The 72,089-nt window shown below is 35.2% G+C and overlaps 1 pseudogene; it reads right to left on the bottom strand.

The window, feature by feature from the left end:
* Positions 1–24,975: 24,975 nt before the first annotated feature.
* LOC112919229 (vesicle transport through interaction with t-SNAREs homolog 1B pseudogene) lies at positions 24,976–25,797 on the bottom strand (annotated as a pseudogene).
* Positions 25,798–72,089: the final 46,292 nt, after the last annotated feature.

Genomic DNA, 72,089 nt, shown 5'->3' with positions numbered 1-72,089 from the left:
GCACTTAATATGTCCCAGAAAAATTTGGCAGGAGATCAGAAAGCCTGATTTTGTTGAGTCTTGTTTGAGCTGATTTTATGCAAAAAGCTCATTATTGCTTTTCTTTTCTTCTAATTGTTTGTTTAGGCGATCTAGCTCAAATTTATTACAACAAAAGCAATTGCATTAACAAAAATAAAATGACTTGTACTGACACAAATTTTGTCTCTTTGAGGGACTGAATGATATTAAAAATGCTTTCATTACTCTATTTGTCTCATGCGACTATGACTGGTTATATTTTGCATCATTCCTAACAAAAGTGAATTTTATTCAAAACAGACAAAAAGTGAAAATTGTTGTCATCATCCTCTCAGAATCATAAAATTGAGATTAAACTCTAAAACTTTTCAGTTTTTTTATTCAACATAATTTTCTAATTTGAAAACCCACCCTGAACTTTGCTGGGTGTTTCTCAAGTTTCCCCAACCACTTAGAACAACGTGCACAGGATCCCTTTGAGGGAAAAAGGGCTCCAGGTGAAAAAGCCCATTGCTGCCTGCCTGCAATGCTGCAACTTTGCCCTTTTAAAAGAATAACTGGCTTTTATAGAGATAATTTAAAATGTTTGCTTTTTGTGAAGCTGGGATTTTGAATGCTGCTCTCCATTTCCGGTTTGGTGGTTAGATTTTCTGTTTTCACCTGTGTGTATATCTGTGAATAACTATGATGCACAAGAATGGCTAATGCAATTTGCTTAGGAGATGATTCTGAGGGATTTCAAGTCTCACATGCAGAACAGTCTGCAAGCCACACATCAGTTTACAAACCCTTAGTGTTGAGTTTGATGCTTCATTTATAACACTGCTACTCTGCCAAATGGTACCATGGCTCTAATCCAGATAACTGACTGGTGAAACCGCATAGGGCAGTGGATGTCTGGCTCTTGCAGAAACAATATCCAAAGCATTCAAAAGCCAAGTAACAACAGCAATTGTACAATGCCAGGTTCTGTTGGTGTTAATCAAGTGTTTTCTTGTTCATTGTTTCACTTAATCTGCACAACTGTTCTTTCAGAGGACATCATAGCTGTCTCATAAGCCTATTTTATTTGACCAGATACATCATAGACAACTTCTCATTCAGACAGTTGAATGTTTTCCATTTAATGCTACCAGGTTAATAATTCCTTTTCCAGTCTTCTAATCATGCAAGATAAGGGACATATTTCATCCTCATATTGCTAAAGATATACCCTATTTCTGATAAGCATCTTGAACCTAAAATAGTTCCCCAAAGCCCTGGATAAGGCTACATCGTGGATACCAACAGTTGCACTTCTAGCCATTCAGGGAGTATTTTCTTAATGCTACCTCCTAGTCACAACTTAAAACATTAATCTAAATTTCTTATGGTCCAAGGGGTGCCTATCAGGGTCAGTTGGAAGAGGGAGCAGCTCTTGATCTCAGGGTCATGAGTTCAAGCCCCACGTTGGGTATAGAGATTACTAAAAAAGAATTAAAATAAATTTTAAAAAATTCTTATTCTCCTAAAACCTTCAGAGCTATTTAAAATTATTACTAAAGCAAAATAAAAAATAAAAAAATAAAATTATTACTAAAGCAAAGTTTATTTTTAATTAATTTTCCTTACATTTTGATCTGATCTTCAATCATCAGCTCCAGCAGAATTTCAAAAACAATTTGTATTAAGCATTTTAACATCAAGGCATTTTAACAAGATTACTTACTTATCAAATTTCACATCTGAAACTTTTGTGAAAGGGAAGGTGGTTAAATGTGTTCAACTCAGTTATCTTGTGATTTCCTGGGAAGAAGTAACCACAACACTCACAAGTTCACAGGCACTGGGCAGTTTGACCTTAATCTATATCTGGGTCAAAACTGGACGACATATTTATCTCTGTTTATTTAGGATCATAAAATGTTACTTAGATGTTCAATTAAATAAAATTTTAATAATTTAGTTGTGAATACTTAATAAGAATTAAATTTCCACATTTAATAATTTAAAATATTATACTTGCAATTTTCACTTTTGTAACTTCTATTAATCATCAATTATTCATTGAATGAGAGATTTTTAATATTTAGCTCAGAAAATTTAAATAGTGCTCATAAATAAGGAGGATATTAAATAAGAGAATGCATATAATTTCCCAAGCATAGAATTAAGCATTGCAATACTTTTAATTAGCATCTGCCTTTTTTAGAAATAAAAGAAAAATGTACTAATGTGCTTCTCTTAGGCCTGATCCTTCTCAGTTTATGAAAGCTTATCATGCTTATAGTTCAGTAAAACATGTGTCTCTGAAAAGAGTTGTGTATATTTACATCTTCCCCTTTGATAAAGAAATGATAGGTTAGAATGTCAGTTAAATGTCTTTTATTACTATAATTAAAATTAATTTTCAGTAATGAAACAGATTGTATACACACTAATGTAATTCTATATTGATTTTAACTATTAATCCTCTTTTTTCTATTACAAGGATTGTTTTAACTGTACTTGGATAAATATACCTAATGCAGGGTAACTGGGGCCTCCTAAAATAAATATCAGCAGATTATAAAGCAAAGGCAACCATTTTAAATTGAATTTATGTAATAGCATTATTACATTAACATTTTCTTTGTATAAACCTTTATCCATGTGCATGAATTTAAAATTCCTACCATATATCCTAACACTACAAATTGCCTTTAACATTAATAAGCAGGTACAAAAAGAAATATCTTGCTTAATACCAACTATGGGACAAGGATAAAGTACTCATGTGCCTTGTATCAAACTTTCAAATAGTGGTAAAAAAAAAAAAATCAAGATGATTTTCACCTTCCAGGATTCACATTACTATACCTAATCATCTAATCTAATGTCATTCTTCAAACTCAATCATTCCAGTTCTCTCTACACTCTCCTGCCATATATTAAATCTTGCTTTCAAGGCTTATACAAACATCTGACATTGTTTAAAATCCTAGGCAATTTAATCACGGATATCTCTTTCTTCCTTAGTGATACTTTATGTTCTATGTAGCCAAGGACTATCATTGTTATACTGCAGATAGTTTCATGTTCTTCGAGTGACATGTAAGTGAATTTTTAACAATCCTAGTATCTTAAATATCAACCAAAGAGATGTCAAAAAGGTTATTTGAGTATGATCATGACATCAAGTATCTTATTAATTCCATTTTTTATCAGTTCCATTGCCTGATTTACTTCAGGTTCACCATCATCTTAAGGGTTGATCCTGCGAGTCAGGATTGTTTTCAGAGAATTGGTCAACATTTTTCCTGGATACACGTGCTGCTTTTTTGCAGCAAGAGGCTAAATTCATAAGCGCTAGAGTTTTTTAGGTTTAAGAGAGTTCTCGTTTCCAAAATGAACCTGAGCTTTCCATTAAATCTTTGCAAGTGGCCATTCTATATTAAGAAACCACTCTTATTCTATTGTTTAATTCTGCTAGCATCTCTCCTTTGTCGAACTCTTAATTATATTTAATGGACTATCACATTACTCATGAAGAATACAATAACAACATAATGAATATAATGCATTTTTGCTTTAGAGTCAGCAGGACGCTAACATAATAAACTGATCACCTAATTCTATAAACACATGTTTATAAGGTGACTTAAGCCACCAATACGTAAACTTGTGTTGTTAGCACAATTAAGTATTTGGTTTTTTAGATTAGATGGGAGTAAATTTATCTGACTGAAGATTCCACTTTGCATTTATGTAAACAGCAGCGTGTCTTCAGGGAGTATAGCTAATTTCAACATATTATACTAATGTGAAGTAAAATTTTACATTTTCTGTAGTTTTTTATGATGTTACTTATAAGAACAAGTTACAGATGACTATGTCCTAATTATTTTGATGAACTACAATTTATATAAAATAACTTATCAATTAAAGCATGTATGATGCATAATAGTAAGAGAAAATGAACTTCAACTCAGGAAAACAATTCCATCTCTAGTTGAGTTATTTTTATCTTAAAAATGTGCAGTGATATTTAAGCTTATACTTCCTTATTAATGGTCTTAAATGTAAGGGCTTGCTTTATTAATCCTTGATTCTCCATTTTATCACCTAAAACAGTACATTTTGCTAGTTTGCATATACATAAAAACTGTTAAACTGAACTAAATTAAAATAGAAAAGTCTCTAAAAGTTTTAGAATAGAACAATAATACAAATTATCTATATTTGTTTACTAAGGATTGAGTATCTTTAAAATTTATATAAAAGCCACATTAACTTTTTCAGGCCCCAGAATTATGCAAAAATTTACTGACAAATACTATTTATGGTAAATAATATGGCACAGTATGATAAATGATACTCTGAAGTCAATTAATATGAGACACATTTCAAACATTTTTTAAAGAGGAACAAATGCAAATCACTGGCTGAAAAAATAAAGATGTAACCATTCCTAACCATGACAAAGAAGAATTTGCTTAATTGGCCTATTGACTTCTTAATTTTAAGAATCTACAATACTTTAGAGCAGAGTCATTGTAAATCATGTGAAAAAGCAGATAGATTTTTAGGTTAGAAAGCTAGCAGATAAAACATAGACATCTTCCGGTAGACCCCATTTTACTAGATGGCCAAATGAATGTGATTTAATTTTTCTTGGCTAATTTAAGTTGCATCCAATAATGAATTTAAAAGGGAATAATTTGGTTAAAATGCACTCTTCTTATTTTTTAATATAAAAGTAATGTATAGTTATTATAGATAATGGATAAGCAAACAAAGAAAAAGAAGGAAAAGAAAGAGGAAAGGAAGGAGAGAAAGGGAGGGATGGAGGTGGAAGGAAAGAAGAAGGATTGGTATAGGGCCTCAGGGACAGAAGAGAAAAACCACTCAAATTTCTACATTGAGTGTGAACTTCTTAGTACGTATCCTTCCACATATTATCTGTGTATATGAAGATGTGCATATCTGGGTGCATAAATCTGTCTTATGTCTTTCCTGGTCATACACAAAGCTCTGAACGTGCATGTGGACGTCGTACTCCCAGGACTGTCAGAGCTTTCTCAAAGCCCCCTGTGGACGTTGCATTTACAATTTTTTTAAGGTTTTTTGGTCAGCCCCTTCGTAGCTCCAACTGGTAACACCACCTCAGGCAGCTGTGATGTCTGACAATTTCGACTGATTGTTTTTGACAAAAGTCCTAAGGATATGGCTGATCAGACCAAGCAAGTTCTGAGGCAGGTCAACTAAAGTAAACCCGATAATGGAGCTTTCCTGTGAGATGCCAGACGGGTCAAATAGTGACAGTTATCTCAAGGTGGTGCTTTTGGAGCCTCCAAATCCATTCTTCCCGGACAGGGGCTCTAGGCTATTGGTTTTCACAGCCACTGACTGTGGTTGTGAGGCTGTTGGTTTTCAAGGCTGTCTCAGAAAGGGAAAAGAGCATAAGATAAAAATGAGTCAAAATGCCACAAAGCGCTGTTCCAACAGAATTTCAGCAGTATTTCTAGAATAAACGTTGCTCCTACTGTTTGTTTTCAAAGTTCGGGCTACATTGATTTTAACAATTCTTGCTCACAGAGCTCACACTGCTTTCACGGAGGAACATATTTTCGGAAGTCCTCACTACACCCTCCTTGATATGCTTCTTATCTCTCAATATATTTTGAGGATGTGAAGTGGTCCTGACACCAAAACTATTAAGAGAGGAGGTCATAGATAAATACAGAAATGGTAAAGAAATTTTGTCCCAGAATAATTTTTGACATAGAAATTGGTGGCAGCTATTTTCTTTTCTTAGCAAAAATGATATGCTTTATTTTATATCCAATGCATCTGATGATTCAATAAAAAAAACTCACAAATGCAAAGATATATGGAAACATAACAAGGTACAACTCTCTCTAAATACATAAGTAAATTGACCATTGTAACTTGATCTATTGCTTTAGGTAATTTTTAGAGTACAGCATATTGATTTCCATTATGAATATCCAAAAAAAGAGCACTCATAAATCGTGGCATATAATAACTTAAAATAGATCCTATTTCATATTCTACTGTAAACTATCATTTAAACAAGGATTACTTTCAGAGATATATTGATTTATTTAATTTGAAATAATCTCGGAAACACTGAGGGTTTGCCACAAACCCTAAAATTTAATTGTTTTTTTTTTTTAATTTTTTATTTATTTATGATAGTCACACAGAGAGAGAGAGGCAGAGACACAGGCGGAGGGAGAAGCAGGCTCCATGCACCGGGAGCCCGATGTGGGATTCGATCCCGGGTCTCCAGGATCGCGCCCTGGGCCAAAGGCAGGCGCCAAACCGCTGCGCCACCCAGGGATCCCTTTAATTGGTTTCAATCCTGTTTGTGCAATCCTTAAGCTTGGCATCAGTAGATGCTGACAACAGTCCTTTATTATATTATTGGAAACAACACTCTCTACTAAGTATTTCTTTCCATATATGAATATTTGCATGTGAATATTTAAGCAAAACTGAAAATGAAGCCTAAGAATAAATTATATGAACACTTGAATGATATGTGCCACATATGAGTACAAACTGTGCCTAGTAATTCCTTTAATTAAACATATTTAATATGATATATTAATATACAATATCTTATCAAGAAAAATAAGTCTCTCATGAATGAAGCATGAACCTGCATGTCTTATAAAACCTACTGTAATTATATTTTAAGACAAATTTAAGAACTATGATAACCAGAATATGTTGTGTTGAAAAAGAAGCCATCTGACAAATTACTGGAACATAAACAAACAAATACTAAACACTTGTTTGAAGGAGGTAGCACTCAGTTACGAGTTTCTGACAATAAGGAGGCTGATCAGACTGCACGCTAGAATACATGATGCCACAGTCCCTGGCACCATATCTAATAATCATACCTGTGAACTCTGCATATTCTCTGACCTCATGATAATTTTAGCCACAATTTTTCCAATTATGTATGTCTCTGATATAGTGATGTTTATGAAGAACTTGATACAAAAGAACTTATGCAGCTCCAGTTTCTCATTCTTTCTAAGTAATCCTTTTGGGAGGGTCTTCAGAAATCAGAAATCTCATATTTTAATATAAAGAGTAATATATGTATTTTTTTTCCTCCAGAGTCCTCATAGCATTCTTTTCTCAGACACTTGTCAGCTTTCAAGAGGAAATACTGTTTATCAGAATACAATCAGAATTTAAAATAAATGGCATAAGGACAGGCCACAGTGAAATCATTAGTATACCAGCTCTGGAAAACACAGTATAGGATAACCTGGCCAAAAAATCTTTAGTCATTGGAGCCTTGCTAGTCCTTTGTGCAGAGTATAAAATATAACTCTCTAGTTAATTGTATATTGACATTAGCTACAGTATATGATAGAACTAAGAATATGGGGACAATATAATCAACTTATTAAAGTTGATAGTGTATATATACATATATATATACACACACACATATATATACACACACACATGTAATTTTAAGGTTATGTTAAATTAGATTAGATTTATAATGCATTATAGCTGTACATCTTTGATAAATATTTTATATGTATAAATAAAACTACATTAACTATAACTGTAACTGTATATAATTAGTTAAGGCCCAACCCAATATTTCACAAATATTACATCTTTATATATCTTGCCAAGGTATTTAAATTTAAGAGATAAAAAAGATAAAAAGCTAAAATATGGAGAAAATCTTTCAAGTCATAATGTCATACTTAAATTTCTGTATAGGAAACCAAGAAACCAATCAATGAGTGAATAAAGCACCCAAATCCTCAAAGATAATACTAACAACCATTAAAGTCACAAGATCATACACATATTACCAGGGAAACAGCATTCAGAGAAAAAAAAAACTATATTAAGAAAAACAGGGGAAAGTTATTTAATATAACTCAATAAAAACAAAGTATAGTGAATATTTTGTTAATTAAGAAGAATCATCTATAAAAATACAAATGTTCCATACTACTGGTATTCGAAAAATACAGGTTAAAACTATACCTAAGTAGTATGTTGTGTCTACCTGATTTTTTTTAAATTTCAGTAATTAGTGCTGATGATGCTATAAAGGAAGAGACATCATTTCATATTATTTGTGAGCATGTAAATTGATATATCTCTTGAGAGAAGTTTGATTATATCCATCAGAGGTCTATAAAATATTATTCCAGTTTGACCTAGTAGTTCTATTTTTAGAAAGGTTCCAAATCAGGTAAAGTATTAAGATAAACATTAATGAATGTTTTAAAATAAAAAGAAATTTAGAAAAATCTAATCAGAGTTATGGAATATATTTAATGTATTTTTAAATCACCCATGAGACAATTTTAAAAATGATGTAGATATACAGATATACATTTAAAATTGAAATACATATTATATGTATCTATGCTATCTGGAATGTAGATGTATATTTAAAATTGAAATATTAAGTAAAGAAGTAGATGTATAATTGAAAAAAGTTTTCAGTGAATGAAATATTAATTTCCAATTTTATAAATATTTAAGTGTGTGTGTGTGTGTGTGTGTGTGTGTGTGGTTTGTGTGTGGTTTTCTATATAGAGGCCTAGGAAATAGAGTTGCAGATTAAAATTTCCTCATTACCTTCTTGAGTGAAGATTTAAAGCAATAAGTAGTCTTTTTTTTCCTTGAATATTTTCTGAAAGAAAATTAATTATTTAATTAGACAAAAATTTTAAATAGTTGAGGGAGTGCCTGTGTGGCTCAGTTGGTTAAGCATCTGCCTTCAGCTCAGGTTATGATCCCAGTGTCCTGGGATCAAGCCCCACATTAGGCTCCCTGCTCAGTGGGGAACCTGCTTCTCCTTCTCCTTCTGCCACTACCCCAGTTTGTGCTTTCCTTCTCTCTGTCAAGTAAATAAATAAAATCTTTAAAGAAATTAAATTAAATTGAGATCAGTTCAGAATTCAATTTGTCATAATTCACTACCATGGTCTTGTTAACAATTTGTTTTTGGCTATAGTAAAGAATGAAACTCATGAAATGTTATAATAATTTGATTCAGTTATTTTTAATCTGTTTTTTTATATCTAATTATTTATAAAAGCTTATAATTTTTTTTTACATAGAGCTTAAAATTTTGCCATTGTTTCTAGAAGAATATATGAATGAATATCAATATATTTATTTTCTCCTGCTGTGTAGTAAAATACCACAGATGTAGCAGCTTTCAACAATACATATTTATCACCTCAATTTCTGTGGACAAGCAGTGTGAGCATGGCTTAACTGGGTCTTCTGTCCAGGAACTCACAGGCTTTCAACCATGATGTTGACAAGGACTGTGATGTCATTTGGTTGTTGGCAGAATTCAGTTACATGAAGGAAGAGGACTGAGGAGATGGCCTGATAGTCCCTTCCAGGTGAACTTCATCATAACACCATGAGAGTTTGCTGCTTCAAGGCTGACTAGATGATGCTTCCTGCTTTTGATCCCTGATTAGGTCAGGCCCACCTAAACTAATCTTCCTTTTGGCTACCTTAAAGCCAATTAACTAGAGATTCTAATTATATCTGTGAAATCCCTTCACTCTTGCCATAGAACATTGCCTAACCAAGAGAGTACCATATAATATTAGTCTGAAACAAGATATGGGTACTCCCTACACTGATGCTTAACAGAGTTCATAAAATTCTCAATGAGTAACCATGTTGTCCACATCTGCTGAAATTGACTACTTGATATATTTTATCCACCAGTTTCTGTAAGATTTCGATAAAAGTTCCTTGATATTTTAATAGAATCACAGTATTTAGAGAGTATTCTTGATGTAGAATTTTAAATAGCTTTAAAAAGTCTCAAAACAGCTTCATGAGTTATGTTTTTATTCATTTATACAAATGACTTAACTGACCACAGTGTCAAATATTAAATGCTTCATTTAGCTACATGAAAAAGTATTCGAGGAAACTACCCTGAGCTCCAATGTGTTTGGATGAAGTATTGCCATTATGGTTTGAGGTAATTATTGATGCCAAACGAATATGCTACATTGTGTTTGAACATCAATTATCTTTTATTTATAAAGAATAAGCTCTGTGAAATGTTACTTTACCAACATATCCAAGTTCCATCTGATACACATTAGTGAGAATCATGAAAGATTGTTTTAGAAAGCTTCTTATCAAGGACCTTTAACCAGGGAAAATTGTTATAAAAGTTAACAGAAGCCTTTTAGCTCAAAAGTTCACCTGAGGCAGAGATGCTTGTTTTCTTAAAACTATTCACGTTCAGAATTTCAGGTGTGATTTATTTAAAATGTATTGAATTATGAAATGTGTGGTTTGTAACTAGAGCCCAAAAGTGATTGATAAAAGCACTACTCAACAATCTGGTTTTTCATTAGAAAGTGTTAAATTTGTGTTGAGTACACTATAAAGCACTAGAAATTCAGAGAAGAGGACTTCTGCTTCTAATAATTTGGATCAAGTTCTTTATTAGAACCAACTTTTGCAAGAAAAACAATAAAACTGTGGGTAAATAGTCTTAATGACCTAAATCATAGAAGAGCTGTCAGGCTAATGGGAAATTGCCAGGACATATTCTCAGGAAAGTCCTAAAGGAAGAGATGTAGGCAAAATACTTGAGCAGAAAAGTATTTTTGTCCTATTATTCCTGATAATTCAGCAAATGTAGGTTTTGGCTCAGAAGTCCCATGGAGTGAGTAGAAAGAGAAACAGAATTTAAATCTAAGGCTGATATTATATATGAACTTCTTGCCATATTATGCTGAGGACTCAAAGGGCTACACTGTCCAGGTAATGGTGAGCTTCATGTAATTCACTTTCATAATCCCGATTCTCTGCAAATCCCAAAGGACTTCTGGGGAATTTTTTTAACCCAAGATTGCATTAAACAGGAGGAAAAAATAAACCCAAAATGATAAAATAATAGTAATATCAACTAAAAACATTTATTCAGAATAACTAATACAATACTGAAGAAGAACAATATTGGAGGACAGACATCATCTGACCTTAGTACTTACTATGAAGTTACAGTTATTAAGACACTGTAGTAGTGGTAAAGAATAAACAAATAAATAAGTAGGATAGAATAGAAAGCCCAGAAATAGACTCACATAAACATAGTCAACTAATCTTAGACAAAGGGAAAAAGCAATACAATGGAGCAGATATTTTTCCAATAAATAGTGCTGGAGCAATTGGACATCTGTGCAAAAAAGAAAAAAAAAAGAATCTAGACATTGATATACACCCTTCACAAAAATTAACTCAAAATGGATTACAGACCTAAATGGAAAATAGAAAACTATATAACTTCTAGAAGACAACATAGAAAAAAATCTTAATTGGGTATGCCAATGACTTTTTAGATCTAACACCCAAAACAGAACAATACAGGAAAATGTCAAGGGGCACCTGGTGGCTCAGTCGGTTAAACATCTGCCTTTAGCAGATGATCCTGGAGTCATGGGATTGAGCTCCTTGCTCAGTGGGGAGTCTGCTTCTCCCCCTCCATTTCCCTACCCTACTCATGTTCTTCCTCTCAAATAACTAAATAAAATCTTTAAGAGGAAAGAAAGAAGAAAGAAGAAAGAAAGAAAGAAAAGAAAGAAAGAAAGAAAGAAAGAAAGAAAGAAAGAAAGAAAGAAAAGAAAGAAAGAAAGAAAGAAAAAAGAAAGAAGAAAGAAGAAAGAAAGAAAGAAAGAAAGAAAGAAAGAAAGAAAGAAAGACAATGCCAAGATGATAAGACATGAAACAGACTGAGAGAAAATATTCTCAAAGAACAAATCTGATAAAGGACTGTTATCCAAAATATACAAAGAACACTTAAAGCTCAACAATTATAAAACAAGAAACTGGATTTAAGATTGGGCCAAAGATCTGAACAGACACTTCACCAAAGAAGATATGGAGAAGACAAGTAAGGATATGAAGAGATACTCCACATGGTATGTCAATAGGGAAATGGACATTAAAAAACCTGCACATCCAATGAGATTGTACAAAATCTAGATCTAGTACTGATAACATAGTGTCATGGAAGAAATGCATTTATTAAGAAAATTGACTATAATAAATGGCAAATACGTCTTCTTTAACAGGCTTTATGAGATATAAGGACTGAAGAACTCTGAACACTTGCAGAAAATGTTTCACATAATAAACACAGTGTATTTCCTTTCAAATTTTCTTTCTGCCTGGGAGCCAATCTATGTTTCCACTCCCATTCCCCTCACCTTACCTGTATAAAGCCAGATTCTTTTCCAGGCCGTGGGCTAAATATGATCAATCACAAAGAACTTACCTGAATCCCCGCACTTGGTTGAGTTGCCACCTTCTACACACTCATTGCAACATGCAGTGGGTTTTTTTCCCCAGAAGTTAGCAAAAATTTTAAGAATGATATGTATGTTTTTTTTTTCTCACTTCACAAACTCAAAGTCCCATTAGGTCCTGACTACTGAACAATCCCATAACAAATGCCATATATTTTAAGTTTTTACTCTGGTATGATCCCACTGGCAGTGCAACTTTCTTTTCCATTAATCTTCTATCATGGAACCAATGATCCCAAAACCCATTGGCTTAAAATAACAATTATTTTGTTTATCTCATGACTTGGGCATCAGAAATTTTAGCTAGACTTAGCTAGATGATTTTTTTGTTCCATGCAGTATTAACAGAAGTCACTTGATGTTATTCAGCTGGTACATGGGCCAGTCTAGAGGCGCCTATAGACATTACACACATATTTGGTTTTTTGATGGAGATTATACTAGAATGCTGGTGTATGTTGAGATTGTTGACCATAAGTGGCTGTTTAGTTTCCCCCATAGTGCTCAGGAAAGTTTAGTTTCCCCCATGGTGCTCAGGGAAGTTGGACTTTTTTTTGTTTTTTTTTTTTTTGTTTTTTTTTTTTTTTTAAGAAAGAGAGAGAGTATGTGTAAGCAAGTGGGAGAGGCAGAGGAAAATCTTAAGCATGCCCAATCCCACAACCTAGAGATCAATACCTGAGCCAAAATCAAGAATCAGATGCTTAACTGATGAACCAGGCAGGTATCCCAGGGAAGTTGGACTTCTTAAGTAGCATCTAGAATATTAAGAATAATTGCTCCAGTAAACAAGATGGAAATTCCATGGTCACATACTACCTAGCTTTGGAAGTAAAGCTTCTCTCCTATTAGACTTTATTTGCTGAAGCAGAAACAAACCTGCCCAGAGTAAGGGGGAGAGAATATAGATCTTACCTGGGGGTGGATGGGCTATCAACGAATTTGAAGTTTTTAAAATTGCTTCTTCTATCAACAGACTAATGGATACATAAACTGTACTATGCTCATAACATAATGTATAATGTAACATAATGTTGAGTGATAGACATAAATCATAGAATATTATATGTCTTATGGCTTAATTCATATGAATTTTAAAAACTAGAAAACTAAAGGATACATTATTTAAGTATATATAATTGAAATAAAATATAAGATAGTTGTTGCCTCTAGAAGCGAGAGAGGGAATGGAATAAGAAGACTCACACAGGTGCTTCTGATGTACTGGTAACTAACTCTTCAGGTAGCTATTAGAAATATTAATTTTTGTTTTCTTTTAACTGATTATATACTTTTAGACACTTCAGAATATATGCTGTGTGTCAAATATATTTTCAAATGTAATAGGACTCAAAAGGAGGTGAACGAATAAGAACTCTGAAGAAAACTCTTGAGAAATTTAACTCTAAAGAGAATGAGAAAAAAGGTGGAGTTTTTAGCAGAGGTAGAGATTAAGTGGAGATTTCATGTGTCTTGGCTGGGAAACAATAGAGCAAGAGAATGACCCAGAGAGAGTGAGAAGGGAAGATATATTAAAGAGAGAGAGAGAGAGAGAGAGAGATTTCCATAAAAGATATTTGTAGTGATAAGTGGGATTAGAAATTCAAGCACAAGAAGAGAATCTGGTATTTAGTAGGAGGAGAGACATGGCTAACAATACGTGGAAAGAAAAAGATGGATTCACATGCAGGTGGATGTCTAATGACAATATGAAGGGAATACGGAGCATTGCTTTCTAAAATAGGCATATTAAGTTAACATATTAGTTTAAACTTAATCAGGATGCCATTTATTGATTCACAAATAAAAATATAATTGCTAAAAAACCGGAATGATAATATACCACCTAGACATTCTGCATTCTTCCTCCAGGAAAATCTAGGTGACAATCTATGTATTAGTCAAAACAATATTTGTTGCTCCCTACAAATGAGAATTCAGGAATCTGATCAGATAATCTTAATTGCTAATGTTATTGAGCTGAAATACCCATCCAGTTATTTTCTTTTTTAAAAAAATATTTTATTTATTTATTCATAGAGATGCAGAGAGAGAGAGAGAGAGAGAGAGAGAGGCAGAGATACAGGCAGAGGGAGAAGCAGGCTCCATGCAGAGAGCCTGATGTGGGACTCGATCCAGGGTATCCAGGATCATGCCCTGGGCTGCAGGCGGCACTAAACCGCTGCGCCACCAGGGCTGCCCCCCATCCAGTTATTTGCATCTGTAATGATAACTCACCCTCTGACCCCCACCAAAAGAAAGACCTGAATGGTTATGTTAAACTGGAAATTGCTTTATGGATACTGTCAAACTTTCTAAATCTCATTGACATAAATTTTAGGAAAAATAGATTTCTAATTTTACTTCAGAAAATAACTATCAGAATTTGATTTAGAATACCTGCACCTGTACAGTGTGGTAAAGACTTTAAAATACGGTCATGACTTGAAACAGATAATATTATTCTCTGAATACTTATACTGACAATTTCATAACTCATTCTAAAATATTCTGAGTCAAATATCTGAATACAGAAAAGCTCACTAATGCAAACTTCTGTCATAATGCCCGTGTTTCACCACTCACTTTGTGTGCTTTATACTTCCCATTTTCATCAAATGGAAGTGAACCAGATTAAACAGATTTAGCAATCTAAAAGATACCTGGTAGTAGTCAATAGCAATTTTTCATTTTCTAGCCTATGTTTAAAACACAAATGGTGTAAATTACCGGATAAACATATAAAAGTGCTCCATATTTTGTGTTATGGCCTTAAAAGCTTTTTGAAAATAAATATTAATATTGAGTAAGCATTTCCACACTGTTTTAAGTACAATTTATATTTAGGAACTTCGGGGAATCAATTCATAGAAATAGAAGAGCAGCAAGGAAAGTGGAAAGCAAAATAAATTATACACAAATTGTAGAAAGCCACTGAAGAAGTGAAATAGCATTGCCAGTCAGATTTAATGCTTTCTTTATCAGGGTATATAAATTGTACCTCTAATAGGTTGACTGTACACTTGACTCACTTTAGCCCATCTACAGGCCATTTCTCTAGAGCTAGGAAAGTTGTTTAAGACTATTTAAGGCATAAGGTGCATAAAGAACATCTGAAGTCAAAAGATATTCAAAGAAATTGATCAAATACATAATTTTCCCAGCCTATTATTCTAGCTGCTGGCAACTAGGTGGTTGTAAGTGTAAATCAAAACACTTCCAAGCTAGATGTCCACCACTGTAGCTACTCACACAGTATTTCCATCAAATCTCATTTCACTCTTTCTTTGAATGAAATGATTGATTGATTGTTCACAGCTTGCATGACTCTGTGCTGCCCTAGATCCATCTCTACTCTCCACACTCCAAGCTGAGTTTGCATCATTGACTTTCTGCCAGCCATTTGGCTGCCAGGACACAGAGTGACATTTAATGATCTTTCAACATGGCAATATCACATTCATCACTCTTTATCACTTGTGACAGACCTAAATTCAAATGCAAACATGAAATGGAGACTGACTTCAACCCAAACTGGGATATACTTGTGAGTTGACATCTATCAACGCAGACCGACAAGATACACGGAAGAGAAAATAATGTGTTGTTTGTACAATAATTAAAAATACTAGTTGTTAGACTATCCTGAGAAACATAGGATACTTTAATTTCATGAGGCAATAGTTCTTATCAAAATCTTTGAGATGGAAATTGTATTATCTCAACTGTCATATCAACTAATATCAAATATCTATACACACTTGGAAAGTGGAAAGCTCCTGCAGCTCAATTGGAAAGGACAATTACTTTTAATTTAGTATTCTGCTATTAAAACAAATACCATAAGATCCATGCATGCTCTCCATGGAGTTTTTAAAGGGAAAGGAGCCTTCAAAGTTATAACAATCATACAGAAGAAAAGAAAAATCAGCATAGGTATTCAACATTTTTTTTCCCTAAACTACTCTGTCCTCTGACTTAACCTGCTAGAATGAGGCAGTTAGATTCTACACTGTGGTTCTCTGTTTTATTTTCCAAACCAAATACATCCCGGATGCTTGCATTGTCCCGATAGCACAACATGCACCTATACTTACTTTGACATCTGGGAATAATGGAATATTGGTAATGTTGGTAATGTGATTCAGTACTGTTTAAAAGTAGGTGTTAAGATGTATGCAAAGAAAGATAATAAATATATGCAAGGAGTTCCTATTTTTGGAGCCTCTCAGCTATTCTTGTTAGCATAAACTGTAAGTAAAACTTCACTACCTTTCTAGAAACTAAGATATTCTTTGTTAAAAACAATAACAACAACAGCAATAAAATATCTAATTAAAAAAAAAACTGCTATTGGGTACCTGGGTGGCTCAGTGGTTGAACATCCATCTACCTTTGGCTCAGATCGGGATCCCAGGGTCCTGGGATCGAGTCCCACATAAGGCTTCTCATGGGGAGCCTGCTTCTCCCTCTGCCTCTGTCTCTGCCTCTCTCTCTCTCTCTCTCTCTCTCTCTCTGTGTTTCTCATGAATAAATAAATAAAATGTTTTTTTAATCACTACTTAATCACTCCAATTAAATCAAGAAGAAAAAAATAACTTTAGCAATAAAATGTTGACACTAACTTCATGAAGTCAGAGACTGTGTTTTATCCTCTATACTGCTATGTACACAGAGCCTGATGTTCACTAAATAATTGTAGAACTCAATTGAATAAAATATAAAACCATTAATTTCACAGTGAAGGGCAGTAGATTTTCTTATATGTCACAATATCAAGAAACCCCTCGCTATTATGAACTCACTAAAGTATTTCTGTAAAATAAATGCTTCTTTGATCTAATCTCCCTTTACTTTAGACCTATGGCAATTTCCACATCTTGCCTTATATTTTATAACTAGAGTACCTAGTTTAATCTTTTGTTCCACTGTCAAATTCTTTAAGAATAGAGAACTCTGCTTTGTATGTAAGGTAGGGCCAGTGACAGAGCCTATCCTATTTTAAGTGTTCACTGAACATTTATTGAGTGAAAGTGATGCCGTAAAAACATTAGCCTCAAGAACCACAGAATGTTCATGGTGTTATATTTCTGAAAGTGGATGCTGGTAGGGCCCCATCAAGTTCTCCCTTACCAGCAAAGCATCTATCCCTTAGTCTGTTAGTGTTAAGTGTTAAAAATTCACAGCTGCTTCTTTTCCCAGGAAATCTATTTCAGCCAAAGGGAGCCAGCTCACTCAGAGAACCATTCCCACCCTATCCAGGGTAGACTTTGCATACAAGATGCGAGCTCCTTGTCTCAAGGCAGGACTAACTCTACGGAATAATTTCCCATGTCTATTTCTCATGGAGCGTACTCCCACAGTAAATCACTTGAACAGGAATTCCCATCTTTCACTCTGTTTATAGAGAAGCTGACCTAAGGTACTTGGTGCTGTAAGTGCTCCTAGGAAACAGATAAGATAAGGTCTAGGATCTGTATCACTTGCCAGCTCATTGCAAGGATTACCCCAACCCTGGTGGTAGGTAGAGTAATGCAAGTCTCTGGCAACCATAGCAGTGTGATTCCAAGGTTTTGGAACTGGGATCAGATACAGTTGTCAGTCTCAGGAATTTGGGAAGTATGGAAGAAATAGCCACTATAGAATGGATGGCTATTTCTCAGCATGACTGATTCATTGAAGAGTAGAAATAACAACCTTAGATAATCAGATTGCAATTTAAAGCAAAGTGCAAGAGAGAGAGAAAGAGAGAGAGAGAGAGAGAGAGAGAGAGAGACTTCACAGTATTTAAATAGATCCTCATCTCCTGCAGTTCAAAAACAGACACAGCCAAGTAACAGGTACAACATTTAAGTCTGAGAGTGGCAAACAATCAGGGAAGTCTCATACATTAAAGTCTCATTGACAGGGAAGGAGGGAGGCCTTCAGTTTGGTAGAAGGATATCCTGATAGATGCATTTGAGAATGTTGAATCTTCAGTTTCTCCTATACCATCTGAATCTCCAAATATGGTCCATCCTCCCTTGTAGGAATAGAGAGACCCTCTTGCTGAAAGAAAAGACAGAGCATTCAAATTAGGAAGCTACTTTATTAGAAAATGCTTTTCCATCACAGGGTTTATCCTGTCCCCTCCTGACCGCGACTGAGTAATTTGGATCAAATTGTAGTCTAAGTGTGCCTGGAATATGTGAAGATTATAAATGGAGAAGAAAGATGATATGTTAAAGGTGCTGATTCTGAGAAACATGCAGTGGTGAGTATGCCTGAAGATGAATCCTGTAGGTGTTAGAATAAGAAAGGGAGGAATATAACATTGGGTAGAAGAGCTTGTAAACATTATACAGGATCTAAACACTGGCAAGAACCCTGTTGACAATTCTATTATCCTTGACTCCTAGAGGCTTAGAAAAAGTGATGAAAGTGAGGTTCATAATAAATAGAGTATAGATGCCAAAACTATCATGACTAGTGGAATGGATCAAAAGACTTGCAAGAAATAGGTGTGATAGAATCAATCCACCATAAACCCACCTTAGAACCACATTCTATGAGAGATCTCTGAGAAGCCTCCAGTTACGAAGGATGCGGTAAATGCCATGGGAAGAGACATTCTAGAATCACAGAAAATCTCAGTAATAACTGGTTCATTAGCATTAAAAGACAAAAATTCAACCAAGTAAATTTAAAGATGAAATTGGGTTTATTCAACAATTCATGAATTGGGCATCATCCCAACTAACAACAGAAAAAAAGCCCTGTCAAGCTGTAGAAAAGGAAAAGTTTTTAAAAATAATAAGTGAAAAGGAAAAAAAAGAAAATTATAAGGAAAGAATGCATTGCTTCAGGCAAAATCACCTTCCTAAGGGGAAAGGTAGGGGGGGTCTGTTGGGCAGATTATCTCACTACTGCTGCCTTGGTAATTTAATGTTGACTGGTTAAAGATTACATTCCTGGAGAGTTGAAAGTACAGTTAGGTTAGGTACTAAATCTTGGTTGGCTGATGTGTAGTTTAGTACAAGTGATTCCATTTTGGGCCTACTCTCTCCTCCAGTAGGAATAGGGACAATAAGGTGCCAGAAGAGCAGAGGCCTGCTGGCAGCACCTAACCATCAGAAGCAAGGCAAGTATAGTGGTGTTAGCTGGAAACAGGTTGGAATGTCAGTCAGGGATATGACCAGCAGGTATCTATGGAGATGACTTGTAGTACTTGTTGTCTCCATGAGCTACACTGATGGCCAGCCGAAGTATTTAATACATCATTAAAAGAGATTAAGAGTGGAGGCGTTGAAGCCAACACTTTGCCCATTTCCGGATCTAAGTTAATCCCATATGATGGAGAGGTACAATCCCCATTAGAAGGTCCTATAACACCATAAAAAAAGAGTAAACAGGTGTTATCTTCCCTGTCTTCCAAGAAACTTATGATCATTTCCTGTGGGAGCCGCACAACTGGGGAAGTAGGCTGCCAAATTGTTTTGAGGGCTGTTGGATATAGGGCTAATATAAGGATCAAATAATAATTGGAATTTAAACCCAGAATCATGGCAAAATTTGTCCACTGTGTACCTGGACCCACCTCATAATCATTTCTTCAGATTCCATGTACATAATTTAAATGGATGCTCTTGGTTGTTTACAATAAGGTCAGAGCTACTATAGTAGAATTTATGTAGAAGCCTCTGAAATTGTCCCTTCCCCTCTATGAAGATACTAAATAAAAAACCATATTGTATCACAAGGGAATGGCACAAGTAGATGTCACACTCAAAGATTCATAAGTCTGGCCCCACACAAGACTGGAGAGGTCATGCCAGGTAATAGGGAACTACTGCAGATTGCACCAAACAGTAGCTAAGGTATTTTTAATACCTTTTGTGACCCTTGTTATGGCTCTGCCCAATGAAAGTATGTTTCAACAATAAAAGTAAAATAATGATGTTTAAAGATACACCAATTCTAGAAGAACTCATCACCAGCAGACTCACACCACAGGAAACATAAAAGAGGGATGCCTGGGTGGCTCCGCAGGTGAGCATCTGCCTTGGGCTCAGGATGTGATCCCAGGGTCCTGGAGTGGAGTTCCACATTGGGCTCCCTGCGTGAAGTCTGCTAATTCCTCTGCCTGTGTCTCTGCCTCTCTGTCTGTGTCTCTCATGAATAAATAAATAAAATATTTAAAAAAAGGAAGCGAAAAAGAAAGTCCTTCAAGCAGACAGTTGTTAACTAGACTCATTGTGGTGATCATTTTGCAATATGTACAAATATTGAATCATTACATTGTACGACTAAAACTAATGTAACGTTACATGTCATTTATACCTCAATTTTTTTAAAAGAAAAAAAACGGATTAAATAAATATCAGTGTAAATATGTGCAATTAGCTCTTATTATCAAAGAAATTATCAGAATCACTTGAGTATAAAACATATTTGATCAGAAAAAAAATACAAATGACTGGCTTTATTTGTATATTACAATTTAAGAGCCCTTGTATTCATTGTTATGGGATAGCCAAGAAAATATTTTACCTAGTTGATGATATTATCTGTAATTCTGTATGGAAATGTGGGGATCCCTGGGTGGCTCAGCGGTTTAGCCCCTGCCTTCCATGTGATCCTGGAGTCCTGGGATCGAGTCCCACATCAGGCTCCCTGCATGGAGCCTGCTTCTCCCTCTGTCTGTGTCTCTGCCTCTCTCTCTGTGTGTGTCTCTCATGAATAAATAAATAAAATCTTAAAAAAAAAAGGAAATGTGACAATATTAATAATTTATGAATGAGCAATATGTCATTGTGAACATTATAAAAAGATATGACTAAATAGTCTCAAAAAATAAGCATAAATTTTATATAACTATTCTTGAAGGACAGATACCAATATTTTCTGAATCATTGTATCATCTTGCAGCAAGAACATCTAACTTAGCATATGAACTCAATGGTATAGATTTGCTCAAGGACTCTTGCTGTGAAAAGTAATTGAAAATATTGTCAATTTTCCCACTTGGACAAGACATGTAATTTTAGACCAACCTCCAATATTTTCACAGTTACTGATTCATTCTTTATTCCATTCATTTAATGTGAGAATCTGACAAATATGTTTTTTTTTCTTTACAAATTCACAATTTATTCTCATTCAATTAGCATACATGTAAAAGAAAAATTAATTTCTACAATATCAGAGGCTAAAAGATTGAGTAACAAATAATAAAATCAATGCAAAAATATTTTGTACACTACATTTAAAGTGCTAAATCAACTGAGTTAAAATACTGAATTCACCACTTACTCTGGGCAAAGGTACAAATTATTTGAAACAATTTGGTGCTTACCAAGATATGTTTGACTTTTCTGAAACCTAAGCCATTCTGGTTTTATATAAAACTATATAAACGTCCCCCCTCCAACAAACGCACTGAGACCTAGTAATTTTTTATCTTCCCATGTTAACATACAAAGACAATAGATGTAAAATATCAAATTTTACTTATCCAATTGAATTACTTTGGTCTAGTAAGGATGTAATTTTGTTATAATTTTATTTGCTATAACCATCATTTGACTCTGTCCTGTCAGTGATGATTACAATGAATTTAAAAGTGTCTACATTTCTTATTTAAAATTAAAAAAATAGAAAAATTCAGATATGCCTTCATTTTTGCTTGGTTTGGAAACAGGAAGTGTAGAAAATATGATGAACTTAAAATAAACAATCCTACCCATGAGAAGACCAAAGTTTGTTTTGGGAAGCAAACAGACAAGTGCCAGTTTGATCAATTAAATGTGACAAGACATATATATCAAGAGTAATGGAAACTTGAGTGAAAAAAAAAATTCTGCTCAGGAAATTCATGTCACAATTTAGAAAGGAGATACTAAATACTCTGGTCTCCTTTGCCCTTGTCCCCAGTACTAAAATAATGTTGTTACATGTTACATGTTCAGTCTGTACAGTGGATGATTCTCTTGGTTTCTAGTCATGTCCTACCTGGTTTACTGTGATAGCTTTTTCTCCACCTTACTCCTCTTTATTCTAGTCTCCCCCAAGCAGTTATATTATCTTTTCCAAAGCTATGTAAGTTTATGTCACTCTTCTACTTAAATATCAATGGCTTCTGATTAAACCCAGACAGAACCCCAGCAATTGTTCATGATCTATGAGACTTTTCATGACTGGGAGCCCACCTATCCGGTTCTCCAATTCCATCTCCTCTTATTATTTATAATACCTCATCATGCCCCAGCAATTCTGTACTTTTATAAGATACTTGGAGACACATTATCAAGACTTTAATATTTTCTTTCATTTTTCCCTGGGCTAATTTTCTTCCAAATGTATGTGTGGCTGACTTTCTCTCAGCGTTTAAGATATTACTCGACTGTCATCTGATCATCTAAGTTAAAATGCCTCTTTTGCTGCCTTCAGTCCCTATCCCTCATCCTACTTTATTTTCATAACACTTATAACTAATTTTACGTAATATGATGTATTTATTTATATTGTTTATTGTACATATTTTATGTTGTATTTTCCATCATCTCCCCAATACTAACTGTGGCTGACAATAAATATTTTTGAATGTCTATATCTATTTTTTAAAAGATTTTATTTATTTATTTATTTGAGAAAAAGAGAGAGAGAGAACGAGGGAGAGGAGCAGAAGGAAAGAAACAAGCAGATTCCATGCTAAGCACAGAGCCAGATGCAGAGCTCATTCAAGGGGCTCGATTTCATGACCCTGAGATCAGGACCTAAGTTGAAAACAAGAGTCAGATGCTTAGCCATCTGAGCATATCATGTGCCACTATACCCATTTTTGAAGTATGAGTAGCCATTGAAAGGAAAAAATAACCATGTAAGTATATGAAATATTATGAAAAATGCATGCAGATATACTAGTAAAGCCAATTTATAACAGTAACATTGGAAAGCTTGGAGTGACTTAAAAAATAAACAATATGCCAGCTTACTGAATTTTTGCACTTGAAAAATTTGGTGACAATTTTTGGATGTTGGTGAAAGTCACAGAAGAGGTAAGCAAGTACAGGTTTATGTGTAGTATTTAGTAAATGCTATGGCAAACTGAGTAATGCCTTCCTACAGATGTTCCCATCCTTATCCTCAGAACCTGTGAACATGTTATTTCATATGGATGTTTTCTGGTATGATTAAACCAAGTGTCTTGAGATGGAGAGATTATCTTGGATTGTTCCCATGGGCTCAATGCAATTACCAGGGTTCTCATAAGAAGGAAGGAGAACAAATGAGAGAAAGTAGTGTGACCATGGAAAGGGAGAGAACAGAGAGATTTGAAGAAATTGTGTGGTTTTGATGGTGGAAGAGAGGAACACAGTCCAAGGAATGCAGGTTCCCCAGAAGCTAGAAAAGGCAAAGGAACAGATTCTGCCCTAAAAACATAGAATGAAACAGCTCTAAGAGACTTGGATTTCACTCCAGTGGCACCAATTTTGGATTCAGAAGTCCAAAATATCAGATATCTAGAACTATAAGTAATACATTTGCATTGTTCAAAGTCACCGAATGTGTGGCCATTTGTTACAGCACAATAGGAAACTCACGAAGATGCCATTTTAAAAGAAAAAGACAGTCAAGCATCAAGCTGCGTTATGTTGAAAGACATTAGAAGAGAAAAGAGAGAGGAGGTAAGCAGATTGGAAGCTTCTGCAATAATCCAGGAGAAACAGTTATATCTAGATTAAGTGCAAGGATGGCAGTCATGGAAGAAGGCTATAAACATAAAAACATTTCTGAAAATTGATTGAACTTGGGGAGTTGTTTGATGTTGGGGAATTGGAGAATTCATTGGAGTAAGATAATCAAAGATAGAGTTACAGATTTCTGGCTTGGGAAAATAGGCAAATGGAAATTCATTTAATATGCAAGGGAAGGAATGAGTTAACAGAATGTGATGAATGCTGTTTTATATACTCTGAGATTTTTCCAGATATTCAAGAAAAACAGGTTTAGTAAGAAGACGGAAATAATGCTCCTAATTTCAGAAACTTAAGACATAGTTAGCGATCAATTCATTTTTGCACAGAAGTTTAAGCCTTGGGAATGTATCAAATTGCCCAGGAAAGAAATGTGAAATGAGAAAAGAAGGTAAAGAAGAAAAAGAAGTCTAGTCAAGAATAGGGACACCAAGAGGATGCAATTTTAAAGGAAAAAAGAGCTAACAGAAAAATATGGGTAAAAAACATACTATACCAGGGAAATATCAAAGATTGATATACCGTCATTAGCATGTTCACCGCAAGAAATGGCTAATGTCAGACATAGCAAAAAGAATAAACAAGTTGGTGGAATGATGCTGGGATATCTTGTGTAACTGAAGGAAGATTTAAACACTCAAAGGTCACCAGGAAAAGATAATACAAAGATTGAGGATGCTCCAGGGGTGAGTATTTGGGCCTCTCTGAGACTGATTCTTCCCACTGACTCTCCATCTCTGCACTCACTACTCCAAGTTTGTTTGTTTGTTTGTTTGTTTGTTTTGAAGTCATAAACCGCATTTATTACGTTGGTATATCATACTGGTCTCATTGCTGTTCCTTCACAGTTAGGTGGTTTCTGTCTCCCCCCACCCCAGTCTGGCTACACCGTGCATCCTTGAACCATTACCTCACAGCAGCACTATGCTTATTCCTCCTAACACCATTCATTCACAGGGTCAAAGTTATGGTCCACAAACCCTTCCCTCTAGGAAGTTTCAATGCTTGTGAAAGAATTTGTAATAAACCAGGCCCCCTAGGATGGCCAGCTCCAGTAAGATGACGATGGAAAGTAGCAGCGTGTTGGTTGTTACTTTTCTGGACATTGAACGGAGAATCTTTCGACTTTTGCTCAAGTTTTCACTCGTGTCTATCAGCCTACTTTTAGTACGTTCCAACTGGTCACGTTGTTCCCCCTGCTCCTCTATGGTTTCTGAGCCAATCTGGTCAGTCTCTGCGGCAATCCGACGAGAACGCTCAATGCCCTGGGTGGCCCGGTTCAGGCTATCAGTGCCTTGCAGGAGCAATGCCCTTTGAGATTGCAGCCGGTTCATATGTTCATTTTCTACAGCATATGAACCATATTTCATGTCTCCTCGGCCTCCAGGTGCGGCTGTCAAAGGTGTGCTTCTCACTTCCCGATGGAGTTTGGCAAGGTCCTTCCGGTAGGTTCGAGGCTTAGACATCACAGGGTCACGGCAGGATAGAGGTGCACCACGTAGTTCCTCTTCCATCTCTGCCAGTGTTTCATTTGCTTCCTGTTGCTTTTCGTCAAAATCTCTGATCAGCTTCTTCTTCTCTTCTGTGCCTGCCATCCCCAGGAGCCGCTCCGGCACCCCTCGCAGGTAGGTCTTCTCTTCAAGGAGGCCGCGGAAGGTCTCGTGAAGTTTCTCGAAATGCTCCGAGGAGGCGGCGGAGGTGGCCATGCGCAGGCCGCCCTCGAGCAGCAGCCGCCGGGACTGGGGCTCTGGGCCCGCCCAGCCCCGCGGGCATCACGGCCACCGCCGCCGCCACCGCCGGCTACCACTGCTCCAAGTTTGAAGGTAGGACATCCTCTGCTTTTCTGATTAAGCCTCAGTCATTGGCAGGTGTTTGGTCTATAGCTTTACAAGTTCTTCCCCTTCCTCTTCCCCTAGAGATGGAGTTTGTGTGTTTGTTTTCCTTCCTGTTCCCTTTTCTATTCAGTTTCAAAGTCCTCAGTGTTCTAGTTCATTCCTCTGAATAATCAGGCATTTTGATCCATAGGATAGACAGGGCACATGGAGAAGGGTGTTCTAGTGTGGCTGTTACTCCATCTCTTGGCCAGAACCTGGAGGGAAGCCTCCTCAGATTGATCTCCAGTCCTCCCTGTAAATTACTGGTGGGTTTCAGAGAGGAAAAGACTTTAAGAAGTGGGCAAACCTTCTTATGCCAGAAGCCCCCGAGGTTGACATTCTCACAGCACCCACTCTTTTTCATTTGCAGTTCATTAAAAATACTTAGCTGAGTCTCCTTACAGGCTTAGATAGCATCCAGAAGCATCCGTCCCAGGTATATACATGCTGTGATCTTTCCCCGGTAGGGACTTATCTCTCCCCAGATGCTGGATTGCTTGCCCTGAATTGTTTTAAGAGAAGTTATTAATTTGCAGTTTGGCCAATTTTTCCTTCCTAATTGTTGTGGGGGAGAGAAGGACGTTTTTCCAACTCTCTACATTTCCTAGATGGTATGTGATATCTTGAGTAACATTTGGATTTCACATGAATGGTTGCAACTTTATCGTTAATTCTTTAACAAACGAATGACAATATAGAAATATAATTTAAGATCTGAAGCCTGTTCCAATTGTTTAATGCCTCATTTTCAGACATTATTCAGTAAGTGAGTGTTTATTGTAGATGTCTTGCGTAGTCTACCCAGATGGGAATAGCCTCCTTCAGAAAACAGTTTGTAAGGTATGCTGATGTATTTTCTATCCACTGAACATAATAATTTTGGCAGCAAATGTAGTATGTGAAATTTTCAAATATCATTTCTATTTATACATACGTAGCTTTATTTGGATGCATTCTAACATACATTTAAGAGCTGAAGGGGTTATTTAACTCAAGACAAAAAAAAAGTGAAAAGAAAAAAATCCATTGACAGTGCCTAAATCTACTCTCTGTAATGAGATCAGAATGTCATTTTCTAAAAGTTACCAAATAGAAAAAGAAGAGGAGACAGATGGATGGAATACTATAATTAATGAACATCACGGCTCTGGGTAAATGTTTCTTTCCTCCTCACTAGACACGGAGAGGGACACTTCAGCATGTGGCTGGGTGACAAGTTCCTGTCCAGGTCCCAAAACGCTCTTCTGGATTGCGGGCTAGGTGTCCTCTGGTTCTCTTTTGCAACAACATGGGACCCTGCCAGCTTCTAAGATATTGAGCTCAGAGAATTCTCAGCTGCTCCTTCTGCTGTTACAGGGTGTTCTCAGCTCACTACCACGCCCACAGTATCTGTGCTTCTGAAAGAGTGCATGCTTTGAGGCCAACCCTCCTAGAACTGTTGGCTAGGCCAGAACCCAGGAATGGTTTCCTTATTGCTTGGGAGCCACAAGTAAACCAGGACCATGCCTAGTAGAGGAGAAATCTTCTTCTTTGGAATTTATTTCAGCTTTGTCATTTTGTCGGGGAAGAGAACTCCTTTCCTCATAAGTAAAATCTCAAAAATAGGCTCCCCATAACACAGAAGCTAGGGGATTTCTTACAAGACCTCTTTCCTTCAACTGAATAGCTTCTGAAGTACCCTGCCATTGGACGAGTGATCAGCTATTTCATGTCCACTCTGTGTGAATTACATGTTCATATTGGATAAACACTATATTCACATGTTGCCTGATTAACACTGTGGTGCTTGACCGGTCGTAAGTGTATGTGGCATTTTAAGAATTAGTTTATATTATGCATGAGATATATTCCTTCACCCAGTGTGAAGTAAACACAAGAAAAAAACAGTTCGTTTTAATATTCAGGAATTAATTTTAAATTACATATTTTTATATACCTTCAAGGTTCACTGAGTTACCTTCTAGTAGACAAAGTCCTCTTCTGTTAAATGAGAGTCCAGAATTCCAAAATAAGTACCTTTAGTGCATAATTACATGGCTTCATTTTATCAAATTGTTAACAGGGTAAACAAGAAGATTCTGTAGAGCAGCACTGGCCAATAGAAATGTAATGCAAGCTATGTGTGCAGTTATAAATTTTCCAGTAGCCACATTGTAAAAAAAAGTTTTTAAAGATAAAATTAAAAGATAAAAATTCATTTTAACAACATATGTTATTTAACCCTAAATATTATCATTTTATATGAATAATTACAATTTTTTTCATTATTTTTTCATATTGAGTCTTTGAAATCTGACATGTAATTTAAGCCTAGAGCTCAATTCTATCTCTACTAATGACATTTCAAGTGGTCAATAATGTGACCAGTGGCTCCTACATATGACAGTGCAGCTCTTTTCTTTTAGAAAGAGGGAACTAGGGGGCACTTGAGTGGCTCAGTTGGTTAAGCATCTGCCTTCAGCTCGGGTAATAGTTCCAGTGTCCTGGGATAGAGTCCCATTTCAGGCTCCCTGCTCAGAGGGGAGTCTGCTTCTCCCTCTCCTGCTCCCCCTGCTTGTGTTCAGTCTCCCTCTCTCTCTCTCTCTCTCTGTTAAATAAATAAATAAAATCTTTAAGAAATAAACAGAAAAAGAAAGAGCAAGCTTGTTTTACCTAATTCAATGTCAATGCTGTGCTCTAGTATTTATCTAGAGTCTTTTCTTCATACCATTGCATAGTGGTCTGCATCTTCCTAATATTTACCCATGTAGGCTAAATCATGGATAATAGCTGTTAAAACACAAGGAATATCTCACGGGAGTAATGTACAACACCACTCTCAAGCATTAAACATGTAAGGCAGATAACTTTATCAAATTAATTCTCAAATCAGGTACTATGGCTCTTGTATATAAGATATTTCGACCTATATGCTTAAGTATTTCCTTCCCAACCCCAATCTTAGCATATCACCAATACTAGTTACTCAAACAAAAATGTACACTGATTGTTTCATAAACCAAGGGAAGAAATAATGCTGCATTTTTGGAATATGTAAATATGGTGTGATACTATACAATAAATTAAACGCCCTGGTAACTGAAGAGAGAGAGTGTGGGCAGAAATGGACAAGAGAAGACATCTTAAAACGCAGTTTTAAATGGTATCCTGGTGAGATGGATGACCAGAAAGAAATTTTCAGTGGCAAAACTATATAAAGAATTTTTCAGAAGGGTGATATACTGAATGAGTATGCATATCATTATCTGATCTAAAAATGATTGCACATTTTCCAGTTTACTATAGCTATGTCTTTTTTTTCTGCCACTTAACTCCTGACCATTGTTATAACAGTTCTCTACTTCTTAAGTATCAAATACTCATAATATCAGGTTACAGAAAAAAACTATTATATTGAAGACTTAAGAATACAGTGATTTAAACATGAAAGATGATTATTTCCATATTTCAACAGTCCAAAGTTGGCGTGGTTTCTTTCTCTTTTTTTAAAGATTTATTTGTTTATTTATTCATGGGAAACACAGAGAGAAAGGCAGAGACATAAGCAGAGGGAGAAGCAGGCTCCATGCAGGGAGCCCGATGTGGGACTCCATCCCGGGATTCCCAGATCACCACCTTAGCCACAGGCAGATGCTCAACCGCTGAACCACCCAGGCATCCCATTTTTTTTTTCAAAATTGACAAGGGGGATTCCTGGGTAGCTCAGTGGTTTAACAACTGCCGTTGCTCCAGGGCATGATCCTGGGGTCCAGGGATCAAAGTTGGCATGGTTTCTGGTACCTCAAGCATTCCATACCCTTGCTCAACATGTGTACAGTGTTTCCCTATTATACATAGTTGAGAAAGGCTACATTTACACCTATGCATTTCGACTCGTGGGAAGTGAAAAAGAAGTAAAAACTAAGCTCTCACACATTGAAGAGTACAAGCGCAGTAAGTGTGTCCAAGAGTGTGGATTTAAAATATTCACTCACATCCCATTAGCTGGAATCTATTTACATAGCAACACTTAGCATCAACAGCTTAGCTAAATCTCTTATTACCATGGAGAAAGGCAGACATTTGGGGACATCTGCAAGCCTCTACCATTCATGTAAATCCACACATATTGCATATGTAAATTTATCTATATATACAAATGTGTACACATATAATTATTCTATGTATGAATAACCAACGTATATTGCACACACACACATATATATATACATATATATATATATATATATATATATATATATAACCATATATAAGTGCAACCAAGTGTGGATATAACACTATTGCTTTTTGTTTCAGTTTTCTAGTTTCAGAATAGAAATGATCATTCTCTGGTTTTATGGTAATCATAATTTAAGAATTGAGTGGTAAGGCATAGCATTGTATAAATTCTATCCTATTTTTAAAACACTATTTCAAAGAATTTCTGACATGAAAGTAGAATAGTGTATGGCATCCTTACATAGTAATACATCCTTACGTATGTATTACCTAGTTGCAACTATTGTTTTAAAAATGGCCCGACTTATTTCATCTCTGTATATATTTACTTATGTCATTACGGAAATGTTATGAGGCAAGTCACAGAAATCACATCCATCCCTAAAACTGCAGGTATAAATCTGAAAAGAAAATGATGTTTTAACAAAAATATTAATACTACAATGACCCATTGTCACAGTTTTTGGTTTTAAATAAATATCGTATCTAAGAAAATGAAGATGAAGTCTCTAGAAAGCAAAATGGGTCATTTAAAATTAACAAATAGGGACATCTGGGTGGTTCAGTGGTTGAGTGTCTGCCTTCAACTCAGGGCATGATCCTGGGATCCTGGGATCCTGGGATCAAGTCCTGCCTCAGGCTCCCCATATGGAGCCTGCTTCTACCTCTGCCTGTGTGTCTGCCTCTCTGTGTGTGTCTGTCATGAATAAATAAATAAAATCTTTTTAAAAAACAATTAATTAATTAAATTGACAAACATTACGGAAATTGTTGAAAGGACCAAAAGCAAAAATTTACCTTGAAGTGACATAGATAGGGACCTCTACTGTTGAAGTTAAACACATTTAAGAAAGTTATAGGATTTATAAGTTGAAATGAAATTTTCCTGAAAAATATTGCATTTGCTTTGTACTTTGTCCACATAGTATAGGTTAGTATTTCAAATGAGCAGGTATGTTTGGGTATTGAAAGGGAAATTTTAAAAATAAAATAAGAATATACATTACAATAGTTGTGTATGCTATTTAGTTTTTTATTACTCTAACACCTTTTAAATATAGAGTTCAGAAAATATAACATAAATGAATAAAATGATTAAAACTTAAAATACTAAAAAAGAAGACAGATTATGTAGAAGGAATGACAAGAGAGTTATATTTTAAAATGTCTGATCTCATTATTTTTTTTCAAAAACGTGAAGGCTAATTTTTGGATGCCATATTTAATTCTTCTTAGAGTTTTATGTTCCATGTGTTTTGAAATTATCATATAAACATTGTTTTATCGCAGTAAGAATACTACATGAAGGTGGGCTCATAATTTGAAACAACAGCGGTAAAAACAAAACAAAACAAAACAAACACTAACACATAGCATTGTCTAATAGTGTTAATTTTCAGTCACATATTTCACCCCAAAAATATGTATCTCTCTTTTTATTTAAGATTTTATTTATTTATTCATGAAAGACACACACACACACACACACACACACAGAGAGAGAGAGAGAGAGAGAGAGAGAGAGAGAGAGAGAGAGGCAGAGACACAGGCAGAAGGAGAAGCAGGCTCCATGCAGGCAGCCTGATGTGGGCCCAGATCCCAGAACTCGGTCCTGGGTCTCCAGGATCACACCCTGAGCCAAAGGCAGGCGCTAAACCGCTGAACCACCCAAGGATCCCCTAAAAATATGTATCTTTCTTTTACTATATGAAACATAGTTAAACTTTGTAGGAGTTAAAAGACCAAAAAGACCCATTTTCTGATTCAAACACCTTCATTCAATCTTACATAGTCAGGAAACACCTTCTGATATTTCAATATCTGTATCCTTTGCAATATAGATTTTTTTAATACTTACTACTTATAAAACAAGAAAATTTTTACTTCCTCTAACTAGGAAGGTAGGCTTCTAAAACTAAGCTAGAAATAGTAAATTATAGTCATCATAATCTTTCCAAATTTATGTTCTGTTTTTACATGTTCACTTTTATTTAATTCTGCTTTGTATGTAGTTAAGTTCTAGCTATGAAGCAAAAGACATTAAAATGGAAATATTTTCAAAAGTCAAAAGGGCTTAAAACACTTTTTTACTAAGTCAATAAGAAGCTAAGGGGATCAAATATAATCCACTTTAAAACACAGTAAATTCTTCCTGAAATTGAGGTTTAGTTTTAATTCCAATGATATTTAAACATGTATATTCAATAAAATTATTAACTAGAAAGTGTAGATTGTGGTTTTATTAGAATATGAGACATCTATGAAAATGAGTTTAAGTGTATCTAGTTAAAGACATATGATGAACCACGATAAATCTTACGATGTTAAACCTAAGTTTCCAAATCAAATATTCACAATTGATTTATTTATTTTTAAGACATCTTATTTATTCAAGAAAGAGTGAGCACAAGCAGGAGAGGGGCAGAGAGAGACAGGCAGACTTCCTGCAGAGCAGGAATTCTAAACATGGGGCTCCATCCCAGGATCCTGAGATCATGTCCTGAGTCCAAGCAAAGGCTTAGACCAACTGAGCCACCCAGGAGCCCTCCAAATATTCACAATTTAAATTTCAAATGTTTTCTTCATACTTTATAGCATTTCATCTCCACCAGAAATCAGAACAAAGACAAAAGAATAACATGTAGGAATTTTTAAAATATTTATTTGTGTTGTTTACATTACTCCAATAATTATATGTTCCACCAGAATATGTTTTATGATGGATCTGGAAATTAAGCCAGGTCATTGATTTGAAGATTGTATTGCCAGCATAAGGACATGTGTCTCCTATGCAATGCTGGAATGGGGTAAAACCCAGAAATTTCTCCATAGTGGAAGAAGAACCAATGTGAAGGACATAGAAGCTTTCTGATATTGAGGAGAATTACTAGATTCTACTTTGCACTTCTGCTTTGAAGTAGGTTTGTGCATTTTAGAACTTCGTATCACATCCCCAGTTTTCATGCTTTTTAATTTCTTTTCCAAACTTGTCACCAATCCTCATGGTCATCTACACATTTATATCATATCTATTATGCACATATTTTGAAAACAGTGTCTATTGATATAGTGTTCTGATTATTTTCCTTGTACCAAGAAATGGTGTACCAGGTCATAATGTCTGTCTTCAATCATAAGAAATTCTCTGACAAGACTAAATGGGTGTAAATTTGTCTTTATTGAACAATTTAAAGATCATAATGTTTAAATGTTTTGAAGATGATGCCACATAAGTAAATGGCAAAATAAAACATGTTGACGTATATAGTACTGTGGAATTGGTAAATATAGTTGTGCGTCTATTGGATGCCTCTGTATTTATGCAGGTTGAACACAAATGTTTGTTGAATCATAAAAAATAATAATCTGCGAGATCACTTTCATTCTTAAAAAATGTTGCTAAATATTCATTTTTATTTGACTTGGATATAGAAATAAATTAAGACCCTTTGTCTTACTTTATTTTTTATAAAAATTTTCTTTTTATGTGAGTGCAGGTCATTACATAAAAATCAATGCAAAGGCAAAATAATATTGTGTCTAAACAATGAATTATCATGTCTTGTGTTTCAATCCCTCTATAGGCAAGGATAGTTTATATTTTCTATTTCTATGCAAATTCATATTTTAACATTTTCTTCTCAAAAATATAAATTTATATTTACATATGGGAAACTTTTAACATAGATTTTTGATTAACATTTTGGGATTCTGATAAAGGTATACACTCTCTCTGCCAACAGAGGATGTAGGGGGTGGGGATAGAAAATGTGATGGAAAACACTTTTCAAAAAGATCTTTTTCTTTTTCTTAACAGAAAATCAGCCTCTGTTAATCTAGAAGTCATCTGTTTTCTGAAGAGACCTAAATGTCACTAGCCATCTGGGCAAACCAAGTAATACCCTTTATGGCAGGGTGGTCAAGTTTGAAAACAAAAAGGTTTGGATGAGGAGGCATAGGCAAGTCACAGAGCATGAAGTGACAGAGACAGTTGAGCTGGAGCAACTCTCAAATTCTGAAGTGTTTTTACATCTTAATGTAAAGCTTAACTCAAGAAAAAAATAACGCAATTTACTTCTCTCATAATTAAAATCTAGCATGCAAAAAAAAATAATTAAATAAATAAATACATAAATAAATAAAATCTAGCATGACTTTGACTTCAGAAATACATTAGTTATATTTTCAGGGTTTTTTGTGTGATGTCTATATGGACTGTATTTGTTTAGGTTCTCTTTATATCACTTAATCTTGAATGACTTTAAGATTTCTTCTATATTCAGATATTCTTGAGAAATAACTAAGATGCTTAGAATCTTCAACTTAGAGATAAATGGGTCATTCAGAGACAGCTTACATTACACTGCCCCCCAAGGCTATGAAATCATAGAAGCTGAACCAAAACAATTCACAGAAAATTTCTGATCTTACATATTACCTTTATATTTCTTTTTCCATTATTACTTTTAGTAAACATTTTACTCTGAAACTAGTGAAAAATAAGCATAATTTAAATCATTCATTCTACAAGATACTTGCAATATGGCAAAGTTAGGAATATAAGTCAAAGGAAAAAAAACAAATGAAAATTTAATATATTGCATTAAAAAGTGGATACTTCATGACTTAAATCAACTGTTCAGCTTACATACAAAAACTAAATAAGTGGGTTATATTGTGAAATAACTCAATAAATGAAACACAGGTCAGCATTCCCCATGACCTATTTTGAGGAACCCTATTTCCTTTAAATAATCTGTGCAAAATTGTTCATTCTATTGCCAAACAGTTTGGCAAGCCCTATATACTGTACCTTTTAGAGGACTGATTTTTCATATAATAATTTGAAATATAATAAGACAATTTTCATTATAGACATCTGTTAATTTTCTCACCTGCAGCCTTTACCAACTTTATTTGTTCACTAGGCTATTTTCTCCTCCATTGAAATCTATTGCCATCCCATGAAATCAATCTTTTAAGAATAAACTCCTGGATAGAATGTCACTTATTAAGTTTATATATAAGTCAAATAAAAATTCATTTTAATATAGAATAGATTAATTAATTATGGTTATTGATATATTAATTATTAACTGATAATATAATAATGCATATATTAGGATTCTTTTTTTTTAGGCTCCTGTTTTAGGCTCACGAATGTGAAATCTTATTTCCTAAGTATGTTATTTATCATTATTTTGGATGTTTCTCTCCAAATCTTGTGTTGTTTTTGTATCTTATGAGTTTTGTGCTTTCAGTTTTTTTGTCTTTTACTTTCATTTTAGAGGTTTTTTTTTTTTTTGCAGATATTTAACATTCCATAGACATCTATTTTTATTTAGGAAGACAGCATTAAAAAATTGGAAGTCCTGTGCATATGGACAAGGCTCTGGTTTTTTTTTTTTTTTTTTTTTTTTTTGGCTGTTATGAGGCAATAAAGCAAAGCCTTTTCAAGAGCCATTCAGTTTTTCTAGAGAAGCCTCCTCCAGTCTCTTGCCTGAGGAGACAGGACAAGCATAGGATTTCTTGCCAACATCATAGGAGCAAACTAGACAAAGAAGTTGAGACTCTTTCACTCTTGTACTTGAAAGTTCAATTCATTCCTCTATGCATTGCCCTGAACAATAATAACCCTTTTTACTACCATGTCTGATAGTTATTCTAAAGCTTCTGTTTTTAAGTTTCTCCTGAGATAAGCTTAGTATTTCATAAGTATGGTTTCATGCTGGGTGGAAAGTCAGAGAGTGAGCAAAAACGCTTCATGATTTCATAAACAGGTTGGAAGAGGGAACTGGGAAGGAGATCCAATGGCTCTGTCAAAAACTTTTGATTTCTAACCATAAGAAACTCTTAACTGTAGAGAAGAAACTGAGGGTCACTGGAGGGGATGTGGGTGGGGGGGGTGACTGGGTAATGGACATTAAGGAGGGCACAAGATGTAATTAATAAGCCCTGGGTGTTGCTATGTGTAACTGATGAATCACTAAATTCTACCCCTGAAACTGATAATAACCTAGATGTGAACTTACTTGAATTTAAATAAAGTCTGAAACAAAACAAAATTTCTGGTTTTGTTTCTATTAGCCCACTCATTTTTTAAGTATAGTATTTTATCAATTAAAAATAAAAACAATAAAAAGCCAGCAATTATAAATGCTGATTGAAAAACTCAAAAAATCACAAGATCCTGAGTATTTTTTTTTTAATTTTTATTTATTTATGATAGTCATACAGAGAGAGAGAGAGAGAGGCAGAGACACAGGCAGAGGGAGAAGCAGGCTCCATGCACCGGGAGCCTGATGTGGGATTCGATCCCGGGTCTCCAGGATCGCGCCCTGGGCCAAAGGCAGGCGCCAAACCGCTGCACCACCCAGGGATCCCCGATCCTGAGTATTTTAAAAAATATTAGCATATCAGATTAAAATGACTAATTGAATATTGTTTGTTATGATTTACTTCAATCATCAAGTTCTTAATAAAGTATTAATTTAGTCATCTCTATTATCTCATACTTCATTCCAAATTCTTCATTACAGGACAGGGATTTGTCTGAGGCCATATTAGGCACACATGGGTCACCAATGATATCAGACATAAAGGACAAGCATTCCTTTACTCTTCTATAATCTGAATATTATTTTCTTTCATGCAAAAGAAAAGAATTTTCACATGAAACCCTTATCATTTTTCCCATTTTGTCCTGCTTTTAACAAAATAACTTTACAGAATAAAGGCTCTCTTTTTCTTGAAAATCTGCTCCAAGAAAAGAGCCAATAGAACATTCATTTTTTGAAATGATCCCATAATTGTTTGAAGTCTCTTTCTCAACTATTCAGTTTAGGATTCCAGTTGTAGAAGAGCACACCCAAGATATTGGTTTTGATGTTTTCCCTCAAATGAAGAAAAATCTTTTCATTCAATCCTTGTTAAAAACCCATAATATTACTACATAATACTTGCAATGAAAATAGCTATTCATAACACCCTTATCCTCTTAAAATCACAAATGTTTCAAGACTGCAAATGACTATAGTCTGCCAATGTTATGTATGAGAGGGCTATACCATGAATCATTTGACATGTAAGTAACCAAGCTCCTGACAGTACTGACATTAGAAAATCCTAGTTTATTCCAAAACCACAGCACATAAGTAAAAGTGACTCCAATCTCCTCTTACATTATGTTTCTCTCAGCCCTTATATTCAGCATTGTCTCCTTCCCACATGAGGTGGGATCTCATGGTGGTTTTGATTTGTATTTCCCTGATGGCAAGTGATGCAGAGCATTTTCTCATGTGCATGTTGGCCATGTCTATGTCTTCCTCTGTGAGATTTCTCTTCATGTCTTTTGCCCATTTCATGATTGGATTGTTTGTTCTTTGTTGTTGAGTTTAATAAGTTCTTTATAGATCTTAGAAACTAGCTCTTTATCTGATATGTCATTTGCAAATATCTTCTCCCATTCTGTAGATTGTCTTTGAGTTTTGTTGACTATATCCTTTGCTGTGCATAAGCTTCTTATCTTGATGAAGTCCCAATAGTTCATTTTTGCTTTTGTTTCTTTTGCCTTCATGGTTGTATCTTGCAAGAAGTTACTGTGGCCAAATTCAAAAAGGGTGTTGCCTGTGTTCTCCTTTAGGATTTTGATGGAATCTTCTCTCACATTTAGATCTTTCATCCATTTTGAGTTTATTTTTGTGTATGGTGAAAGAGAGTGGTCTAGTTTCATTCTTCTGTATGTGGATGTCTAATTTTCCCAGCACCATTTATTGAAGAGACTGTCTTTCTTCCAGTGGATAGTCTTTCCTCCTTTGTCGAATATTAGTTGACCATAAAGTTGAGGGTCCACTTCTGGGTTCTCTCTTCTGTTCCATTGATCTATGTGTCTGTTTTTGTGCCAGTACCACACGGTCTTGATGACCACAGCTTTGTAGTACAACCTGAAATCTGGCATTGTGATGCCCCCAGCTATGGTTTTCTTTTTTAAAATTCCCCTGGCTATTCGGGGTCTTTTCTGATTCCACACAAATCTTAAAATAATTTGTTCCAATTCTCTGAAGAAAGTCCATGGTATTTTGATAGGGATTGCATTGAACGTGTAAATTGCCCTGGGTAACATTGACATTTTCACAATATTAATTCTTCCAATCCATGAGCATGGAATATTTTTCCATCTTTGTGTCTTCCTCAATTTCTTTCAGAAGTAATCACATGTAATTTAAAATACATTGTTTCATAATATTGTTTACATAAGCATTCTGTTACAGTCAAACACTATTGACACCTCAACACTATACCAGGCTCACTGTTACAAATATTTTTGCAAGAAGGAAGAGTGATTTTAATATATATGAAATAGTAAATGTTTGTCAGATCGATTGAAGTATGCATTCAAAATGGCAGTGGTATTTCATTCCTTCTAGAAAATTGGAATGAAAATAGTCATAGGTTGTTACATTATCACATAATAAAATATTATGCAGAGTTCTCAGAGAAATAAAACTTTTAATATTTGTTTAGTAAGGAAATCATGTGATTAGTTGGTTAGACAGTATGTTAGAGCTCACTTTGTCCAAGAGTTTTGTTTCACAGATTCAGAGACATACACAGAAGAGATCTGCCAGGATCTCACTGAGTAGTTTTTGTGCCCACAGATCCTCAAGGCCCACACACCCTTCCTGTTCTTAATAAAGTAATACAAGGAACCCCAATGAGCATTTTTCTTTTTGGGCTAATGTGCTCATGTTAGTTAGAACAAGCATTAATTTAAGAAATGGTATTACCTATATAGGTATATATGTGAATGTATTTGCATATAGACATATTCTTGTCTTAATTAATATTGGAATATTTGATAACATTATTTTAGACATTTAGGAACAAAACATTTTAGCATAAATGTTCAGAAATCAATCCTATTGTTTCTGCTGCTCTTCTAATTCATCAACATTCTCGCTAGACTCCTATATTAGTTTCCTAGGGCTGCTGTAGTAAATACAATAAAATTGGTAACTTAAAACAACAGAAATTTATTCTTTCACAATTCAGCAGGTCAGAAGTCTGAAATCAAGGTAGGTTGCCACATTATCACTCTTAGGTCATCTGGTTTTTGTTTTTGTTTTTGTTTTTTGTTTTTTTTTAAATAAAATTGCATTATCTAATTATCTAATTGTGAGGTGTGCTTTAAAACCTTACCCTTTGAACCTGAAGAAGAAAACAAAAGCATTATTTGGATCTGTTTATAAGTATGTCTTCACTTACTAATTCACTTACTAAACAATGAGTGCTTTATTTCTTATGCAGTAAATTCTTCTTCAAAAGTTGAGACATTTAGGGAAACAAACAACTATGAAGATATTATTATATGGACTGAGTATACGAAATCCCATCAAATTTGGGAATGATTTCAATAGATACCAAATCCAAGAGTCTACTTAAGTTTCTTTTCAGGAATTTTTCTAAACGTTGCTTAAAGTCATTTGGAAAGCTTTAAGATGAGTTCTTGAGGTAACATAGGAAATCTTACAGTTCCAGAAGTGTAAGTCATTGTTCTTGGTCTTATTGAGGAAGCTGGCATTCTGCAACCTGCAGGCATGAAGATTCATCAGACTCCCTGGTGGCACTGTCCCTAAAAAGATGGCAGGTGATGTTTCTGATTGACTGAATATAATTATGACTGAATGAGCATGCTTATTTTGTTCTTGTTAAAGAACACATGATGTGTGGATGATACTCAGTTTGCAAAATGTTTACTGTCATTTGCAAAATGTTTTGTCAAACGGAACCACCAAAATTAATTTGCATATGGAGCAAAGTAAACAAAACGAAAAACAGCCTCCTAACATTAATCCAAACTAAAGTTGTCCAGGAACTAAACTCTAATTGGCTGCTAGTCTATTCCTTAAGGAGACAAAGTAAATTTCAAAAAGAACTTAACTTCAATTCTGGATGTGCATGTTTTTGTTTGTTGGTTCGTTTGCTTGTTTGTTTTCTGGGTAATTATACCTCAAACACCCCAACAGTAATGGAGGAAACCACTATAAAACTAGGAAGTAACTAAGACAGCCTGGCACACAGTACACCTGAGACAGAGTGGTTATCATTTCAGTTAAGGAAATTGTTCTATGAGCCAGTTTCAATAAATAGCAACATATTTGATAAATAGTGTATTATAAACTGCAGAAGCTTCTTTGAATGTATACTTACATTTGAAAAATGCTGGCCACATCATTCTTTCAAGACATATTTTCATATGTGTTGTGGTTTTCTTCCATATTTGGGTATTCTTACTTTTCAGATTTAGTCTTATTTTAAAAATAAATGTGTTATAGTTTTCCATTTGAACTCATTCAATCCTCTCTCCATATCGTTTGCTTAATTTTTAGAGAAGGAGGCAAATCATCTTCACTTGTTAGTTTACTCTTAATCTTCCTTAATCTCCTTGATTTTTCATCGAAACATCCTATAGGTTGACTGAATCAGTGAGAATGGGGAAAATTAACAAGGCAGGAAACCACAAATATTGGAGAGGATGCAGAGAAAAGGGAACCCTCTTACACTCTTGGGAATGTGAACTGGTGCAGCCACTCTGGAAAACTGTGTGGAGGTTCCTCAAAGAGTTAAAAATAGAGCTACCCTAGGACCCAGCAATTGCACTGCTAGGGATTTACCCCAAAGATACAGATGCAGTGAAACACCAGGACACCTGCACCCCGATGTTTCTAGCACCAATGTCCACAATAGCCAAACTGTGGAAGGAGCCTTAGTGTCCATCAAAAGATGAATGGATAAAGAAGATGTGGTTTATGTATACAATAGAATAGTACTCAGTCATTAGAAATGACAAATACCCACCATTTGCTTCGATGTGGATGGAACTGGAGGGTATTATGCTGAGTGAAATAAGTCAATCGGAGAAGGACAAACATTATATGGTCTCATTCATTTGGGGAATATAAAAAATAGTGAAAGGGAATAAAGGGGAAAGGAGGAAAAATAAGTGGGAAACATCAGAAAGGGAGACAGAACATGGAAGACTCCTAACTCTGGGAAACGAACTAGGGGTGGTGGAAGGGGAAGGGGGCAAGGGGTGGGGGTGACTGGGTGGCGGGCACTGAGCGGGGCACTTGACGGGATGAGCACTGGGTGTTATTCTGTATGTTGGCAAATTGAACACCAATAAAAAATAAATTTATTAAAAAATAAAATTAAATTAGAAAAAAATAAATTACATGTGATTACATAATATAGAAGTTAAGTAATATGTGATCATTTGTCAATATCAAATAAGCATTTCAGCTCTATACTTCAGATGCATTTCTGTTCTTTGTATTTCAGTTACAAAGTCATTGTAGGTTTTGCTGTTGTGCAGATATTTACTCAGGGACCTCATTAAAGGACAATTGGTCAAGGCCATGCTAAATACTTTCTAATGCATAGCTGTCCTTTGGTCCAGAGAGGAGTGAGAACACAAAGCACTGACCCATTTGAGTCTAGGCTATGTTAAAAAACAATGCCAGTAGGTATAATCTCAACTACCTTTGCAGGGGCTCCAAGGAGGGGATTACTTGCATTCTTCTGTTTTTTTTTTTTTTAAGATTTTATTTATTTATTCATGAGAGACACACAGAGAGAAACAGAGACATAGGCAGAGGGAGAAGCAGGCTCCCCACAGGGAGCCGGACATGGGACTGGATCCAGACCCAGAATCATGCCCTGAGCTGAAGTCAGACACTCAACCACTGAGCCACTCAGGTGTTCCGCATTCTTCTGTTCTGATGAGGGGGTGAAGGTATTTGTAATTTTGTTTGTTTGTTGACACAGTACTAAGAACAGACAGGCTTGATCAATACCAGCAGTTCCCAGTACCATGGTACTAAGAACAGACAGGTGCTAAGAACAGATCCCAGCATGGTGAATACCAGCAATGAGGTGACTCTTCTGAGTCATGTATTGTTATTAAAGTTGTCTGTCATGTTGTCAGCGACATGTATAATCGTTCCCCCTTATCACAGGGTGAACCTTCCAAGACCACCAGGGTGAAACCACTTTTAGTACCAAACCCTATCTACCTCATTTTTTGGAATATTTTTTGCATACATACATGTCTATAATAAAGGTTAATTAGGCACAGTGAGACATTAACAGCAAAAATAATAAAATAGAGCAGTTATAATAATATACTCCAACAAAAGTTGCCTGAATATGATCTCTCTCAAAATATCTTATTGTACTCTACTGACCTTTCTTCCTATGACAGTGTGATAAAATGCCTGCATGATGAGATGAAATGAGATGAATGGACCACTGTAGGGTTTGGCTACTAATGACCTTCTGATGACATGTCAGAACGATTATCCGTTTCTGGACTGCAGTTGAACTTGGGTAACTGAAACTACAAAAAGCAAAGCTGCATTCTGGATAAGGGGGTAACAACCATAGACTAGTGAAATCATCAAAAGAACTAGGTCCAAACAGGGTATCATACGTTGTATTGCTCTAAAGAGAACTATAAGGAAATTATACAAAAAGTAAAATCTTAACAATTTGTTCAATGGATAGCTGTTAAAAAATATTTTATGATGAAGAAATCTATGTCTGATGGTAAACAAGTGGATCTATCTTCTCCTATATTTTTTATTTTTAAAATAATTTACTCCTTTATTATAGAAATACTACATACAAGAAAATAACTAACACTCCAGTACATACTGACAATATCTCACTATAAAACTTCCATTTATTTATTCAATTATGAGCATTTAAAATACATTTGGAACCATTAAATGAAAAAAATAAGGTATGTGGACAATGATTTGTGACTTAAATTATTCTTTAGGTGTCTGTTAATATGTAAAATATTAAAAATGGCTGAGAAGCTTTTTTCTGTTTACATTTTTTACTATATTAAAAATGTATTCTTTTTATGACTGTCTACTTATGCAGGCTTTCTGGATTTTGGTATTTTAAATATCATAAATATGATGTAGGGAAATACATTCAATGCAAAACCTTCAATTATAAAACATAATCATCTTGCCTTGTGTGATTTTATTCTGGGTGTACATATGCAGTTTAAATTTATACATGCATGCACATCACTTGAAATTGTTCTCCATTTTTAAGGAAAGATAATTTTCCAGCCCTTCAAGAAATAAATATGAATGTTCCTTTACCCAACCCCCTGTTGCAAGTTATCAAATCCTAGGAGAATTAAGGACAGCAAATTTTGTATTAGTTTGTAGCTGTGGCATTTTAGAGCAGGCAAATTCAACTTGCAAATTGGAGCCCAGCTGCTGGTTTAAATCAGCTGAAAATGAAATGGGAACATCTTATTGAAATGTTCATTTGATATAGGTGAATATCTTTCCAAGAGGAATAATGTGAACTCAATTTATAGGGAAGGCTAAGACGATAAGTCAGGAGCTGTGTCTAGATCACAAGAACACATCAAAGAGGACAAAATATAGATTATAAAACATTGAAGTATCAAAGAGATTATGCTCTGATAGACTGAGAAGCAATCTAAAAGGTATTTGCTTTTTGTGTTCTCTCATCACTCATGAGTTAAGTGAGGGATGACTAGAGAGGAGATTCATTTATTTACCTATTGCCAATGAAGCCTGACTTTCGTCAAACGATCCTCCCTGCACTCACCTGGGAGGCATTCATATCTTTGTTTCTCATGACAACATAATGGCATGTTCTGTTTCAATGATCTCCTATTTGTCAGAATTATCATGTTGCTCAAATTTCAAAGAATCTTATGTTTACATAGATGCACTCAGGTTTTAAAGGCCCAACTCAAGTGGAGAGTCCTGGGCCGTTGGCAACAACATATCTAAAGGAAGTCACAAGGCATGGATTAGAGGTTACCTTCATAGCAAGAAAAAAAATTCTGATCGTGAAATTGTATACTAAATGTGTTCACTTGTTCACTCACATTTTCATATATTTATTGAATCCTTTTGATATGCAAGGCAAAGTTATTAACAGGTGGACACTTGGCAGGTAAGAGGTAAGTGTGAATTAGGTGGACACAAGATATGATCATTTGAAACTGGCCATTCTTTGACTTCTCCACATTGTTAAGGCCAAAAGAATGTGTTCATGGATGCCAGGCTGCCTTTAGTAAGGATTGAATTCTGACCCAATGCACATAGTTCCCTAATGTCTCCAGGAGGAAGGATCCCCAGTTACCTGCACTGGAAAATTATTCATTAATGCACCCTATTGACTTTTCCTCCTTCCTCTGTCACAGTCCCCGTGCCTTCAACAATTACTCTTTGGGATCAACTTCCCAATAAGTTACCTGCTCCTCTTCTCAGAGTCTCCTTACCAGGAGACCCAAATGAAGACAGAAACAGCATTCCATCAAGATCATATCTCAGTGTATTAATTCCTTTTACATTTGAAGGAAATGGAATTTCTGTTTGATCACTCTGAATAATGCTGCTATGAGCATTCTTTTGGATGTCTCCTCAAGTTCAGTGTATATTTACAGAGTTCTGAGGAATACTCAACTATTAGTGGTGGAGTGCTTGGGTGGCTCAGTCAGATAGGCATCCAACTCTTGGTTTTGGCTCAGGTCATCTTAGGGTCATGAGGTGGAACCACACATCATGCTCTGTGCTGAGCTGAGTGTGTCCCTCTCCCTCTTCTCCTCCCCTGCTCTCTCTGTCTCTCTCTCATAAATAAATAAAATCTTTTAAACAGCCCAAACTATTAGCAGTGATTATGGCTCCTAGGTAGGATTAGAGAGCATTGAACTTTCTATGAGAACATTTCTTATTTTGATTTTTTTTACATTGTACATCTATTTTTTTTTAATTTTTTTAAATTTATTTATGATAGTCACAGAGAGAGAGAGAGAGGGGCAGAGACATAGGCAGAGGGAGAAGCAGGCTCCATGCACTGGGAGCCCGAAGTGGGATTCGATCCCAGGTCTCCAGGATCACGCCCTGGGCCAAAGGCAGGTGCTAAACTGCTGCGCCACCCAGGGATCCCCTGTACATCTATTTGTAATTAGGGTTTCATATATAGATATGTGTATGCATATGAATATGTATATAAGTAAATAAGTATGTCATATATCAATGTCATATGTCAATGAATATTCATTTGTATTAATAAGAAAGAAAACTAAATACAAAATTGAGAGCTATGTGAATTCCTGAATGTATTTCTTTTGTCATACAACTGGCAGGAAAGCATAGTGTTTACAGTATGCACTCTAGGAAAAGAATGCCTAGGTTCAAATCCTATATTAGCCCCCTACTGATTGCATGACCAGAGGCAAAGCGCTGAACTTATCAGTGCCTTGGTATCTCCATATGTAAAAGAGTAAGAACTCTCAGGTTTGCTATAGGGAATAAATTATATGTACATTGCAATAAAAATTTCATCTAGCACTTAGCATTACGTGAGTTTGCTATTAGTATCTGATTCAATTTAATGGAAATATATTGAAAACTTAATTGACAGGCATATAGATAAACAAGATATGGCTTGTTTTTGAAGATACTATCGAATCAGAAAGATAAGGCACAGAACCAAATTCCTTTAACATATACAAGGACATATATGCAGTGATAGTGATATAGAAGAAATTGCTGGAAGACTTGGTTGGAAGAGAATTTCTGTCATGGTCAATTGACAAACACTTCAATGATGATGTAGAATCTAATTTGTGTTTGTAGGAAAAAAATCCATCAGTATCCAGTGAAGGGGAATATTTTGAAGACAGAATCATCACTGAATTAAACCGCAGCTAACTCATTTATAAATTATTTTAAATATTAACCTTGTCTAAGCAATAATTCATCTACTCGAAGATTGTATCCTCATTGCTCAGTGCAATATCCAAAACTATTCTTAATTTTGTAATCTCTTACTTAAAGGAAGTTATATTTTTCTAAATGGAGTCATAATGAATTATTTAAACATATTTGCATATTTTTGTGTATCATGCCTGTATCATATAAGATTATTGTTTTAAAGTTAGGAGAAACAGTATCATCAAATAAGAGCTAAATGGGAAAAGCATATGCAATCTGGCAATTTCTCGCCTACATGTTACAGTCTTTTTTTTTAAATAACATTCTGAAATTATAGGTTCAAAATCTGCATAAAGAACCCAAACCCTTAAAAGTCTTCCCCTCCAGCACCATTCCTTCCAAAGTATGAGGGTATATCATAGCATTGATTAACCAGCTTTATCAAACACCAGTATCCCAAATCTGGGATAGTGTCACTGTCCATCTTTAACACGTTAGTGTTGAAGCTAATGTTAGTTTACCACATATGACCTGAAGTAGAAATTAACTTGGAAGGAAAGTGCTACAGGCTGAATGTTTGTCCTCACTCACAATTCATATGCTGAGACCTAATCCCCAATGGGGGTACTATTTGGAAGTGGAGCCTTTGGGAGATAATTAGGTAAGGAGGAGCCCACTCTTATGAATGAGATTTGTGCTCATATTAAAGAGAACCCAGAGAGCTTCCCCTTCCACTAAGTGAGAACTTAGGAGAAAATATCTGTTTACCACGAAGCCAGCTTTCACCAAATACCAAACCTATTGGCACCTTGATAAATTTTCTAGACCCCAGAAATGTAAGAAATAAATTTCTGTTAATTTTTTTTAAAGATTTTATTTATTTATTCATGAGAGACAGATAGAGGCAGAGACACAGGCAGAGGGAGAAGCAGGCTCCATGCAGGGAGCCCAACGTGGGACTCGATCCCTGGTCTCCAGGATCACACCCTGGGCTGCAGGGGGCGCTAAACTACTGAGACACCCGGGCTGCCCAATTTTTGTTATTTTTAAGCTACCTACTCTATAGCATTTTGTTATGGCATCTCAGTCAGACCAAGACAGAATATAAAAACTTATAAAGACTTAGGCATCCAAATACAATATTAGGACTATAGGCAAGAGACATGTCCTAAAAGAAGAGAAGCAATTCTACCCACGTCAGATTCTTTGTTGTTATCATCATGTCAACAACATAATCTGGTAGAAATTTAATGCCTTTATTCTATACTCTCCCTTGATATGTATGTAATATTTTAATTGGAAATTATTATGTACCTGGTGCCATGCCAAGTGTATAGAACAAAAAGGTAGAACGCATAGAAGCAGTCTTAACTCTCCTGTACTTGATTGTTTGAATTATTTTGATTAAAAATTCCCAGTGTAGACAGAGACCTGGTGATATATCATAAAGATATGGGATTAAGTGTCAAGGTAGTTGCTACTATCCGACGTTGTCCTTTTTAGTAAGTAAGAGGAGAGAGACAGAGCACTTACAGTGGTATCTTCTCTTCAAATCATGAGCAATGCCTCCCAGAGGCATTGGAAGCACTTAAAGAATAAACGTTTATCTAAAAATTCTCCTTATATTATGACTAGCATGTCACCATGCACAAGCAAGGCTTTTTACTTTTTTGTTTGTTCATCAATGCAGTAGAATCAAACACTCTACCAGGAATTTTCAGGCTGGAAACTGATTGTGATTTGCTTTATGTTTTTGTCCACAGGCATACAATTCTAGAATATCAGTATTCTTGTTTAATATAGTATGAGAAAAATTAAAGTTTTGCTTACCATCTTGATACAGATTTTGTCACATTTCTGCATAAAAAACTTTTGGCTTTTGCTCTGTCCTGTCTACCCCAACAGCCCTTCTTGGGAAAATGATTACTAAATTACTAGCTCAGACCCATTAAAGAAGGCAGGGGACAATCAAAATAAGATGGAAAACTTTAAAGCTGCTTTTACTATTTTTTTTGAAAAGTAAATTATTTCTAAAATTTTTTGATATAATTACACATTAGTTTCATCACACATACCACTTTATCAAAACATCCCAAAGTGTTGGCATAGTTTAGTGAGAAACTATTGGTCTAAAACTAATACAAGCTTTAAGATTCTTGTCATTATGATCTTACTTTTGCTTCTCAACGCTCTGTAACTATTTCCAGACAATTTAAATCTTTGTCAAAATATGCCACCTGCCATTTTCTAAACATCATATGTGTTTCCACTTTCATGCCTTTGCTCACACTGTTTTCCAGGTGTTCATCACCAACACAACCTGTGGATGAGACAAAACTGAGTTTCTCTCTTTCCACAACAAAGACAGTCTCAGATTGGAGAAAGGAAGTGAGAGCTACTGAGATTTGGATGTGTTTAAAGTGCATCTTTTGGGGCATCCGGGTAGCTCATTTGTTTAAACAGCCGACTCTTGATTTTCAGGATCTTGGGGTTGAGCCCTGAGTTGGGTTCTGTGCTCAGTGTAGTCTGCTTCAGATTCTCAATCTTTCCCCCCACCCCCTCCCCGTTCGAGTATTCTGTCTCTTTCTCTCTAATCTTTCTCTCTCTCTAAAATAAATAAGCAAAATCTTTTAAAATTAAAAATAAAATGCATCTTTCATTGCTGGAACTTGATTAAGTTTGGATAAGAATTCTGATTCAATAGCCCAGGATTTGTGACAATGGTAAGGTTAGAATTTTGGCCAGGGGTTCAAATAATTTTAGAGTACAAACTATCTGTTGATGTTTTCCACTGAAGAGTTGTTGAAGCTGGCAAAAAGTTCTAGTTACAAACAATCAAATCAGTTGCTTTTGCAGGACAGTTCTGGAAGGATGAATAAATGAATGAAGATGGAAATAACAAAGTCAGGATGAAGTAGATTGTAAGGTTTTGGTTTAGGTTGCCAGCACCCAGACCAAGTGTGGGATAGATGGCTCTGGTTCTCTGTTCTACTTGCCGGGATACCTCAAGGAATTTTATTAAGATATAAAAGACTAAATTCCTACCCTCAGATGTTTATCAAGTTGTTAAATTATTAGGAGCTCTTTACTTGTGACCAAGAGAAGAAAGTTTAAAATTAAGACAAAATAATATAGATGTTAAAGAGTAACTGGAAGTGATAGGAATTTTGTTTCTTTGATTCATTTCCTAGCCAGTGAGAGAAATAATGATAATATTTACTATTTATAAAATATTATCAAGTCCTTCTACCTGGTTTTGTCATTGTAAGACAGTAGAACCCTTCTAGGTAGAACCCTCAGCAGCAGTATATTTGATAAAGTAGTACTGAAGTAGGAGAAAAAAATTTTTGGTAAGTACTCTTTAAATAAAATTAAATAAACAATTCACTTTTATATATAATCACAACTAATGTACAGTATTTGGGGGCTTGTTTGTTGGTTGGTTGGTTTTAGATCCTGAATCAAAAAATTCACGTTCCAAGGCAAAATTTTATGTTTGTAGGGCATAGAATCCCATTTGTATATTTTCCTTTGAATACTTGGATAATATCTACCAATGTTCTTGATTATGAACTTTTTAGTTATTTTTAAGCTGGATAAAGGAAAAGGAGGAATTAGAAGACATGTGAGCAGCTCCCACGTCTTTTCTCCTCTCTGTGACCAAGAAAACAATACTTCAGCTGCTTGGCAGAAGTGGTCATAGATATTTAACAGTGAGAATGGAAAGTGGGAATATGGTCCTTTCATGAGCATTTTGCCTCCTCAGTTTCAAAGGGCACTAGAGCTTACTTCTTCAGGATGCTTATGAAAGCAGTAATGAAATAAGTCAGGCAGAAAGACAAATACTGTAGGATTTTGCAGAAATGTGGAATCTAAAAGCAAATGAGCAAACAGAGCAAAAACTCTCTTTTGTTCTGAACAAAACAGAATGGCGGTTGCTAGAGGGGAGGGAGTCAAAAGGGAGAAACTTCCAGAAATAAACTATATAAGCCATGGAGGTAATGTACAGCTTGGGAACTGTAGTCAACGATATTGTGGTGTATACTTGAAAGAAGCCAAAAGACTAAATCCTAAATGTTCTCATCATAAGAAAAAGAAAATTGTAAACTTCTTTGGTGCTGGATGGTAAGTAGACTTATTGTGGGGATTATTTCCCAGTGTACACATATCTCGAATCATTACATTGTACACCTGAAACTAATATGTTATAGGTCAATTAGGCCCCAATTAAAAAAAAAAAAGAAAAGGAAAGGAAAAAGGAGAAGAAGAAGAAGAAAGCAATGCTGCTACCAAGGTGGCCCCAGCAGAATGTTGCTGGGAGTGGATTTTCCTTCTTTTGCTTAAGAACCACCTCCCTCCAGGGCAGTCACTTTTGTTCCTTTTCGGAATCAAAATTCCCTGGTAACAAAGTTTCCTTGTGAGAAAGGATTTGATCTTAGTCATTTACAGCACAGAATAAATATAAATCAATGAGTTACCTCTGTGATGTACTTGTATTTTTAGCTTCCACTGGTCTTGTGAAATAAAATACTATCTGTTCTCTTTGGATTAAAAAAAATACTATCTGTCCTCATTAAAGAGATTGCAGGCATCAGCTTTGCAGAGAAGATATTTTTCGGGAGACTTGTCTTTTATGTATGGAATCAGGCCACCTAGGTTGGGTTTCACTGCTGTCATTGTGTTTTCAACATAACCTTTGGTGTGTAAATCTAACAGTAGTAGCCTTTGAATTTTGCTTTAATTACCAAAAAACATTGGAAATGAATCCCATCTTTAAGTAGATGATCCTGTCTAATTAAGTCTGTGTATTACGAATTATAGAATATGGGATTTGGGGGGCAGCCTGGGTAGCATGTGGAGGGGTCATTTAACTGTGCAATTGGGAAGTAGAATGGTGCCTATGATGACACTAATAATAATAACAATAACTACTAGAACACGGTGGAGAAAAAAAGGGCAGTGATAACTTTCAAAGAGGATCTGGTGCATTCAGGTCATTCGCAGCCGAGTGTGCAGCTACATAAAAAGTAAGAACTAAAACACAGCAAAGCAAAGCCTGGTTCCTATTGTACAGCATTTTTAGATCACTTCTGAACACGTGGTCCATCCAAGATCCACTGGTCCATAAGGGAAGTGCAGAGAAGAAAGCCATTTTGATTAATAATAAACATCATTTAGTAGCTGATGGGTTTTTAAAATTTTATTTATTTATTCATAGAGACACAGAGAGGGGGGCAGAGGAACAGGCAGAGGGAGAAGCAGGCTCCATGCAGGGAGCCCGATAGGGGACTCGATCCAGGGTCCCCAGGATCACACCCCAGGCTGCAGGCAGCGCTAAACCGCTGCGCCACCGGGGCTGCCCATAGCTGATGGTTTTAATCAACGTAAAACTTGAATAGCATGGAACAACTAGTTTTGTTTTTTTTGTTTGTTTTTTCCTACTGTAAAATTTAGCTTTCTTTGAACACATTCTACATTGGTTTCTCTTATCAAAGCCGTAGTTGGAAAGCAAAGCATTTTCATTTGTTTGACCTACTGAATGGATGGCAAAAGTTACAACGTGACAAGTAAAGCATACGTGTTTTGATACACAACACATTTCAACACAGGAAAAAGATGAGTAGAAATAACAAGTTTGCAGAGTTGTTCAGAAAATATTCTACTTGGCAAATACAAATGCTCCTTATAAGAAGGAAAGTAGAGTCTGATCGCAGCACCAGGCATGTCTCTGTGATCTCCATGTGCCAATCCCATTTAGTCTTTTTATCCCATGACTCATTAGATCTATTTATGGCATGTTCACCTTTATTCAGATTTGTTGCAATAAATTTCTAGGCCCAAGATGGAGCTGCTTCTGCCTGGGAAGCCTCATCAGCAAACAGAAACTTTGGTAACTTCCATGTGGCTGTAAAGGCTCCACTTGGCCAGAAGCAGCATATTCAGTCAGCAGGTCCCCAGATCCCAAGCCACCTGGGCTCTGCACTTGCTTCCTTAGCCCTCATTCATTTTCTACTTTTCCTATAAAAGCTTCCTGCAGTCTGCCCTATTTTACAGTTCTCTGGACCCTTGGGAACAGATTGCCCTCTTCATAAAGTGTTAAATTAAGGCTGATTTGTATCACCTAAATTTTCCTTTTAAATCATTTATAGAAGAAAAAAACCCTTTTGCCCACAATCAGTTATTCTTAAGTGTTACGCACATGACTACGCATTGGAACCTATAGATACAGGTGTCTCTCTCTCTCTCACACACACACACACATAGAAAAAGGAAAAATTCAAAAGCAAATATTGTAAGAAGACATGTTGTTTGCCAGAAATTAGATAATTCCCTCATTTTTTTTCTTTCTTTGATCATCATCTATCTGAACTAATTTTTTGCTGGAGACAACTTCAGAAAGAGCTATTTTAAAATTCCCTCCATCTCTGTGAAGAATACAGCTTACAGAAAGCCCCATGAGGATTGTACCATACATTATAGGGGACAAGAGAACAGAATATATTATGAGAGAATGTAGCCAGTAGCGACGACATATTAAATTTCATAGCTATGTTAACACGATACCACTCTCCTCAAGTGCCAGCCTCTTCGTGAAACTTTGTCTAAGAAGGTTTCTCCCTTTGCCAAACTTCGCTTTCTTAGAGACATTATTACTTGCATTGACAAAATTAAACATTCATACTCATCTTTTAATTGTTCCATAAACATTAATTTTGTCTCCTTAATAAAGACTGAAACCTTCAGGGACAGCAACTTGTCTACACTTCAAAAACTTTAATTAAAGTACTTATGGTGTGGAGCACATACTGAATTCTTAATAAATAGTTGTTAATGTGGATCTGCTAAATGATTTCTAAAAAGGGATAGAGGAAGGAAAACGGGAAGAAGAGGAAGAGAGAGAAAGAAGAAAGAAAAAAGAAAATAAAAGGGAGCAAGGGGGAAAAAAAAGAAAGAAAATATTTAATTTAAAATTAAAGCCAGAAGTTGGGATGTAGATGGGGTGAAGGGCATAAAAAGTCACAAACTTCCAGTTACCAATAAATAAGACTTGAGGATGTAGAGTATGGCGTGGTGACTATAGTTAATAACACTGTATTGCATATTAAAATTTGCTAAGAGACTAAATCTTAAAAGTCCTCATCAGGAGGAAAAAATTGTAGCTATTATGGTGACAGATGTTAACTGTCACAATACATAATACATATAAAGCAATGATACATAATACATATAATACAATTATATATAATATATAATACAATATATACAAATATCAGATCACCACATTGTACCCTTGAAACTAATGTAATGTCATATGCCAATAAAAAATGTAACTGTAAAAAATAAAATGGAATAAATAAAATAAAATCACAAACAAATTTTGTGTTCTGGCTACTGTCAAAAAGCATTCTGAAGCATATTAGTAGAAAGTACTTCCTAATTCAAAATACACTAAAATGTATATGAAATATACAATATATCTACATGTAAAATATTGTATGAATGCTAAATTTTATCTGTAAATTTGTAGCTGATAATATATTAATACATGAGTATTTTCTTCTAACTCTTATTGCTAAATTGGTATTAGTCAATTATTTGGTGATGATTTAAAACATACATTTGTTGGGACACCTGGGTGGCTCAGTGGTTGAGCATCTGCCTTTAACTCAGGGTGTGATCCCAGGTTCTGGAATTGAATCTCACATTGGGCTCCCCACAGAGAGGCCACTTCTCCCTCTGCCTGTGTCTCTGCCTTCTCCCCATGTCCCTCATGAATAAATAAAATCTTAAAAAAAACCCGTAACCATGTATTTGTCCAAAAGCAACATTTACATCCTATTCTTTATGATATAATATGATACAAGATAATAAAGTTGTGCATTCTAATCAGTTATCTAGAAAAAGAATGCCCAGGACAAAGTAATAAATTTCTTTACCAAAAATTTTGTGGATTCATAGCAATTCCACCCACCTGAATTCTATGGGTTTACCTTCAAAATACATGTGGAATCCCACCATTTGTCACCAACTTCCCAATACTTCCACTATGTCACCAACATATCCAGCCTCCCATTCATCAGTCATCATCCTGACCTGTCCATGTCCCTAAGGAAATCCACCTGAAGGTGTGTATCTTCTCATTCCCTCACATCCACTCAGAGACATCACCACAGCTCATCTTACTGCTTTCTCCTTCTTTGCATCTATTTCCTCTTTCTAGAGGACCTTTCACATCAACACATGAAGATACTGTTATTTCTCCCATATTGAAACATTTTTTTCTTGATTTCACTTCATGCATCAGCTACTGCCACATTTCCTTATCCCCTCTATTAATCATAATTATCCAGAGAGAGGGAAAATAAATAGAGTGTGTGTGTGTGTGTGTGTGTGTGTGTAAAGAGATTTATTTTAGGGAATTGGCTCCCAGGATTGTAAAAACCAGGTGACTCCAAAATATAATGAGGGAGGCAGCTGGGCTGCACACTCAGGAAAAAGTAGTAGTTAGAATCCAAAGGAAGAGACCGGGGTGCAGATGAAGTCAGAAGGCAATCTGTTTGAAAATTCCCTCTTGTTGAGAAGACGTCAGTCTTTTTTCTATTCAGATCTTCCACTGATGTGATGAGACCCACCTCCCACATTATAGGGGACAATCTGCTGTACTCAAAGCCCACCAGTAAATTATCTTGGCACCCATAAGCCATCTCTTAAACCATGATTAATCTTCCAATAAAGGCAATAGTAAGTCATATTTCTACCTAAAGTGACACAACTATCCCATATCAAACCAAAAATGCACTAAACTGTTTCCCATAAGAGGAGATAAAGCCCTTCAGTGATATCTACTCTTCTCCCCGATATTCCATATCTTAAATGCTGTAATATAAAGTTACAATACTTAAATACTATAATATAAAGTTAATGTATCTATGTTACCTACTAAAGGGATATTGTGTGTCTATCTATCCATTAAGAAAAACAAAGGTGAACAAAATAAGAGAAAGTGAGAGAAAATGCTCGTGACAGTTTTAGTTCTCATTTCTATAAATGATCACGTGGTAGTGGCTGGTACTTATAACTACCTTATTCCATTATCCATTCCAAATACTCTTTACTCTCAGCAAGCACTTCAGAAAGTTGTGTTTTTGTTTTTACCTGGTAGTACCTTGTAGGTACTACAAACCTGCATTCCTGAAAGCCGTGGGCCATTAGTATCCTACCTGGATCAGATTGTTATAATTTCCTGTTGACTTTACTCACAAGGCATGGTAACAAGAGATGCCCTACAGAATGTACTTCAGGGAACTCTTTCTCACCTTTGTGGGAGAGCATCAGTCCAGTTTCCCCTGGTAGTCAGGATTAGTCACCCCAGCCAACATGGAACTTCCTTCTTTGCCTATTGATTTAGAGCCATGAGTCCAACATTGGCAGGGTAACAGTTCTAACTTCCCTTCAATGGGTTTATTGTTGCATTTCCTAGTGGAAGCATTCCTCTCTCTGGAAACAAGAGCTCTAGACAGCAGAGTATAAAGTCTCAGGGACAAGAAGCCTAATGTGACCACCCTAACTGACCCTGTTCACATATATCCCAGCATTTCCATTCTCTCTTACACACTGTGATTTGCCTTTTTTCTATAACACATAGTCTCATAATGTAATATATAGTTTATTTATTTATCATGTTTCTTATTAAATTCCACAATGTAAGGCATCATTTTTTTCTGTCTTATCTTCAGGACCCTCTGTAGTTCCTGCTCATGGCAAGCACTCAATGTGTTTTGAATGAATGAATCAGTCAATAATCAAATAAATTTATGATTCTACTTTTGCCATTCTGGTTCAATCCACTGTCATCTCTCACCTTGGATTATTGCAATTCCCTCCTAACCAGATTCTCTGTACACAGTCTTGCCCACTTAATTGAACTCCCCACTTACACTTCTCTCCTGAGATCACTACAACACACTCCATGTATTCTAACTCCACTGGAGTGGAAGCTCCATAAGGCCACAGAGTTTGGATATCACTTCACCACTGACATATTCCTCACTTGCCAGAAACTTGCTTGATGTATGACAAACACCGAGTAAGATTTGTTGAGTAGAAAATTGCAAAAAAAAAAAAAAAAAAGGACTTCCTTCCTCTAAGTAAATGTCAATTGGTTCGGACTTTGTCTCCAAAAAATAATTCTGAATTGGAGCAAGACTTCTACCTTCTGACTAAAGGAAAGAGAATGTATGTAGCACAAAATATCCATCAAAATAGAGGACTTAAAAGTGAGCAGTTTTAGCAGAAAGAATTAGAGGTTGACGTGACCATTGAGAGGTTGGGGGGACAGAGGTCAGAGACGCTGTCACCAGTGATATCAACCTGGTGCTCTAAAGCAGGAAGTTTTAAAAATCTCGCCCAGCAATTGCTGAAAATCTAAGATCATCTCACCCCGAAGCCCTTGTCAATCTCACCAATCTCTGGAAATCTCTACCTTCTATTTCGATCTCCATCATATACATCAGTGATGCTCAAGAAAATCTCCCAGGAGCTATTTTGGACCTCATCTCTGCCCATGCATGTTCAACACTGCATTTGGAAAGTGATGACCTCCCTCTCTCTTCTGCTCTCAAATCTTCTGTAATTGTCTATTGTTGGGACATTCTAACCTGTTCTATGTCCAGCGAGGGGATCCTGGGAGATTTGATTTCTCTCCAATGCAGAGTGAAATCTTAATTTCTGAGTGAAATCTCAGGATCAGCAGTGATACTGATTTGAAAACAAATAGCCAAGCACAAATTCTTACCCAGGAAGTTAAGAAGTCCTAGAAAAAAAGATACTATTTTCCCTCACTCATTTATTTTCCTTCCTTGAATATTGTGGTTGTTATTCTTGGTTTAGTTTTGTTTTATGATTGGCTTTCAACCTTATTCTGAGCATAAATCTTGGATGACTCTAACTTAGATTTATTGCCCACCAGGCATCTAACTCAATTATCTGGTCCCAGCTGTTGCGTTAGGTGTACAGTACTTCTGGAACACTATGCATCTTCAAGGAAAGTGTTTGATTTATCTAAAGTACTAACTAGGCTGTGTATTGTGAGGTGCTTTGAGCTTATTTTTCTTATAAAATCTCCTATCGTATTAGTAGAAAAACTATAAGGCTTTCTTGTGGCAGTACATATATTATCTTGTAGAAAGACGAGGCTTTCTTGTTAACATTAATAAATATGCAAAAATTATTAGGAAATGTTAATTATAAAAAAACAACAGCAAGCTTGGTACTGACTGTTCTTTAACATAATTAGTTTAGGTTAAACAAATATCTGCTGAAGTACTTCATCCTGAACACAGTATTTACTTCATTTTAGTTTTATTTCACTTTTCCCTACTACCTTCTGTATATTAATAGCCAGATGCTGAAAGAGAAAAGAAGAGGTTATTAAGTAAGTATTAATAGGCAATTAAACATTCCTGTAAATGACTTGTTGTTCCCAGCGATTCCTACCCATATTTTACGGTTGCCAAGAACTATTGTCCGAAATCAAAATCACTCTGACCCTCAATGTCCATAGGAATCCAAAGTTACAAAATACATTATACATTTCACTAAAGGTGAACATTTATCACCATGTATGTGTGCCCTTGAAGTGTCTTTTAGTGGCCTGCATAAAAATGAAAAGTATTTCTGGATAGAAACTTCTGCACTATGTTGACCAAGTAAGCATACATTTCTGGACTGAGACAGAATTATCACTGGATAATGCTATTGCCCCATTTTAAGGCAACCCCTTGGTATGCCATTGGCAATGACAACATTTTCGCTGCCCAGTTGTCAATAGAAATTACTCTGTCTGTGAAGAATATAATAGGCCACTTATCAACTACCTTTGGGCATTTGGTAGATGACATACAAAGAATGAGCAGTGTGTCCTCGCATACAAAGACAAATGAGATTTTCTCTCTCCTAATCTTTACAAGCACAAGTATACAAACTCAACATTCCAATTATATTTTCATTTTTATTTTCACATAAATGAAAACTCCTGTGAATAAATGCAATTCTGCTAAGTACCTCATCAGTATGAAGCAAGAAGTAGACCAATTGCCACTTTACATCTCTTCAGGGTGAAGCAACCACACAGTATATGTAGGACATGTTATTCTATAATATCTTTAGCCTTTCTACTCTGCTTGGAGTATTTATTAGCACCTCCAATTTAAATTTGATTTAATAAAATCTCTTCTCCTATGGAAGACAATGAAAGTTTTGGTTTGGTTTGGTTTTATGAATCGCTGTCTGTCACTGTGTGTCACTGTGTGTCCCAATGTGATTGGATATTTGTTCACAAATTAAAGTACACATGTCTATACAACACAAAAACACCCATATGTACACAGCAGTGAAATATAACAACCAAAACATCTTTGTTGAAACAAAGTCCTGGCATGACATTTGTTTAAAACTTAATATGATTCATTTTGTCAAAATTCATGATTTCTCTCAGTGATTAATAGTGCATGTTCAGTCTCAGATGGAAAAATGATTGATGTTTAACGTCAAAAATAGTTGGGCACAGACCTTTCGGCATGTCACTAGCTGTGACTGTGATGTGAAACTATAGTGCTCTAACAGGGAGGAAATGTGTCTCTTTGATTAAAGCCCCCACTGTTTAAATGCAGGGCACCGAGCACTAGTGAGGGAGACAAGCTGTCACCATCAAACAGGTTCTGATAATAAACTTTCAGGCACGAGAGTCAAAGTGTTCTGTAACCTTAATTCATGTCATTGTTTCAAAAGCTTATGTTCACACCACTCATGGAAAATAACTAAGGGTGCTAATATCATACAAACTGCATAAATTAAACTACCACAATAGGTGCTTGCCTTCTTGACAGTGCTGAAATGATATTAGGTAAAGGTGTGATGCTTTGGAACTAACTCAAGTGACCTTTCCAGGTGTGTAAATTCCAAGCCTGCCTATTGTAATTATATCTGATGGGGCAACAGGTACCACACAAGCAGGAATAGAATGCAAATAAAAGTCATTGCAGATTTTATACAAAAATATTCTAGTCTCCACTGCACATCATTTGCAGAAACAACAGTTGGGCTGCCAGAATAAGACCATATACAGAGGAACAAATTATTAGCAGAGGCAGGACAAGAAAAGACCTCATTGGAGAATCATGCTTATCAACCTGTTGGTATATGAAACCATTATAGGTAGCATAATACATATCAAACAGCCAATATTCACCAAAGGCATGAGAGTAATGACATTATCGTCTATCAACACAACACATGACAATTTCACCATTAACTTTTTTTCCCCCAGGCAAATTATACTGTTCCCTAAGTGGAGCTTTGGCCCAGGTGGAGTTGGCATACAATTTTTACTATCTGGGTAGATTTCTGAGGTCCTCCTTGCTTACAGATCTCACTTTGATTTCCGATTTTTCTCAGGAGCTGACGATTGAGGGTGTTTTCTTTGCACATTTCCCATACAAGAGGAAGAGAAATGAAAAAGAAGACACTATACTAGTTGACTATAAAAGAATCCTACTCGGCAGCTATTATTAGCTCTATTAACAGGAGCAAACCAAAAAGAAACAACAAAAATGTAATAAAAAATTATCTCAAGGCTCATTTCACCTCCTCAGACAAGATTTGTTGGACTAGAGATGCCCAACTAAACTGAAATATCAGATCACTCTAGTTAAGTACTAGAGTAGATAACTGAGGATAAAGATAATTAGAGCTACGGTTATTTACAGGTCTGTGGAAAGCACAGTGAGAGTGAAGCACATTGAAAACGGTACCACCCAACACAAAGGAGAAGCAAAGGTGCTTTTTCACAGCACCAAGAGGCTTACAGAGGTTGTCCTGGTAATAACACTACATGGTCCTAATGCTGACGAGCCAGGACCAGAGCCTGCACTCTGTTAAAAGAGAAATGAGGCATATTAAAAATTGTAAGAGTTTGAGTATTTATCATTTTGAATCAGGCAGCACCACACTGAAAGTTGTTAGTAGCACTCAGTAGACAAGAGCCAGGGAAAAGCTTATCGAAGAGAAGTGTGGAAGCAAAGAAGGAATTATTTGATGGGTGCTTAAAGCTTAGTTGGCTGTTAATGATTGGTTGTCCTTAGTGTCTTGATTTGTTAATTAACCTTGTGGCATTTACAGGCTTAGATTTTGGTTTTTGTAGGTAAGCCACCATGACACTAGAGCCACCTCAGTCTAACAGCCCCATTGTTTAATTAATTTAACAACTCCCATGCAGGACACTATTCCGTAGAGACTGGAAGAACCAAAGACATGGTAACACTGAAATAGAAATCTTCTTAGGTTTTCAAACACATTTTATGGCATAGAAAAAAAGATCCTATTGATTAGATACTCAAGAGACAGGACCTCTAGACATTTTGAAAATCAAGAAATGGAACTCCTATTATAGGCATCTTAAGATATTTAAAAAAACTAAGCAAACAAATTATATCACATTTCTGTGGTATTACTGTCGGGAGTGTATATCTCTCATCAATATATAGGATATGATTATTTCAAATGTGGGAAAAATAGGACAGAAACAAACAAAATCATCATATTTTTGGACTTAAAGCTTATAATTTAACTTTCCTCTAATTTCTCATAATATATTTTTTCTTTTCCTTTGGGAAAAAAAAAAAGCCTTGTGTGCAGTATTATCCAATGGAATGTCCTTTCATTCTGAAATATGCAGGTATGTGTCCTTAGGGGATATATTTATTCTCCATTTTAGCACATTTTAATCATACATAATTTGCATGTATCATTTCTATTTAAATATGAAAAGAAGAAATTTCTGTAAAAACAAACCAACTCATATGTACATATTTAATTATAATTCCTTCAAAAGTATTTTCTTAAAGAGTCCTGCAAAAACTAGATTATATAACATGATAATTCAGTTAATGTTATTCTAGAAACCATAACAAAAATAATAAATAAATATTTGATATTGTGCATTAGAAAACTTTTTGGGGACCAAGTATCCACTTCATGGTATACTCTTCCATGTGCCGTTAAAAAACTGTATCTTTAATTTTATAGCTCAGGAAAAATGTAGAACAACTGGCTTCCACTTTCCTTCTATTTTTATTCTGTCAAACTGCTCTTTGCTTTTATTAGGAAAAAGAAAAACTAGTATTAAACTACAGATCTACGGAGATTGGCAGGATGATCTCATTTTGTGTAGCAACAATGGATGAACTATAAATAAACAAAAGATAAATAAAAATAACTAAAAGATAAATATTCATTGTATATACTACTGATGAATCAAGTTCTTGAACCAATCTACAGTATAGTCTGGTTATTCATAAGATAAAATATGATTTCAAAAGTTGTGTTCCTACAACATTTTTTGACATCACCAACCTGAAGCCGCTGATAAAATGAATAATTTCAAATAGGAATATGCCACTTGTAGAATAAAAGAACCCAAGGGCTGACAAAGAGAATGAGCAAATGTGCTGAACCAGCCAGTTAACTCTGAACACCATTGCCATAGTATCAGAAAGAGTGCAAGCCATTAGCTCTCAGGATGAGCATTTTGGGATTTTGGATAATCCCACAATTTTAAATTTGATCAGTACTCAAACATCAGATTGTTAGAGATAATAGCATGTGGTAAATTACAAATGTATGTGTTTGTGTGTGTGTGTGTGTGTGTGTGTGTGTGTGTAAAAATAGATGTTGATGTGACCTAGAGTTATTTTGCTTCCATATGTTCTGAACATTAATTCATTTATCTCATCAGGTCATATCACTTTTTGTGTTATTAAAATGCTCCAGATAGGGGATCCCTGGGTGGCTCAGTGATTTAGCACCTGCCTTTGGCCCAGGGCCTGATCCTGGGGTCCCGGGATCAAGTCCCACACCAGGCTCCCTGCATGGAGCCTGCTTCTCCTCTGCCTGTGTCTCTGCCTCTCTCTCTCTCTCTCTCTCTCTCTCTCTCTCTCTCTCATGAATGAAGAAATAAAATCTTTAAAATAAAAAAAATAAAAAATAAAATGCCCCACATAAATCTGCATCAAATCTAAGTGAAATTATTTTCTAGTTATTTCATTGACTAACCTTCCTATAAAAGTGACTACTTACAAATTATATACTCAGCACAGGATCTTACTGAACAGATATTCAGAAATCATTGTTGAGAAAAGTGACATCATCAATGTGAATCACGTTATCTTACCTAAATCTCCAAATAATTTGATGCAATATATTCCTTAAAGAACAAATTATTCACAGTGAGATTACATTTTAGTTGATGAGAAAGCGTAAGGAGAGAAGCTAGAGAAGGACAAGCAAAGATTAAATAGAATAGAATATGGGTAAATGGAATAATGAACATATTAAAAATATCTCACTGAGCCTCTGGATTCAAACTCAAATATCCCGGGGGTGGGAGGGGGGAAATAGACAAATACAGAAAGAACAGAAGTAAGGAAGAAGAGAAAGAAAGAAGACAGGGATGAGATATAGAGAATATCCAACTGTTAATTCTTGCAATCTTTTCCATCAGAATTTGATTTTGTTAAATGATTTAATTAGCTACCTACACCTCCTCTAGTCCTCCAACTTACCCTGCACTAATCCTACTACTTAAGCAGCTGTCAGGCCACAAAAGTATGATTTAAAATTATTCAGAGAGGGGACCCGGATGGCTCAGTAGGTTAAACCTCCATCTCTTGATCTCAGCTAATATCTCAATTTCAGGGTTGTGAGTTTAAGCCCCTCAGTGGGCTCTGGGTTGGGTGTGGAGCCTACTTAAAAAAAAATATAGTCAGAGGAAGATCTTCCAATTTCTCTCTCAGCTTTCCCCAGTTTTTCCCAGGACCTTCTTGTATAGGGGCTTGTGAGATCAGACAGACTACTACCCACGAGGAGCATAATAACACTCAGGCAATGGATCCTTGATGCCAAGCCAAAGTCTGAGCAGTGTTTAGCCAAGGTGGTCTAAGACAGAGAGGTGGAGGGAATAGTAATCATAATCTGAGAAGCACACAAAAAAGAAAATCAGGAAAGCATTGCCAACTCTGTAGAAGGCATAACAAGGTTAGAAGCTGAATTTGTGTTGTGTGCAGCTAAATGACTTCCTGCCTTGGCTTCCCGCAACAGCTGCCAAATAGAAATGCCTACAACACTCTTGCCCTCCATGCTATCAAAGTAATCTTTTTAAAATGCAAATTTGAATTTACCTCCCCTATTGAAACAAAATGTTTTGAAAATGCATTCTCATTGTTCTTAGGATATAGACTAAATTCTTAATGGTATCTAGGAGACCTTCCATGTATATTCTTATATTTCCTTTTCTGCCACTTTTAACCTGGTCTTTATTAAAAACAAATCTTCTCTGACACTAGTAATTCTTTTTTCAATATGAACTTTGCATATACTAGTCCATATGCATGGAAAGCTCTTCCCTACATTCTTTACCTGAGTAACTCTTTGTAATGATTATATGGTTTTGTCTGCTTAAAATTTGTTATAATTAATCTTATATGTCATCTTGACTGGGCAGATGAAACATTACATCTAGGTGTGTCTATAAGGATGTTCCTGGATGATACTAGCATAAGAATTGGTAAATTATCATAATTATTATAGCTTTCCAGAGAGTCTTGAATTCTGATAATTTGAGTCTTTTAACTTTGTTCTTCTTTTCCAAAATTGTGTTGCTTGCTTTGGTTATTTTGCTTTTCAATTAAGTTATAGAATCAGGTTTTTGAGATCTTAAAATAATGAGAGATTGATTGGGATTTTGTAAAATTTATAAATCAATGCAGAGAAAAAGGTGTATTTAATGACATTGACCATCTCTTCCATGAAAAAGTTAACTTTCCTTGTATTTATATTCTGTTTGATTTCTTTCGGTAATCTTTTATGGTGTTCAGAATACAAATTTGACATATATTTTGTTAGATTTATACCTAAGTATTTTATATTTTTGTTGCTATTGTAAATTATATTTTTATTTTTTTGAAAATTTACTTATTTAAGAGAGAAGGAGAGCGAGCAGAGAGGGCTGAGTGAGAGGGAGACAAGCAGACTCCTTGATGAGTGCAAGCCAGGAGTGATGCTTGATCCCAAGACCCTGAGATCATGACCCAAGCCAAAATCAAGAACTGGATGCTTAACTGACTGAACCACTCAGGCATCCCATGAAAATGGTGTTTTTAAAATTCAGCATCTAATTGCTCATTTTTAGTACATAGATATACAATTGATATTTTTATTGACCTGTGTTTTGCAACTTTGAAAAATCCATTTATTAGAAACAGCGGCCTTCTGTGGCTCATTGAGATTTTCTATATGGATGATTCTGCTATCTTCAAATATAAACAACTTTTGTCTTGCTTTCCAATCTTATAATTCTGTCACCCTTTTTGGGCTTCCCTTATTTTCCTAGTGAGCATCTCTGGGAAAATGTCAAATAGGACTGATGAGAATGACCACTCTTGACTTCTCAATTTAGAAATGGAGGAAAAAGAAATTATTCTATGGACAGTAGACTTGCTGTAGATTTTAGCTGCTTGTTTCTTAGGGTTTTAAGATAACTAGACACTGACTATTGTCATATGCTATTTCAGCACCCTTTAAGATCATTATATCATTTTCTTTTTCACTATGCTATGGATAAATCACACTGACTAATTTTTAAATGTTGGGCAAAATTTGCCTACCTGGAAAAATCCCTACTTGGTCATGTTGTATTATTTTTTAATATGTTGTCTAATACAATTTGCTAATATTTTGTTGAGGGTGTTTATATCTGCATTCATGAAAGATATTAGTCTTCCTTTATTGTGCAATATCTCTGTCCCGTTTTAGTATCAATTTAATAATTATTTGTTAGACTAATTTATCAAATATTCCTAATATATTTAAGCTAGGTAGAGTTTGTGTAGAATGGTGATAATGTCCTCATAACATTATTGACAGCATTTGTCAATGAAACTATTTGGACATGGAGTGTTCTTTCTTAAAAGTGATTTTTATATTTAACTAAAAATTTGATTATTTTAATAGACACAGAAATATTCCAATTTCCTATTTCCGTTGAGTAAGCCTGTGTAAGCCATACCTCATGTAAAGTATTTGTTATTTGATCTAAGTCATCAAATGTATTGGTACAAAGTCATTCATAATATATCCTTACTATTATTTCAAAGATTGATTGATTTAAAGAATGAGAGAGAGAGAAGTGGGGAGGAGCAGAGGGAGAGAGAGAATCTTCAGCACACTCCTCACTTAGCCAGAGATCCCTAAACCAGGGGGAGGCAGGGGCACTTGATCCTAAGACCCTGAGATCACAAACTAATCCAAAATCAAGAGTCAAATGCTCTTGGATGAGCCACTCAGGATCCCCTATATCCTTACTATTATGTTAATGTTACTATCTGTAGTGATTTCTCCTCTTTCATTCCTAGTATTGACTTTTTTTTCACTCTTTTTTCTTAATCTTGCTAGAAGTTTGTACATTTTCTTTTTGCAAAGGCATGTATTTTACTTCATTTTTTTATTGTTTTGTTTTGAACTTTATTCTTTTTATTGCCTTTAGTTTTTCTTTCTATTTTATTTTTTTAATTTGCTTTATTTTAGTTTGTGAAGATGAAAGCTTAGATTGTCAAAGTTAGGCCTCTTTTCTAATATAAGCCTTTAATTTAATAAGATCTATTGTATTACATTATAGCATTTAATTATGTGAAAACAGTTGGTGTACTCATTTACTAGATATTGTGAAATATTGTGTTTTCTACTTCATTAAATTCAAAATATTTTTTGTTTCTTTTTCGATTTCCTCTTTGAAAATGAATTGCTTTTAAGTTGGGCAATTTTCACATATTTGAGGGCTTTCTCTAGCTATCAGTTATTCATTAGTAGTATAATTACATTGTAGTAAAAAAATGCATAGCATGTTTTAAATTTTTTTAATTGTCTCATTGTTTGCTTGATGGAACAGAATGTGCTTTATCTTATTAAGTGCTCCACATGGATGGGAAAAGAATGTGTACATATCATCTATTGATGTGTATATACTGCCTAAAGGAGCAAAGGAAATACAATGGAGAAATATTAATTTTCTTTGTTTTTAGAATATTTTTTTCTGTTCAACAAGTGGTGCTCGAACTGGATATCCACATGCAAAAACAAACAAACAAACAAACAAACACCCAAACCAAAAACCTCAAAGTGAATCATAGACCTAAAATAAAATATAAAACTACAAAACCACTAGTAGATAAAAGAAAAGAAAACTTAGGAGACTTTGATATAGCAATTACTTTTTAGATATAACAGCAAAGGCATGATTCATGAAAGAAATAATTGATAAACTGGACATAATTAACACTAATAACTTCTCTTCTGCAAAAAACAATGTAAAAAGAAAGAGAACATCAGCTACAGACTATGAGAAAATCTTTTAAAAAGATATCTAATAAAAATGAAGAACAGTTATCCAAAATATATGAAGAACTCTTAAAAATTCACAATAAGAAAACAGACAAACCAATTAAAAATGGACAAAAAATCTGAATAAATGCTTGGCCAAAGAAATGAGCATATGAAAGATGCTCAATATAAATGCCATGAGGAAATTGCAAATTATAACAATGAGATAATACTATAAGAATATACACCCTTTAGAGTGGTCAAAATCAAAAACATGGTGAACACCAAATAATGGGGAGGATATGGAGCAACAGGAAATCTCATTAATTTCTAGTGGGAATGCAAAATGATACAGCCACTTCAAAAATCAGTTCAGCAATTTCTTATAAAACTAAGCATACTTTTATGATACAATGGAGCAATTGTGCTCATTGGTATTTACTTAAATAAGCTGAAATTTTATGTCCACAAAAGAACTTGTACTTGGTTGTTTATAGCAGCTTCATTCACAATTGTCAAAATTTGGAAGCAACCAAGATGTCCTTGAGCAGGTGAATAGATAAACTATGTTACATCCAGTTAATGCAATATTATTCAAAACTAAAAAGAAATGAGCTATAAAGCTGTTGAAAGACATGGAAGAAATGTCAATGCATATTATTAAGTAAAAGAAGAAGCCAATCTGAGAAGGCTACAAACTATGATTCCTACTATACGACTTTCTGAAAAAGGCAAAACTACAGCGACAGTAAAAAGATCAGTGGTTTCCAGGGATTGAAGAGAAAGAAGGATGAATAGAGGAGCATGGAGGATCCTAGAGCAGTAAAACTATTCTGTAGGATCCTACAGTGGTGGATATCTGTCATTACACATTTGTCAAAATCCATAGCATGTACAATACAAAAGTGAACCCTAAAGAAAACTATACATTTTGGATAATAATGATATGTCAATGCAGGCTTATAAATAGCAAATGGACCACTCTGTTGGGGGATGTTGCTAGTGAGGTGTAACTGTGCAGGGGTAGGAACCAGAGGGTAGATGGGAATTCTGTTCTTTATGTTCAATTTCATTGTGAAACTAAAACTGCTTTAAAAAATAAAATCTAGGGGTGCCTGGATGGCTCAGTCAGTTAAATGGTCAATTCTTGGTTTTGGCTCAGGTCGTGATCTCAGGGTCTTGGGATCGACCCCAGGTCAGGCTCAAGCTCAACAGGGAGTCTACTTGAGGGTCTCCCTCTCTCTCTGCCCCTTCCCCTCACTTCTGTGCTCTTTCACACTCTCTCTCACTTTCTTTCTCAAATAATAAAACTTTAAAAAATTAAAAATAAATTAAAAAATAAAGTCTATTCCAAAAAAGCATTGCTTTTGCTATTGATGGTTGGAATTTCCTATAAATCTCTGCTTCTCGTTACCCTGGTAGCTATATTGGGTTATATAAATGTGTCACGTCTTGTGTAGTAGAGCTTTCTGCCCCTCTGCAGTAAGATATCTCACATAAAATTATCTGGGATCCTAGGCTCCTGAACTTTCTTCTTTACTTGGTTGGGTTTTCTCCCAAATCTTTTGCCCAGCAACATACCCGTCCCTCACTGAAAGCTTAAGACACCTGAGAAAATCATCTAAGCAGGAGTGGTGGGCAGTGCTTCCTGTTTCTCCTGTCAGGACAGACAATCCCTCCTCCATATTTAGGATTCTTCTCTCTTTTCTATTGCTCTCTCCACCACCTTTCTCATCTGCATCCAGTGAGAAGCATGTGGACTAGAGCATGCAAGTGGGTATAGGTTTGCCTTTTCCTTGAACTTTTTCAATCACTGTTTTATATCAATTTCACTTTTTAGTTTTCCTCATTTCTACCATCTATGTCCCTTCTTGTACTTTTAGTCAAATCCATTTTCTTTTGGGTACCTTGAATTTAGTATTCATTTCTGAGGATATTTTATTTTTTCTTCAAATTATGCTGGGTTTTGCCATTTGCCATAACAAATATATCTTAGTTTATGCCAGATTTTCTGAAATCTTGTATTTCTGATGTTTCCTTTTTGTTGTATTTGCAGTAACTTGTGTCATTATTTTCTAATGATATTGGAATTTCATGTTACATTTTCTGTTTTGCTCCTGTTTTATCCAGATTTCTTTTGTCTACCATAAAGTTTTTCCAGAGTATTTTCTGCTGCTTTTGTTTTTGTTATTGTTCTTTTGTTTTGTTTTCTTCATGCATATGTATATTCATATATATGCATATATATCCAAATAATATACACATAATATATTATATATATTTATATTATATATACATCTATATATAAATTTATATTATATATAAATTATACATAATATATATTATTTGGATAGTATAAATATATATTTGAATAATATTTTTATTTCCCAGATATTACATTACAGTACTTCTCCCCTTATCCCTGATTTTGCTTTCTGTGATATCAGTTACCCAAGGTCAACTGCAATCCAGGAGTATGGATTGTATGTATCTTCATATATATATGCAATCAGAAGTATGTATATATGTATCTTCATATATATGCATATATATCCAAATAATAAATATTATATATTTATATTTATATTATATATAAATTTATATATAAATTTATATAAATATATAAAATTTATAGAAATTTATATGAATTTATATATAATATAAATATATATAATATATATTATTTGGATAGTATAAATATATATTTGAATAACATTTTTATTTCCCAGATATTACATTACAGTACTTCTCCCCTTATCCCTGATTTTGCTTTCTGTGATATCAGTTACCCAAGGTCAACTGCAATCCAGAAGTAGATAACCCTACTTCTGAGGAATCATCAGAGGATCAAAAGTAGCCTAACAGTAGGCTGTCATACCATGTCACAATGCCATGTCATTCACCTCCCTTCATCTCATCACACAGGCATTTTATCATCTCACATCATCACAAAAAAGGAAGATGAATATAACACAACACGAGATTTTAAGAGAGAGACTACATTTATGTAAATTTTATTAGAGTATGTTGTTATAATTATTCTACTTTATTATTAGTTATTTTTGTCAATCTCTTACAGTGCTTAACATAAACTTTATCACAGGTGTCTATATATATAGGCAAACCTATATATAGGTATATAGATACCTGTGATAAACTTTATCACAGGTATCTATATATATATATAGGCAAAAAACATACTTTATATAAGATTTGATACTCTGTGGCTTTAGATATCCCATGAAATAAGAAGGGACTACTGCATATTATGCTATATTATATTATATCAGATCATATCACATTACATTATAATATATCATATTGTATAACTAGCTATTATTTAAATGCTATTTTTCTTAATAGATTTTTAATATTTTGAAATTCCTTGAGCTAGTCATTACCAGCAGAGTCTTGCAAGTAATCACAGAAAAGTAGTTTGGTTTTCTTTACTTTTTTTCTTTTTTTTTTTTTTTTTTGATTCAGTGGTTCATTGGTCTGTTGCTAGGGTGTAGAGCACCTTCCTTATGATATGTTCCCTTCTGTGTGTGTGTTTGTGTGTAGGTGTAAGTGTGTATGGTCTGTTTTAAAAATATATTATCCATATATATGTGAATTCTATATTCTATCATACATTCTTAGAATCTTTTAAATATTTTATTTATTTATTCATGAGTGACAGAGAGAAAGGCAGAGACATAGGCAGAGGGAGAAGCAGGCTCCTCACGGAGAGCCCAAATGCAGATCACGACTTAAGCCAAAGGTAGATGCTCAACCCCTAAGCCACCCAGATACCCTATATTCTTAGATTTTATATTGCTAAATAGAGCCTTATTATTATTGACCACTTTGGTTTTTTGTTTGTTTTTTCGTTTTGTTTTGTTTTTTTCTGTCCTTCATTAGAGATACTACTTTTAAGAGATACTGCTTTCCAGGATGCTTCTATGCCTTCCCCAGAAGGGAATCCTTACAACCTTGGTGATACAATCATTGTTTATGCTCTGAACATTTCAAGATCTTACCTTTTTCATTTATTTTCTGTGAGTAGCCAACCATCCAACTGGTTCTAAATAGTTCTATCTTTCAGTGAGCTCTCTCCTTGTTGTTTTCTGGGTTTTTCTACTAACAGAATCCCTTTGTCTTCTTCACTCCACATTTCCACCTCAAACCCAGCAGTGCTATATCATCCACAGTCAATTCTAGTCTTCCTTACATCTGTATTTACTTGATCATATAATCTCATCATTCTAGTTATACCTCATTCTAGTTATACCCAAGACACAAATTCGAGGTGATTTCTATTTGGTGTCATTATTTTTTCTATCTGGTTCTTGATAAGAAATGAAATTATTTCAATATAGGTGGCTGCTTTAACAAAGAAAACTAGAAACCCTCAATATGCCATCTATGACTTATTCGTGTTCTTTTTTTTTTTTAATTTTTTTTTAAATTTATTTATGATAGTCACAGAGAGAGAGAGAGAGAGGCAGAGACACAGGCGGAGGGAGAAGCAGGCTCCATACACCGGGAGCCCGACGTGGGATTCGATCCCGGGTCTCCAGGAGCCAAAGGCAGGCGCCAAACCGCTGCGCCACCCAGGGATTCGATCCCGGGTCTCCAGGAGCCAAAGGCAGGAGCCAAACCGCTGCGCCACCCAGGGATCCCTTATTTGTGTTCTTTAATTCTTAAATATATTTATATGAAAGATGAAAAGGTATTTACTTTAAATTAAGACTTCCCTCAAATTTATAAATATTTATGAATCTTCATGATTCTTTCTTTGCTACTATTATTTGTTCATTTGCAATGCTATCAGTTCCATCATCCTAAAAATACTTTGAATCAAGTAAGATTATGTACAAATTCTACCTTCCACAGTGCTTGAAACACTGTAAGGAGATATATAATTTGTTTTCTTGTCAGATTTACTTAAACATATAGATTAGGGACTGCTGGGTGGCTCAATGGGTTGAATGCCCAACTCTTGATTTCAGCTCAGGTCATCACCTCAGGGTTATGAGATCAAGTGCCAGGTTGGACTGCACACTGGGCCTGCTTAGGATTCTCTCTCTCTCTCCCTCTCCCCCTTGTTCTTCCCCCACTGGCTCATGTATGTGCAGTCTCTCAGTCACCCTCAAGAAACAAAGCAAAACAAAACAAAAATCCCAAGAGATTATAGTTTCTTCATGGAGCATGTTTGTAACTGCCTACAGCTATTTTGCATATACATATGACAGATGCTCAAAACTTAATAAATGTATATGTATATATATATATATACATATACACAGTATAAATTTCTCAAAATAGAATCATAGATCCATTTGTAACATTAAAACCTGAAAACAGAAGAATCTAAGAGAATAAAATTTGTTAAAATGTCTCCAAAAACTGCTTCCTTATGGAACTTCTGACTCATATCAGTATTTTATTTTCACTTGCTTAATTGGGACTGAACATCCTCTAAAGGAAATATTGTCCCAAAAGGCCATGCCCCATTCACTCTGGACACAACCCCAGTGGCATCAGCATTAGCAGAAGAAAGCTCAAGGCAAATGTCATTTCATATCAAATGCAGCATCAAAATTAAAAGTGCTCCAAAAGACCTCAAAGCAAACCCACAAAGGTGAGGTCATTGCCAAACTTTCCCTGAGGTGGCTTCTGCTTGTATCTTGCCACACAAGTTTGAGAACAAGTTTT

The sequence above is a fragment of the Vulpes vulpes genome, chromosome 5, assembly GCF_048418805.1.
Source record: "Vulpes vulpes isolate BD-2025 chromosome 5, VulVul3, whole genome shotgun sequence".
NCBI classification, from domain to species: domain Eukaryota; kingdom Metazoa; phylum Chordata; class Mammalia; order Carnivora; family Canidae; genus Vulpes; species Vulpes vulpes.
This window is presented reverse-complemented; position numbering and strand designations above follow the sequence as displayed.